Source organism: Coenobita brevimanus, chromosome 35, assembly GCF_032717465.1.
Source record: "Coenobita brevimanus isolate Jiangsu-jjx chromosome 35, ASM3271746v2, whole genome shotgun sequence".
Classification (NCBI taxonomy): domain Eukaryota; kingdom Metazoa; phylum Arthropoda; class Malacostraca; order Decapoda; family Coenobitidae; genus Coenobita; species Coenobita brevimanus.
In genome coordinates, this window is record NC_136988.1 from 10,797,561 (window position 1) to 10,869,649 (window position 72,089).

Consider the following 72,089-nt stretch of genomic DNA (forward strand, 5'->3'; position numbering starts at 1 on the left):
AAGAGCATGGCCGTCACTCTCCTCACTGACACAACATACAGAAACAAACTCAAGGGCAAAGAAACTACCAACCTCGCTCAGATTAGGAATACTAGCCAACAAAGGTACGTGAGAAATAAACGGAACGATGTTTTAAACTAACTTTTGCTCCTGACTGTGCATTGCCCGAAGGAGACCAAGCCTTAATGATGGATAGAAATTATTGGAGAATGTTTTGTGTCGTGGGAAGGAGCGGCTTTTGCTGAGTAGACACAGAGGATGCAGCGTTGGGTAACTGTGTGTGTGTGTGTGTGTGTGTGTGTGTGTGTGTGTGTGTGTGTGTGTGTGTGTGTGTGTGTGTGTGTGCTAAGACTTGATATCCCTTGCCCGTCCCCTGGGTCCAAACAGTTATCGTCCGTGCCACGAACCTTCACCTGTCACCACTTCGGCTCTATTGTCAACCGACCATATTGAATATATGCTGTCGGATTCATGGCTGATGTTATAGTGTTGCTTGGTTGTTTTTATGACATGTTGACAGATTTTATGGAAAGTCAGTAAGTGGGATTAAACTTGCTTCATTTCAGACAAAAGATCAGAGGTTGGATTCACAGGCAAATTTTAAAGCCGTTCCCTGTCATTACTGTGAACTGCTTTGGTTAGAAGAGAGGGCAGAATCTTTTAATGCTTCTTGGGTTCTTCCTGAAATATAAATCATAGATACAAGGAAAAAAATCATCACAAGATAATTAACAGCAACGACAAGCAAAGGAGAGTGCAGAATCTTCCCAGTCTCTTGTTCTTCTTAAAATAAAAAAAAAAAAAAAAAAAAAAATCTATGTGACAACGGAGAATCACCCGTATATGTGTCTAAGAATCCTGCAGTTGCCCTTTAACCATAACCGCTAAACTCCCTTTCCCTGCAGGTAACGGTGGTGGCTACAGCGGCGAGATCGACATACGACTAAGGACCAGAAATCCTAAGTCAGGCTACTCCACCGCCTGGCAGTGGTCTTAGGCACGTCTTGCGGCACGTTCTAATTCCCAGGATGCGACTGAAGGTTTTCTCAGCATGAAAATTACTGCCACCAGAAACATATGCACCCTTTATCACTTTAATATGACAAATTGCTTGTAAGGTGACTTAAAGCATCTGTTGAGAAAATTTAGCGTTAAAAAAGTTGTCATTGTAATAAAATCATAGAGTCAGAAGGGTAAGCGTCACTTATCATTTAATTTCACCTGGGAAAAACAAAAGCTGTTATTTGGCCACGTTTTGTTTGCTCTTGATTTTAATCCCTTTATTCTGGTGACGTCTTTGGTTACATTACTGCCTCTAAAAGACTTTTTTTTTTTCAGCATTGATTATTTGTACAGCTGGGGGTCATGAAAGGTATATATAATCTTATCAAATCGAAAAATTTATCATAAAACTGAGTATATGTGAAATACAAAACACGGTTCCAGAAAGAAGGAACTAAGTAATGAGTATGAGTCGGAGCCAACGACAGTTCGTTTCGTATGGCCTGACTGCAACAGGTAATAATCAGTCTGTGTTATTGTTTCTGTCCTTTTTAGCCCGGGACTGTATTTATAAAAGCAGAATAAAATCGTCTGACTTTGTAGTAGTACAAGAAAAGACTATCGTCATAGATCTGCGGCGAAACTACTGCTGGCAGTTTTTAAAAGTTTTTTTCTTTGAAACTCTGAATATGATATTGTTTTATTAAAGTGTCTCATTAGGGCCAAAATTGAAACTTTTAAATTATAATCAGTGATGCAAAAACAGAATGCCAATTCAACTCTAAATTTCAAGCTGGGCAACTTTGTATTCGGTAAGAAATCGTTAAACTTCTTTACAGCCGAAACTGAAAATCGCCTAATAGTCAGGTGAAGCGTCAGCTGACGTAATAGCTGTCGACGAACAACTGACATGTTTCTTCAACTCAAAATTTCAAGTTGAGAAACTGTGTATTTCAGGAGAAAATCGGTCAGAGCTCTCCAAGATCAAGTATTGGCACATTCCTTGGCGTATATATATATATCAAAATGATCGGATTTTGAATTTGGCTCTATATTGTATTTTGTTTTTCTCTTGGAGGGAAAGGTTACTGCGGGCTCATGGCCTTTGGTTCCTTCTTCCTCGCATAAAATATATATATATATATATATATATATATATATATATATATATATATATATATATATATATATATATACATATATATATATATATATACATATATATATATATATATATATATATATATATATATCTATATATATCATGAGCCGTTTGAGTATCCACTGCAGGACCGGCCTATCCCGACCGAAGTCGGGACGATACACCCAGTGTATCTCTACCAAGTGGCTTAGGCTGTCTGGTAGAGATTGTATGTAGGGTGAGAAGTGCTTGTAAGTGTAATTGTAGTGTTGGAGTGGCTTTGGATGTGTGTGTAGTCTGTGAACCAAGTGTAATCGGCCCGTGCAAGCCGACTGGGTGCAAGCATACTTTATAGTAAGCGACACTGGTTCAACCACAGCACCCCTTTTGTCTACCAATGCAGTACGTGGCCGGGTGAACACTACCAAAGTTTATTACCCTGGCGGGACGCGAACCCTGGCTCACCCGTGTATGAAACGCACACTCTACCACTGTAGCACAGAGACTCCACAGACACACACACACACACACACACACACACACACACACATATATATATATATATATATATATATATATATATATATATATATATATATATATCGGTATATATATCGGTATATATATTTTTGCTGAAGAACAATTTCACTACAGACTTTTAGCAGGTTCTGTAAACCTATTCTGCTTCCCACTTGTTTCTTGGGCAGTCTTATTCCCTCTGCTGTTCTATAGCAAAATAAAATATATTTTGAGAAGAAATTTGTTTCAAGATATACTTGTATTCGACTCAGTGATTTCAAATTTAAAACATTAAGTCCACCAAGTTTTCCCTGGTTAAAGAGCTTATCGTTAAATTTCGGATCTATACTCATTTTTTTTTTTTTTTTTTTTTAATGATTATTCTTATTATGGCGAAGAAGCACTTTCTTTTTTTATGTATCCGAGTCTGGTCATAGGCTTCACAGCCTGCTCCCAAGGCCCAGTAGTCCTCCTACATACCATAAACCTCTACATCCCACCACTTCGGCTAACACCCACCGTCCATTTTGAATACATGCTAGGGCTGTCACATACAGGGCTGGTGTATTGGTATTAGCAGGCGTATTTTTACGACACGTCGACGGGTCTTCTGGTAGATCAGTAAAGTCTGATTTACTGAAATTCAAATCCATAAACTGTTCCCTGCCCCAGCGGGGATTTGAATCTGGGTTCGAGCGGACTGCAGGCCACCTCTCTACCGATTGAGCCACCGCCTCCCCCATGTTGGTGATGATTGCCTGAATGCAACAAGTCCGAATAACATTTACTAACCCAAATTTCCACCTCAGATATTTGTTGTCAATTAATAATGCTAAAGAGTAAAGAGATTATGAAGTATTGTATTCAGCCAATCATCACCAGACGGTCAAGTGCATCTTCGCTCCGATTGAAAAAAAAAAAATAGTATAACTTGCCCCTGACGACCGACACATATGCGATGATGATTTTAACCCATGTGCTGGGTAACGTCCTTCTTAAATGTTTTCTTGCTGTTATGAAATTTATTAAACTCAGGAAACGTTTTGCACCGAAGTTTTTCAAGGTAACATTAAATTTATCAATTTCGAAATGTCTCAGACTCAATAACGAAGTTTGAAGGCAGCGAGAATGGACTGCAGACACCCCCAGCCTCAGTGTGCAGAGTAAGGCGAGTTTTGTTGCAGCAGTATCAAGAGTGATTCATAAAGCAAGTGTGTTCTGACCAGAAAACGATTCTTAACCTAATAATAGCTCAGATTAAAACCAAGTGCAATCAGACCGGAGGGTCAAATAATTATTAAGTAGTAGGCAAATAGACTCATTCCTAGCTCTCTGCTAATCCCATTCATGTTCGGGGAGAGATCCAGTAATGTTATGAAAAGTAAGACCAACTACAGAAATTCCCACCGTGCCGGCATCAACATTTGTATCTATTTATCGACTCACATACGCATTTTGCTGGTTTATATTTGGTACTTCCAAACAATTTTGGTCATTGCGGGAAGAACTTACAGTACTGAAGAGGTTAATGAAAACTGTACTTACTCCCATGAGTTTGAAAAGTCCATCCAAAGCTGAATAAAATAATGAGAAAATAGAAAAAAAAAATGAATACGACGTACACAAGCGGAAGTTATTAAAACATTATGCAATAACCTTAAAATGCTAATTACTGTCAACGATCTTTCCAGGCATTTAGGTCAAAAGCAACCAGAGACTGACGATATTTACTGGCCTCAGAATAACATTACCTCATTCTATACACATTTGCAGACGTACCGGAGACTCTAATTCATGATACTCTTTTTTTCCTAAAACCGACAGTGACTTCATAAAAATAAACAAGAGAATATTATTCATCATATGCAGAAGTAAATTGGTAAGGAATTGGTGTTACATCGCTTACAACACGGACGACAATACTATCCTGTGGCTGAGGCGCGTTCCTGTGGGCTGATCAAAGCGTCCGTGGGAAAATGGAATAACATATGAAGTTCATTGATTCGTCAAAACGTTGCCTGTGAAAGTTTTTGGGATCCATATCTTTGGTTTCGCATACCCCTGGTAAAATCATCTAACGTTCTGTAGTAGGAAAAACAAAGTAGGTAGTTTATAATCAAAAGTTAAGATCGGAGGAAAAGTGTGATCATATCTGCGGTTATTTACAGTCTCTGACGCATGTGATGAGGATAGGTAAAGAATGACCTTTCTGTTTTGTTCCAGACTTCACTCCGTTAGTCAAAGTGAAAGCTATTTATAGTTGTTGTCTGGAACGGGTGTTCCATAAATCACCTTTAAGCTTGTTTATACTTCCACGCACGCACTTTAAACAACTGCAGTCAGATTTTTACTACAGAATTATCTCCAATTATGCAAGGATATTCTCACGCCATTTACCATACTGAGAATTTCTCTTAGGCTTAATTTAATCGTGTTCTTACATCCATTTGAAATAAAAGGTATGTAATAGTGTAGAATTAATATATTTCCTGATTTCATCACTACAGTGACCTCCAGATCTTAGTGATATCGTCATGGGGTCAAAATGAAAAATATGTGCAGGGTGGATTCAAGTCAATATAGTCCTCTGGAGGTACCACAGATATATATATATATATATATATATATATATATATATATATATATATATATATATATATATATATATATATATATATATGGCACGGAAACAGATGAACTCTTCAGTATGATTACGCCTTTTTCAATTAATTCTTGCTTTTTCCAGACGATTTTACTCAAATCAGGAGAGAATAAATGATGCGGAAGGATTTGATAAAATAACCATTAAATCCATCGCCATTAAGGGCCTACCTAAGCTGAGTATAAGCAATTCAGTAAAAGAAAGGGGGGGAGGGGAATCATTGCAGTGATGGAGTTAAATGATGAGAAGTACATTAATCTTGCCTTGGATCCTCTGCATGTCGCAATAGGTAAGCCAGTATGGAACTGTCTCTTGTAATTAAAAACTTCCCACATTCTTGTGGGGAGATTTATAATTCTTGTCAACATTACTATTACTTTTACTTATTTTAAATTTTCGATATTCAAAGGCTAAATGACATAGGGCCTTCAAACCTGATGAACATACTCAGATAGCTGTCCTTTTCTTTGGGCCAAAAATGGTAGTAATCCGCCAACCAGATCTCCAGGTAATATCTGGAACACAGAAAAGTGAGACAGCCAGGCCGTCTCTAGAACCCCTTAGGCTAGTTGCCTAAAGTTTTACTACAGTACAATGTAGTGTTAAGGCAGACGCTGTGTTTAGTGTGGTGTGGTTTTAATTGGTTGATTATTCTCTGAGATCGCCTGGGGTAACATTTATAAATATATACATACATACATATATATCTCTATCTCTATCCATCTATCTATCTCTATCTATCTATCTATCCTATATCTATCTCTATCTCTATCTATCTATTTATCCTCTCTCTCTCTCTCTCTCTCTCTCTCTCTCTCTCTCTCTCTATATATATATATATATATATATATATATATATATATATATATATATATATATATATATATATATATATATATATATGGAACTTTTCCTGATATTCCAGATATCACCAAATTTTCCATGAATTTAAAGCTAGAGCCACCAAACTTGGTGGACATATATAGTGCGATGACCTAAAGTGACCTGCACAAGATCAGTGACCTTGACCTCAATGTCCCTTTATACACTAGCTCGGGTTCTTGTATGCAATAGCTCTGGGAAGTTCCTCACTATGAATATTGTTCCTGGATAATTTTATGTTCCGATTAAAACATCCCACATCCCTGTGCAAAGTTTTATGGTTTTTGTCTCTATAATAATAATAATAATTATTATTATTATTATTATTATTATTATTAATTATTATTATTATTACTACTGTACTTATTTTTATTATTACTTGTTTAAAAACTGCCCTTTTTCAATATGCCCAAGAACTTAGTTTAGTCAGAGAGCTTTTTTTTTTTCTCTCTCCTTTTTTGTCAATTATGATGGCAATCCATCAACTGGATCTGCAGATATTAACTGGCACACAGATATGTGAATCAGCCATGCTATTCAAAGAACTGCTTAAGCTTGGAAGCTGCAAATTTACAACAAGATAGCCATAACACGAACACAGTACGGAAAGGAGTATGGTTCAAATTGGTTGATTATTCTCTGAAATCGCCTGGGGTAAAAAATTGAGGGTCTTCTGGATATTCAAGATGTCATCTAATTTTCCATGAGGGATTAACACTTGAGACGCCAAACTTGGGCAGCTCATATAATGTGATGACCTAAGGTGAAATGCACAGAATCAGTGACCTTGACTTCTCTTGGGGTAAAAAATTGGGACTATTCTGGATATTCCAGATATTACCTTTTTTTCCATGAAGGATTAAAGCCAGAGCCACCAAACTTGTTGGGCTTATAGAATGTGATGGCTTAAGGTGACATGCTCATGGTCAGTGACCTTGACCTGAAGATCCCTTTGTTGCTTGGCTTGCTGTAGACAAGGGCTGTGGGATTTTTTTTTTTAAATCAATATTGTCCTTGGACAAATCTATATTGTTCTAGCCATTATTATTATCATTATTCTTACTCATTTTATTATTGCAATTTTTCAAAGGCTATTTAGGCTAGAGCCTTCAAACTAAGCCAGTTTAGCTGGACACCTGTCCACTTTTTTTTTTCTTTTTTTTTTTTTTTCAAATATGGAAGCAATCCGTCTACTGGATTCTTTAATACTGTCTAAGAACACAGAGATCTGAGTAAGCCATGCTGTCTCAAGAACAACTTAAGCCAGGAAACTGAAATTTCACTACAACAAAGCTTCAAGGCGGATGCAGAGTGGAAGGAGTATGGTTCTAATTGTCTGATTACTGTAATCTCTGAGATTACCTGAAGTAAAAAATTTGGCCTTTTCTGGAAATTCTGGATGCAACACAATTTTCCATGAAAGATTAACAGCAGAACCACCAAACTTGTTAAACTTATATACTGTGATGAACTAAGGTGATATGCTGACGATCAATGACTTTGACCTCACCTGGGGCCAAAAAATTGGGACTATTCTGGATATTATGGATGTCACCAAATTTTCCATGAAAGATTAAGGCCAGAGCCACCAAATATGGTGAACTTATAGACTGTGAAAGCTTAAAGTGACATGCACACGATCAGTGACCTTGAGCTTAACCCCTATGCACCAGGAAGTAGCATATACCACGACAAAATGGGTGGTCGGGGACCACAGGGTGATGGGAGGAGCCGATAATGTATTCCCGACATCATTTGAACTAGCCACCATTCGATCTTGTCACCAAAGAGTCGCAAGAAAGTCCTGCCAAAGCACAGGAGTGAGAGTCAGCCTGTCCCGCACCTTGGCCAGGAGTAGAACGATGAATTTCAGTTTCCTCCTCGTCTGATTTCATACCCGCCACCAGCGGCCCCTTGCATCATCCACCCTTCCCAAGCCTCTTTCCAGGGATACTGTGAAAGGGCTCAGTGATAGTGCAATAGGGCATGTCTTCGACACAACTGTCTAGTTCATCCAGTAGTGGAGGAGTTACCATGATGAGAGCAAAGCCAAATTTGGGGTCGTGCACACACACACAAATTCATCCTGCTTCAAGAGCTGACACTTACTCATGTTCACCTCATTTTACTCAACTGCAGACCTGGAGATGCTTTCATTTGCAAAAAGAAGAGTTGGTGAGTAATATGGCCTTTAATTTGTTTCTGTAACTACTATAGCTTTCCAGAAATAAAGGTCTGAAAATAGGCTATTTTGGGAAAAACACCCTTAGTGAAAGTGTGCTGGCTTCAAAATAATATTGGCAAATTAATAAAATAAAATAATACTTTAATGCTTGGTTTCTAGTAGGCATGGGCTGTGAGATTTTCATCTTTATTAACCCACCCCATCCCAACGTTTTCTGGGCAGTGGTACGCCCCAGCCCCTACATTTTTTGACCTTTTTTTTTAGGCTCAAACATTCGCTTTTGGTGAGAAACATCGAAAATTCATAGAGAAATCGCTCACCTGAGGTTTAAAATAGTCGATCCAGGTACGAGTACCTCCTTACCTGACTGGGTTTTCTAACAGGCTGGCACCAAAGAAAACGAGTTCTATGGGAGGGTAACCATTTTATCCACTCATAAACAGTTTTTATTTATTTACTTGGTACGAATTTAGATGTAGTGCAAGAGTATATTGGTTTTCAAACAGTAATATAGGCATTATAAGCATTGTTTCACTCACTAACTCATCACCATTCATGACCTTTTTTTCCCACATTACCTGATCATCATTTCTGACTGTTTCTTCCTCTAATGCTATGTAAACTTTGTCCTCCACATTGTTATCGATTGGGGAATCACTCTAGCCCTGAATGTCTTTATTGGCCAGGTCACTGGTAACAGGTGAATTGCCGAGACAATGGCGTGCAGGGGAGGGGGAGGTTATGCGGTGTAAGGCATTGTCCCTGCTTGGCATCTTGTAGAGGAATAGAGGAAGGTGTCCCGTGTATACATGCCAAAAATCACTCGCGAAATCACTCACAAAAATTGAAAATTGTGCAAATTAGGGACCTTGCAATGTTGCCGCATTAATTAACGTCTCTGGGATATGCGTGCACATCATGTGAGGACGTGAATTCACGTCTCCGGGATGAGGTGGGTTAAAATTGCCATTGAATAATTTTATGATAGTCCAGCCATTATAAAGATTATTGTTTATACTCATTTCAAAACGCAATATTTAAAAAGTCTGTTTGGCACTGAACCATCAAATTGGGCCAAGTTAGTTGGGTAGATGTCCGATTGTTTTGGTGAAATTTGGTGACAATCTGTCAACCAAATCTCCGGATATTATCTGGAACAGAGAAAAGTAAACTAGCCACATTATTTAAAGGACTAATTAAGATAGGGAACTTAAAGTTTCAACACTGTAGCCTTGAGACGGACACAGTGCAGAAAGGACTATGGTTCTAATTGTTTGATTGTTCTTTGAGACTGCTTGAGGTTAACCCCATCGTGCATGATAAGTTTCAGTAAGTATTCTGACTCATGATTTTATTCCATCCCCCTCTCTGCCAGCCCCCCCCCCCTCGTGCCTATGAAAACATGTATGCTCGCCTTATTTTCGCCACCCAAACATCAATATAGACATTGCCTTAAAACCTAGATCATCTTATTCGACGATGTTACTTCTAGCTGAGATGCAAAAAAAAATAAAAAAAAAGTACAAATAAAATAACATTAGGCCGGTGTGAATAAACATTCTAGAACGTCACTCTCACTCTTAACATATAGCTTGAATGTATTCCATCATACAAAAAATTGTTATTAGATGTTAGAAAGAGAATTTCACCAGCTTTCTAAAACAGTTTGCAGCTTTTTAAATCGATTTTTAGGTTTCGAGACAATAGCTAAAAACTAAAAGTCATTTCTTACAAGTAACTGATTTTTTGTTCAGGGAGCTCTAGCACCTAAGTTTTCTCATGAAGGTTATGTTTTTATTTCATAATCTTGTGTAGAATTTCATGGGCTTTCTCAGGGTATCCGTAGATTTTTTATGCATCTTATGTTTCCGAGTAAATCACAAAAAACTACTGGGTATTCATGCTCATGCTGCACTTTTGTCGTGCACGCACAGTAACCATTATATTCCCGCCTATGAAACAATGACTTTTTTTTATCAAAGATATTACATTGTCATATCATGTACATACATGGAATTTTATGCGCTTTATCATGGTTCTTTCAGGGAACTGATATGTGCAATACTTTTTGAGTAAATTGACGACAAAGGTAGAATACTCCTACTTTCCTGCAAGAGAGATAAGAACACTCTTCCCCTGCCTCACCCACACCTACATATTTTCACTTGCTAGGTTTATTTATTTATTTATTTTTTTATTCAAAGTATACATGATTATCATTTCTTTTTGATAGTGCTCTCAGAAACTCGACATGACCACTAGTCTTTTTGCTAGGTACTGATAATGAAGCTGAACTTTCTTCCATCTCATATGTGTATATGTAGAAAACAATATTTATTTGTGTAAAAAATATAGAAGTATAGAAATAGGTCAATATATAAATTAACAAAATACGGATAACTCACTTCCTCCAGAAATGCTGAGCTGCTGGCAGGACCATGAGGGATTTGAAGATAAGGTATTATGTGATGTGTGTGTGTGTGTGTGTGTGTGTGTTTACCTAATTGTATCTTTACAGTAATTAGTCAAGCTAGTACTGTCCTGTGTCTTAAACCATATTTATTGTACATATCCTTAAATTTATTAATTGTTTTGGCACACAGTATTTCATTGGAAGTCCATTCCACTGATCAGTTGCTGTATTTGGGAAACTAAATTTCCTTACGTCTTTATCGCCTCTCTTTTTATGCCGTTTTTTGCAGTGTCCTCTTGCTGATGCATCCCCATACATTATGTAATCATTTATGTCTATTTTCTCCTTCCCTGATATGCATTTATATAGCATAATCATGTCTCCTCTTTTCCTTCTCTCCTGTAGTGTTGGCAGATTCAGTTATTTCTAGTCTTTCTTCGTAGCTTAGATCCCTTAAGCCTGGTATCCATCTTGTAGCGGACCTTTGAACTCTTTCAATCTTATTTATTTGTTTTTTGAGATGAGGACTCCAGACTACTGATGCATACTCCAGGGTTGGTCTGATAAATGATGTTATTATCTTTCTTAGCATGTCTTCATTTATGTATGTGAATGCTATTCTCATATTTGCAAGCAGTGTATACATGTTCCGTACCTTCTCACTGATGTGGTCAGCCGGAGATAGTCTGTTATTAATAATCACACCTAGGTCCTTCTCACTTTCTAATGTGTGTAGGGCTTTATTTCCTAACTTATAATCCCAATCAGGTCTTTTCCACTTTTACCAAACTTGATTACATGACATTTGTCCGCACTGAATTCCATTTGCCCTGTATTGCTACGTTCATGAAGTTTATTTAATTCTTCTTCTAGCTCTTTACATGAGTCTACATCAGTAATTGTCCTTTGTATTTTTGCATCATCAGCAAACATACTTAGATAGCTTTCATTTCCAATGTTGCTGTCTATATCATTAATATACACTAAAAACATGATTGGTGCCAGCATTGAGCCCTGTGGAACTCCGCTAGTCACTTCCCTCCATGATGAGTAATTACCCCATAGTTCTGTTCTCAATTCTCTCTTCTTTTTTTTTTTTTTTTTTTTTTGAGAAAATCTTGCATCCAACAACACAGTTTGCCTCAGATTCCTCCTTGATAGTACAGTTTCCATAAAAGTTTTTGGTGCGGTACTGTGTCAAATGCTTTCTTGAAATATAAATAGATACTGTCCACCCATTCTTCTATTTTCTGTAATGTTTCTGTTACTCTGTCATAGTAGCTCAACAGATTAGTAACACAGGATTTTCCTTTTTCTGAAACCAAACTGTCTTTCTGTTATCATATTGTGTTCTTCTAGATGATTTACCCAAACTTTTCTTATCAGCTTTTCTAATACCTTGCTTATAACACCGGTTAGTGATACTGGTCGGTAGTTGAGTGGATTTTGTCTATTCCCTTTCTTGAATAAGGGAACAATTTTTGCTTGCTTCCAAATATCAGGTAGTTTACCTTGTCCCAAGGATTCCTTGAAAATTAACCCCTAATTCGCAGAGCTGTTTTTGCTTGACTTGCGTGTCTCGTGGGCATATTCGCGCTCCAACAGACCCTCTAAAAATATTTGCCAAAAATCAGTTATTAGTCCTAGAATATTAAAATTACATATGGTATGGCACATACCTTCAGCTTTCTCCTGGGATGTTTGTTGAGCCTTTGTTGAGTACCGTAGGACTTGTGGAGACCTCTGAAGATGGGTAACGAAGTCTCCACTTTACAATTCCCGACAACCCGTAATATGATTACCACAGCCTGATATTATCACTAGAAACACTATTCTATAATTCTTAAATAGTTTGGACTCTATACTCCAAAAAAAAAAACTGTGAAAACAATGAAAATTACGAGCGCATATGACCTTCCCACTTGTGATCATTCGCCGCTGGTGTTCTGTTATTTATTATTCATAAAAACACTCACACTTTATATTTCTGTTACTATATAACACTTATATATATCTACAGTCTTTATCCGTAAGTTTCCTTCAGTAATAGTAGTTTATTGTCACTGTAGGCATTCAATTTCTCTTTCAGTAAAATACGTAGCATTCACTTTCTCGTCCTGTATACTAGCGTTGAGAGTGAATCTGTCACTTTCACATCCACGTTCATAACTCATAGTATTCATACATGCTAGAATGAAACTTTCATTTTCATTACTCCTAGTATATATATTCGTATTCTTATATTTCTACTCATTTACATTTCTATTTACATTCTCTATTTTATTTACATTATTTACATTTCTATTTTATTTACACTGTTTTATGCACTGTCACTTCCAGTAACTTATAGAACTATTTTCCACTGTTCACTTATATTTACATTCACTGCTTTCACTTGCTGTTTACACATTATTTACACATTATTTACATTCCACTTGCACTGTTCTACTCACCAGAAAGATCGTAGTCATTGTTTATCATTTTCATTAACAAATTAGCCAGTTGACGTTCCACAGCAGTCACTTAGCCCTTTACCCCTTTCCACACGAGGTTTAGTAGGGGGTAGAGGTCACAGGGCCCTTTGCATGGCTCTAAAAAGCAGCGGAATTGGACATGCTTGAATCCGACGTGCTTTCACCTTGAAAGACGACAGTAAACTGAATACAGTGTGGTGGCCTGCCTAGGGGGAGTGCAATGCTGCCAATCTCAGTGTGGAGACAGATGCTAATATATACGCTATGAAATGATTGGCAGAAAATCTAGACGATACATAATAAATTAGGTAGTTCCAGATTAACGTAAATATCACTTAGCCTTCTCCCTTCCTTTCTTATATGTATTTTTATTATGAGTATAGATTATACGGCATATTTCAAGGGGAAATAAACAGCGAAAATTAGCGAACGAGTGCATGTGAGGTTTTGTCAGGTGATAATAAGCCAATTCCCGGTGTATGGCACTATCACTTACCTTATTTCTTTTTTCTATATATTACTTGCTATAAGAATAGGGCATAGGGCTTCTTTCAGTGGATGAAATCAGTGGAAAATTCCAGGGGAAAATTTACTAAGCGTAGCATGGCCGGGCAGGTGAGAGGAAAGGGTAAGGGAGGGGAGGTAGGGAGGGGAGTCAATAACGGGGAAAAATGGCTAAATTATCAACAATGGATGGGAGTACAGATGAGATTAGGAGTGCTGACTAGTGTTGGACATTGGCAGTACTGATAGATGATACAAGCCACCACTTGAAAGCCCGGGAAAATTCAAAATAACACAGAATCACAAAAGTGATGCCCTGCAGTATGATCCCTTGCTCCCAATCATCACGAAAGTGATGCCCCGCGTCAATGCTGAATATCCAAAATGTCTCAGTTTTTTACTCCAGTTGATCTAAGAGAATAATAATCAGCCAATTGGAACCATTTTCCTTTCCCCAGTGCATCAGACTTAAGGCTATACTGCATTAAAGTTTCAGCTTCGTAGCTTAAGTAGTTCTTGAGATAGACTAGCTGACTCACTTTTTTGTGTTTCAGATAATGTGCGGAGATCCGATTGACGGATTGCCAACATACTTGACCAAAAAAGCGGCCATCCACTAAGCTGACCAAGTTTGAAGGCTCAAGGCTCAAAGCTATATAGTCTTTGAAATAACGCAATTTAACATTAATAATAGTAAAAGGAGTAATGATAATAATAATCATTGTCATCGTTGTCATCATCACCATCATCATCATCATCCAGACCTCCTTTTCCTCCCCAGGGCAGGATGAGGAGTAGCAACGTCCAGACGGCCCATGAGTGCCTAGTCCAGTGGACCACGCTACCATTCACTCATCATTCAAGCCCCCGGAATCCTGGCTCCATCTGATATGCTAAAAAACTTTCACCACATTCTGTAGTATCACATAATCGTATCCGATAGTCAATCCGAACGCTGTCAAGTTAAAGTGGGGTGCCAAATCCCTGATCATGCACTTTTTCTCACAACATTCATCCAGCCAGCACGATCTCTTGTCAATCCCCTAGCCTCACCGACTTCCAAACCTCTCTTTATCACATACTCATCTATCATATCCCTTCACCTTCTCCTTTGCCTACCTTGCCTCCTCTCTCCTTCATTTTTGCTCAGATATACCAATCTCACCTCTATTTTATTCATTCTCTCCACATGAGCATACCATCTAAGTACACTCTCTTTGATTCTGGTGTTCACAGAGCTCACTGCGCATCCTCCACGAGTCACATTATTTCGTATCCTATCCACTCTTTGTACCACATTCACTATAATGATAATAATAATAATAATAATCTATCTATATACCTAGGCTGCTTCCCCCAGGGAAAGGGAGGTAGCCGAGACAGGACGACACACTCCCATTTTACTCATCCACTCAAACACATTCATTGGCATCTTAACCCCAAAGGGGAGAAGGGACAGATCCTCACCGCACCACACCACACGTGGGTCAACTGCGCAGTGCAATCAGTGACATCAGCAGCAGGGCCCTACAGCAGAGCTGGTTTATCCCTGCCACTTCATAATAGACCCATCCCCTTACCCTCACCTGACCTGATTAGCTGCTCAGACAAAATACGGGAGAATATCCCCTCAGGGCTGCGTCATCATTTATTCATTCACAATTTCTCTCCATTTATTTGTCACTCTCAGCCACTCTTCCTTGCTCGTAAGACATCCCTCTCGCATCCAACGCTCTTTTCACGCTCTCCATCCATCCTATTCGTGGTCTCCTTCTCAGCCTTACATCTCTCACATCAGATCTAGTTATCTTTTCACCAATCGCTCATTATCCATTCTCTCCATATGCCCAAACCATCGCTACATCCTCTGCTCAACTCGATCAGCCATCTCCCGAACAACTCCAATTCTACTTCGCACTTCATCATTTCTCACTCGATCCATATGCATCACTCCACACATACTCCTCAGACACCTCATCTCCATTACATTCAAACTTTTCCTCTCTACTATGCCCGGTAATAACAATAATAATAATAATCCATCCATCCATCCATCCATTGCCAGACGCCATGTATCCCAAACGGGGTGGTCAAGGGCTCAGAGTTAATTGTTTTACAGGGAGGGGCACTACAACAATAATAATAATAATAATAATAATAATAATAATGAATAATAATATTAATAATTATATAAAACTAATAATAATAATGATGATACTACTACTACTACTACTACTACTGCTATTACTACTACTACTACTACTACTGCTATTACTACTACTACTACTACTACTACTAATCATCATCATCATCATCATCATAGTAATATATCGTAATATTTTAAAAAACAAGAAAGCTTCCCAATGGGATGTGGGAAGATTTAATAATAGTAATACTGACAAAAACAAGAGCGCTTCCAACAAGGATGTGAAAAATTTTAAAAACATTGACAAAAAAATTCCCACCGGGATACTTGAGGATTTAATTAAACGGTAACTGTAAATGCAATTAGTACGTAATTAACAAATATTAGTTAAGAATCCTCAGTCACATTTTTTTTTCGTCTGCTTCGATTATCTACTCATACATAACGTCTGATTCCTGTATATCTGCATTTATTTGCCATATTAAGGAATTTTCTTGGTACAAATAATAATTCATAATGACAGACCGAAACAGATATTATATTTCATTTACCTTTACACACACACACACATACACACACACACACACAAACACACACACACAAGCACGTTTATTAGTATTTAATTAGGTTATGATGATAATGTTATACCGACTTACTGCAAGTAGATACAATGGCTGGGAGGGAAGTACCTGCGTGCTGAAAGGTACGCCTCTTCATTTGCCTAAATTATCGAGTTACACAGAGCTCACATTCAGGAAGACTGTACAGAATATAAGGTATCATGTGTTAAGGGAAATCTAGTTACTTACTTCCTAGATCTGGAAGTTGTGAAAGAAAGGGAATGTATGGGGGAAATGATAGTTATATAATAATGAACGTAGTTAAGAAATGAATAGTATTGGTGGGACAGTGCTGAAAGCTTAGCTCTGATACACATACTGAGGCGCGACCACCAGGCATTGGGGGATACGGGTCAATGCATGGGGGAAGGGAGACACTACGACGGCCCTTCTAAGGAATTAAATTAATGATGATTATCATTATCCACAGACACTATTTTGTTCATGAAATTTGATCATCCAGGAAAGGGCGCGCATGTGTGTGTGTGTGTGTGTGTGTATGTGTGTGTGTGTGTTTTGTATTCGACAGTTAGCACAGGTTAGCATCCCATTCCCTGAGGCCCGGCAGTCCTCATATATGCCATACAGCATCACAGGCCACCACTTTGACGCTAATACCCATTATATTCAATCAGATCTTTGGATTTTGCTTTAAATGAACAACAAGGTCTGGTGGTGGCCAGAATGGGATAACAAGTTACATACGGATCTGAATGGGCTACAAATGACATTGTTATTTCTCTTCATCATTTCCAATCAATCTCATCACCTACTGGAAACACCTTTCACTACTTTCCTACAGACAATTTTAGTCTTGTATACATGCTTACTTGTTTCTTGTACAGTCAAATACTAATGATCGTTCTCCTCGGCTGTCACTCTCTCATCACTCAATGTATAAATACCTGAGCTGAACTTAGTGAACAGAGATTCATTTTAGCGTCAACAGATGGCGTGCTGATATGTTTCGTTTCGTGCATAAAGACTCCAACATACTTGCATGCGTTGGCCTTGGTCGTCTAACCCCTACACCGCCGGCTTGTTTACCAATGACTTGCGTGTGCCGCGGGGTTATTCGGGCTCCGACAGACTCTCAAAAAATATTTGCCAAAAATAAGTTATTAGTCCTAGAATAATAAAATTAAATATGCTTATGGCACATACCTTCAGCTTTCTCCTGGAATGATTGTTGAGCCTTCGTCGGTTACCGTAGGACTTGTGGAGACCTCTGAAGTAGGGTAACGAAGTCTCCACTTTACACTTCCCGACAACCCGTAATATGATTACCACAGCCAGATACAAACACTATAAACACTATTCTACAATTTTCAAGTAGTTTGGGATCCATACTCAAAAAAAAAAACACTGTGAAAGAAATGGAAATTACGAGCGCGTCTGATCGTCGCACTGGCACTAGTTCGCTTTTGTTACTCTGTCATTTATTATTCATAAAACCCCTCACACTTTATATTTCTATTACTATATAACACTTATATATATCTACAGTCTTTATCCATAAGTTTCCTTCAGTAGTATTAGTTTATTGTCACTGTAGGGATTCAATTTCTTTCAGTAAAATACGTAGCATTCACTTTCTCGTCCTGTATACTGGCATTGAGAGTGAATGTCACTTTCATCTTCACTCTCATAACTCATAGCATTCAGACATGCTAGAGCGAAACTTTCACTTTCATTACTCCTAGGGTATATACTCGTATTCTTATAATACTACTCATTTACATTTCTATTTACGTTCTCTATTTTACTTACGTTATTTACATTTCTATTTTATTTACACTGTGTTGTGCACTGTCACTTGAAGTAACTTATAAAACTATTTTCCATTGTTCACGTATATTTACATTCATTAATTTCACTTGCTGTTTACACATTATTTACACATTATTTACAATTCCACTTGCACTGTTTTACTCAACAGAAAGGTCGTAGTCACTCTTTTATCAATTGTCAGCCCTTTACCTCTTTCCACACAAGGTTTAGTAGGGGGTAAAGGTCACAGGGCCATTTGCATGGGGGTGAAAAAAGGCCTTGAAGTCAGCAAGAAGAAACATACGTACTCTCGCTTCGGAAGATGAGAGTAAACTGATAACGGAGGGCCAGCGTGGAGGCCTGCTTTAGGGGTTATTCTGAGTTACCAATATTGGTTCTTGAAACAGGTAAGTCTAGCACTGATATGATTGGCAGGAAATCTAGACAATACATTATAAATTTGGTAGTTCCAGGTGAATGTAAATATCACTTAGGCTTCTCCCTTCCCTCCTTACATGTATATTTATTACGAAAATAGATTAGAGGCCTACTTAGGAGATATATATTCAGAGCTACCAATGTTATATCTTGAAACAGCTTTGTCTAGCACTGATATGATTGGCAGGAAAGCTAGACAATACATTATAAATTAGGTAGTTCCAGGTGAATGTAAATATCACTTAGGCTTCTCCCTTCCCTCCTTACATGTATATATATTACGAAAATAGATTATACGGCATATTTCAAGGGGGAAAAAACAGCGAAAATTAGCGAACGAGTGCACGTGAGGTGTTGTCAGGTGATGATTAGCCAATTCCAGGTGTATGGCACTCTCACTTACCTTATTTCTTTCTTGTATATATTTCTTTCTTGTATATATTGCCCCCCTGTGGCGGGGGGGACACAACCTGGCCGCACTATGGGGTGGTACTACTACTCTGCGGCCAGGTTGTTAGGAAGAATACTGCCACCGTATTCCCTGCGTGTCGTAAAAGGCGACTAAAAGGGGCGGGGTGAGGGGACTAGGGACCCCCTCCTCTGTTTTGTAGTTCCTAAAAAGAGACAGGCCAGAGAAAGGGATGGGGGATGGAGTTATCCCCGTACCCTGAAGATTGGGTCTATGAATGTGCGTGGATGTAGTACGATTGAGGCTAAAAGGGAGGAGATTGGGAGAATGTTTGTGAGAAGAAAGTTGGATGTGTTAGCTTTGAGTGAAACGAAGATGAAAGGGAAGGGGGAATCTATGTTTGGAAGTGTGAATGGAAGATTGTCAGGTGTTGATAGAGGAAGGGCAAGAGAAGGTGTGGCCTTGTTAGTGAGTCCGGAAGTTCAGCAATGTGTGATTGAATGGAAGGAGGTGTCATCGAGACTGATGTGGGTGAAAGCGAAATTTGAACGTGAGTTGTGGGTGTTTGTGAGTGCATATGGGCCTGGTAGTGAAAGGGATGAACAAGAGAGGGAGTCTTTCTGGAATGATGTTGATGAGTGTCTGCAGAGTTTTGAAGCGAATGTGAATGTGGTAATGATGGGAGATCTGAATGCTAGAGTGGGAAATGTAGCAGTTGAAGGTGTAGTTGGTATGCATGGTGTGCCTGGAAGAAATGAAAATGGGGAACGAATGATAGCGATGTGTGTTGAGTGAGAGATGGTGATTGGGAATACGCTGTTTGAGAAGAAAGATATTTATAAGTATACATGGGTGAGACAGGAGGGTGGAAGGGTTGTTGATAGAGCCTTGATGGACTATGTGGTTGTGTCTAGGAATGTAATAGGAAGATTGTTGGATGTGAGAGTTCTGAGAGGGGAGGGTGGAGGTATGTCTGACCACTACCTGGTGGAGGGAAAGTTAAGAGTAGGAAAGAGATGGATGAGAGCTAGGAGGGTTAGGTGTGGCAGGGAGGTTTTGAAAGTGAGTGAGTTGGATAAAAGAGAGAAAAAGATAGAGTATCAGGAGAAATTGAAAGATGAGTGGAACGCAGTGAAAGATCGGGAAAATGGCAGCGTGGAGGAGGAATGGCAGTTGTTTAAGAGTGCTGTGGTGGGGCATGCAGAAGAGGTGTGTGGTGTGAGACGTGTGGGTGGTGGTGTAAGAAAAGGAAGTGAATGGTGGTGCGAGGAAGTAAGTATGGCTGTGGCAGAGAAGAGACGTGCATATGAAGTGTGGCTGCAGAGGAAGGATGAGATGTCATATGAAAGGTATAAGGAGAAGAGGAATAGAGCGAGAAGGGCTGTGCGTGATGCTAAAGTGGCAGCAGATGAGAGGTGGGGTAGGCGGCTGACAGAGAATTTTCAGCAGAATAAGAAAATGTTTTGGAAGGAGGTGAAAAGGGTGCGAAAGGGAGAGTCTGGGAAGGAAGAACGAGTAAAAGCAGAGGATGGAAGGATGTTAATTGAGATGGATGCAGTAAGGAAGAGATGGGCAGAGTATTTTGAAAGATTGTTAAATGTAGAGGAGGAAAGGGTGGCTGAGATTGTGGCGGATGGAAGGGTGCAAGGAATAAATGTGTTGGGAGAGTTGAATGATTCTTTGATCACGAAGGAAGAAGTGGAGAAGGCAGTAAAGGAGATGAAAACAGGGAAAGCTGCAGGTATGGATGGGTGTGCTGTGGAATGCCTGAAGGGTGGTGGAGTGACTATTGTTGACTGGTTAGTAAGATTGTTGAATGTGTGCTTTGAGAAAGGTATGGTGCCAATTGACTGGGCAAGTGCTTGTGTGGTCCCGTTGTATAAAGGCAAGGGTGATAAGTATGAATGTACTAGCTTTAGGGGTATAAGTCTGTTGAGTGTTGTAGGTAAGGTGTATGGTAGAGTGTTAATTATTAGAGTTAGAGAGGGTACAGAGGGAGTGATTAGTGATGAGCAGTGTGGCTTTAGGAGAGGGAGGGGATGCGTTGATCAGGTGTTTGCTGTGAGACAAGTGTGTGAAAAGTATTTAGCGAAAGGCAAGGATGTGTTTTGGGCATTTATGGATTTAGAGAAAGCGTATGATAGAATTGATAGGGAGGCTTTGTGGACTGTTTTAAGATTGTATGGACTTGATGGTAGGTTACTAAAAGGGGTGAAAAGTTTTTATGTAAATAGTAGAGCGTGTGTAAGAGTGGGAAATGCTGTGAGTGATTGGTTTCCCGTGAGAGTGGGGCTGCGACAGGGATGTGTGATGTCGCCTTGGTTGTTTAATATTTACATGGATGGTGTTGTAAGGGAGGTGAATGCAAGAGTTTTAGGTGGTCTGAGTCTGGTAAATGTTGATGGAGGAGAGTGGAATCTGAAGCAGCTGCTGTTTGCAGATGATACTGCACTGGTGACTGATTCAGAGGAGAGATTGAGACAGTTGGTAGAGGAGTTTGGAAGGGTGTGTGAAAGGAGGAAATTGAAAGTAAATGAGAATAAGAGTAAAGTGATGAAGTGTACGAGGTTGATAGATGGTAGGGGGATGAATATAGTTTTGAATGGTGAGTTGCTTGAGGAGGTAGATTGTTTTAAATATCTAGGGTCACATGTTGCTGTGGATGGAAGAATAGATGCAGAAGTGAAGTTTAGAATAAATGAAGTAGGAAAGGTGCTGGGAGGAATGAAAAAAGTGTTTAAATGTCGTTCGCTTAGAATGGATGTAAAGAGAAGGCTGTATGAGGGTGTTGTGGTACCGACTGCATTATATGGGGCTGAAACATGGAATATGGGTGTAGCAGAGAGGAAAAGTTTGAATGTAATGGAGATGAGATGTCTGAGGTGTATGTGTGGAGTGACGCATATGGATCGGGTGCGAAATGATGAAGTGCGAAGGAGAACTGGAGTTGTTCGGGAGATGGCTGGTAGAGTTGAGCAGAGGGTGTTGCAATGGTTTGGACATATGGAGAGAATGGATAATGAGCGATTGGTGAAAAAGATAACTAGATCTGATGTGAGAGGTGTAAGGCTGAGAGGAAGACCACGAATAGGATGGATGGACAGTGTGAAGAGAGCGCTGGATGCGAGAGGGATGTCTGTTGAGCAAGGAAGAGTGGCTGTGCGTGACAGAAATAAATGGAGAGAAATTGTGAATGAATAAGTGATGACGCAGCCCTGAGGGGATATTCTCCCGCATTTGGTCTGATCAGCTAGTCAGGTCAGGTGCGGGTAAGGGGATGGGTCTGTTATGATGTGGCAGGGGTAAACCAGTTCTGCTGTCGGGCCCTGCTGCGGATGTCACTGATTGCATTGCCCAGTTGACCCTTGTGCGGTGTGGTGCGGTGAGGATCTGTCCGTTCTCCCCTTTGGGGCTAAGATGCAAATGAATGTGTTTGAATGGATGAGTAAATGGAGAGTGAGTCGTCCTGTCTCGGCTACCTCCCTTTCCTTGGGGGAAGCAGCCTAGGTATATAGATAGATAGATAGATATATTATTTGGTATAAGAATAGGACATAGGGCTTATTTCAATGGATGAAATCAGTGAAAAATTCCAGGGAAGATTTACTTAGCGTAGCACGGCCGGGCAGGCGAGAGGATAGGGCAATGAAGGGGGGGTAGGGAGGGGAGTCAAGAACGGGGAGAAATGGCTAAATTGTCAACAATGGATGGGAGTACAGATGAGATTAGGAGTGCTGACTAGTGTTGGACATTGGCAGTACTGATAGATGATACAAGCCCCCGCTTGGAAGCCCGGGTGAATTCAAAATAACACAGAATCACAAAAGCGACGCCCCGCGGTATGATCCCTTGCTCCCAAGCGTCACAAAAGTGACGCCCCGCGGTTAAGGGGCTAATGGCGGCTTTCCATGCTTGCTCGATCTCTGGCATCCTCTCTCTCTCCAGTCCCTTAGCCCTGATATTACACATTATGACCTCGTCCCGTGTCTTTTTCGGCCTGCCTCTCGCAACCTTACCCTTATCGTTAATGCTTCTCATTTTTTGCACCCAATTGTCGTCCCTCATCCTCTCCACATACCCAAATCGTCTCAATCTACCTCACATCACAACACCAATACACTCCAGTCCCAACTTTCCCCTTAACTTTTCCATAGTAAATCTAGCTCCCTCAGGCCTTACATTCAAGGATGCACTGCACATTCACCTAATCATTGTCATTTCTGTAAGTTTGAGCCTATGAATACCCCCTCCCTTTACTGCCCAGGTCTTACTGCCATACAGCTTTACAATCCTAACACGTGCCAGATACAAAGATCCCTTAGCACGGAGGAAGAGCCCTCTCAATATTAGGAGAAGCAACATCTCGCTGAACTTCTTCCAATCACTCCTCACTCTAGCCACAGATCTAGCCCCAGTCCCACCTCCAGCACATAACATGTCTCACAAGTAACAAAACTCTTCCACACACTCGAGAAACTCACCAGCAAGATCAATCGTTTCACGCCTGAGAACCTCCACATGCTGTCCTCGACACACAGCACACCTCAGTCTACCTCTAATAGCACTACACCTTTTATGCACCCTCTTATCACAAACACTGCACAAGATGGAATTACTTCCCAGGCCCTTGTGGCAAACCGTACATGGCCACTCTCCCTCTTCTTTGGCAGAACCACTCCAACCCTAGATACCGTCACCTTTGCTTTATCTGTATTTACTCTCAAGCCCTTGTGTCCCATACGATCACTCCATTTCCTAAATCTTTCCCTCACCTCCCTTTCAACTTCTGCAACCAACACCAAATCATCGGTATACAACACGTTTCACGGGAGTCTATTTCTGAAGTCATGTGAGAGAGTTTCAAGCACCATGATAGACACGGGCACAAGACTGACCGCTGATGCACACCAGCATTCACGGAAATCATATCACTCAAATCTCCATTCACTTTCACCTGGGTGCGAACACCCAAATACATAGCCATAACCACTCTAACCAGCCACTGTTTTTTTTTTTTTTTTTTTTTTTTTTTTTGTGTTCGACTCTGGGCATAGGCTTCACAGCCTGCTATCAAGGCCCAGCAGTCCCCCTACATACCATACACCTCTACATGTCGAGCTTACTCATTGCCCACTTTACCACCTCCGTAGGGCCTCTTTTTTTCTTTTTTTTTTATGTTATGCAAGGAAGAAGGAACCAAAGGCCAGGAGCCCGCAAACTGTTCCTTCCAAGAAAAAAAATACAAAAGAGAGCCAAATTCAAGATCCGTTCATTTAGAGATGCCTGAACACTCTGTCAAAGGCCTTCTCCTAATCAGCAAAAACAAAGTACAGATCCCTTTTCTTTCCTATATATTTTTCCTTAAGCTGTCGAAACAATGGGTATGGCATCAGTGCTACCTTTGCCTGACATAGACCCAAACTGAATCTCGTCAATAAGCACTCTTTCTCTGATCATACCATCAAGAACTCTCTCCATTACTTTCATTATTTGGCCAAAAACTTTTTGCCTCTATAAATTCCTCTTTCCAGGTCATCTCCCTTCCCTTTTTACACATTTACAATCACACTCGTCAGCCAATCATCTAGGACAACACACTCATATATAATCGTATTTATCAAATCAGTAACTAACCCCACTCCTATATTTCCTGAGGCCTTAAACATTTCATCAGTCAACCAAGACACACCTGCTGCATTCCTAACCTGCATCCTGTCTATTGCCTTGCTCATAACTGCAGCATGAATCAAAGGCCAATGGTCAAGCACTGGATCTGCTGACTCCAGACCTTCCGTTTACCAGTTAAACTTCTCATTCAGCAACAGGTTATAATGATCTTTCCATGCGTTTTTAATATCGTCACTGTTCACCACAACATTTCCTTCATCATTCTTCACACACTACTCACCTATGGTATCCCCGGTTACCCTCTTCATCTGATTGGCCACCTTAAATATCATATTTTTCCTTTCAATACAGTTTAGGTTATCCAGTAAGGGTGTCGAGATTCAGATTTTGCCTGTATACCTCTTTTCTAGCCCTATGCTTGGCAGTCAAGTATTTCCCTTTGTTACTACCCCTTTTCAATTCCCTGAAAAGCCTTCTTTCCTCCTAAACTGTATCATCTACACCCTCATTCCACCAGCATGTTACTTTATGTCTTGGGAGTGGGGGGGGAGGGGAGCTCCTTGTCCACCTGCTCACTGAATTAATACCTCAATGAAGTAATGATGTGGGTTTTGAAATGTTGGGTGGTGGAGAGGGTAAAATCAGACGGAGGTAGAGTAGAAAGACAGAGATGGATTAACATGTAAATGCTGAAATACGGGGAAAACCTTTCTAAAAATGAATGACCCAGATATATACTGTAGATTAACACATATTACCTAATGAGGGATTATGCTGCATATTGTCCAGATAATCAGAGTGATAGTATGATGCGGGATACTGACATAATGAACCCTATAGCGAGCCTCAGTTCGAAAACAGACGGGGCGTCGAGAAGCCATTTTCTCTTCCTTTCTTCCTTCATTCTTTCTTTCCTTCCTTTCTTCCATTCTTTTCTCTTCCTTGATTTCCCTTCCACCAGTCTTTTCAGTCGGACATTGCATTCGACATTTTCTTTCATCTTCTTTCTTTTAGTCTGCTTTCCTTTCCCCTCTTCATCCCTTATCATCATCATCAGCAGCAGCATTTTGAGCTTTTTTTTTCCACTGAACGATGGAGTGATGTATGATCTAGAGGGTAGAAAAGGTGATAGAAGTGTGAAGGGGATGTACAGATAAATGGCCCACACTGTCATTAACTCACCATTAAACTTCCCAGATTCCTGACTCCAGCTTATAGACATAACCATCCACGCATCGTCTATATTCTCTCCTACCTACTGTAATTCTCCTCCCACCCTTCTTTTGATATTCTTCCTTGCATCTCTTTCAATTTTCATCACTGAGTTTCCCTCCCTCCTCTCCTGTGATGCTTTTACATACTTTGTCTCATATCAGTCCTACAATCTATCCTTCATGCTCTACAAATTTTCTCAGTTCTTCAATCTAATATATTCCTTTCTTACTCCCGTTTCTACTCCTACAGTCATCACTCTCAGCTTCTCTTCCAAAATCTCTTATAGCTTCCTTCTTCCCTTCCTGCTATGTCCTTTACCATATCCTTTCAAATCTTACCAAGTTTATTATCTTTTCCCCCTTTCTTCCTTGTGTCTGTTCTTATTCACCCCCATTCTTATGATTTTACTTCATAATCCTGTTCTAACCTTATCGCCATCATGCCAGTCAGTTCCCCCATATTATCTAATACCATGTTTCTGTAGTCTTTTTGTATATAATTTCATACCCCATATCCCTGTCCATTCCACGGCCACCACCTTCCCTTAGCTTTACCTCTTGCACCTGTCCATCCCACTCGGTTTTCCCCTCCTCTCATTACCGTCAGAACTTTTTTCTTCACTTTTCCTCCTCTTTTGCCCTTCATTTTCCTTCCATCTCCTCGCTTCTCTTTCTCCATTTTTCTTTCTCTTCCCTCGCCATTTCCTTCTTCTTCTTAATGTCCTTTTCCTTCCTGTAATTTATTTATTTTTCTTTCCTTTTTCCTTATCGTCTTTATATCTCCTTTTCCTACCTCATAGCCTCTCCCTCTATCATTCTGCCTCTCCCTCTGCCTCCTGTTCTCTCTCTCTCTCTCTCTCTCTCTCTCTCTCCTTCCTCCGACATCATTACCTCCCTTCTATCATCTCTCTTTTTCTCAGTCCCTCTCTTCTTCCTTTCCATTATCTCCCTTTGCTCTATCCTCCTTTTTTAGTCTCCTCCATTCTCTTCATATTCCTTGGTGCTTTCCTCCCTTCGTTCCCCTCCGCCTCCCTCCCTCCCTTACTTTATCTACTTCGGAATCATCCACTTCTCCTCCACTGCCCCTCATAATCCCTCACCGCAGCTCAGATTTCCCTTGTAAGTAGGCGTCATTAGTATTAATTAACATATAATTAAGGGGAAGGATCCATTATGATGGGGCAGGGGTAAACCAGCTCTGCTGTCTGGCCCTGCTGCGGATGTCGCTGACTGCACTGCGCAGTTGACAATCGTGCGGTGTGGTGCGGTAGGATATGAACCCTTCTTTCTTTGGGGCTATGGTACGAATAAATGTGCGTGTGTGGATGAGCAAAATGCGAGTGTGTCGTCCTGTTTCGGCTACCTCCCATTTTGGGAGGAAGCAACCTAGGTGTGTAGATAGACAGATTTTCCAAACAATTATAATCATTTCACACAGACTTTGGAACTAACTTTATCCTTACATGAACAGAATCGTCCGTGAGCTAGTAGATTTGCATAGCACCTTAGGATTTGCAGATGACTATCGAGAAGTACTACACCTATATGATGTAATGATACCTACTGGAGTGAAAGAGTATGACTGGGAGGGGGCACTTGTTAATTTTGTATTTGATAATGCAGACATTAACATTCACACATTAACCTGACATGGAATATGGCATGCTATGGGTGGCACTGCTGGCATCATCCCTGGAAAAGACTGCTGAACTGTAGCTCCCACGTTCAACCACAGTACGGTCAGCTGCTACTGCTGGTCGATATTTTAAGATACCACTCCAGAAATGCAGCGGACCAGCAGTTCCAGGTCTCAAACATGTACTCCTTGGCCCTCTGGAACCACCAAACCTCAACCCGGCAAGTCTGAAGTTAACAACAGTGCTGGACAGTATGTGGCTAGCCAGCTATTTTGTATTCGATTCTAAACAGTGCCCATCGCGGTGGGGGTTCAATCAGACAGTAGTTAGACAGGGAGAGTTTGATATAAGCAGAACTGGATTTCCCCATTCCTGAACCATAATTCCAATCAACCACACACTATTTACTCGGCTCTCACATACGCACAAAAACTAACTGAAAAATGTACGTTGGGTGTGTCTTCAGTAACATGTGATTAGCCTTTCTGCAGTAAAGCTGTTGTATTGTCAAATCTTCTTCAGACTTCACCAAACTCATTGTAAGAATAGTCGGATTCCATCCTATTATTTCTTACATGGGAGCAGTGCTGGTTGATTGCTTCACAACAGACAATATCTACATGCAGTAAGCAAGACACTTTGTTTATAATATACACAGCATCCAGCAGGCAATGCATCCACACACCTGACAACACATACTGATGACACATGCTATCACCGGATGTGACAAAGTCTGCATTATATGGCACTGGCAAAAAGAAGGTCATGACAGTCTTAAAAGACAAGGATTGGAGGACGTTGGATGTGTTAAAGAAGAGCGATGCCAGCCATGAAGAAGTAGCTAGAGTGGGGGAAATATTCTTACTGATATTGTATAATGAAAGTCCGACATGTATAACATTTGATAAGCTGAGATTTGTGCAGTACATGCAGAGGATGAGCAAGGCATCCAACAGTTTCCAACTTCAGAGCCTACCACTCACATCCTCAGCTGCAAAGCACCACTCATATCGAGCCTACTTCGCAGTTCAGGAGTGGTTGGACGATGTTGAGGATCTAAATCCTACTGACTGGGGATGGGAGCTTCCATGTGGAATGCTCAGTCCCATATTTGACTAACAGACCAGTAGCAACACAGCAAGTTCTTCTTACTGTGTCATGTGGGTGTAAACAAATGTATGGCAGGAGATGCAAATGTCAGAAAGGAGGACTCTACTGTACACCTATGTGTTCCTCTAGTATTAGCCAATCTTGTGCTAATTCATGCCCACCTGATGGAGAAGATACTGAGTCCTCATGCTATTATTGTGACCATAACTAGTTATGATACTAATAATTTTTTTTATTTAGAAGTAGTACAGTAAGTGCTGCTGGCAAAAGTTAGTACTGGTTGTTGACTTTAAAAGTGTTGAATTTACCATTTTGTTTAAAATAGTACCTTACCTTCACCATATCTAGAACATACGTCATTATATCATTGAAGTAATGGTAAAAATGGTTTTGTTATACCTAAAAAAAATTTTAAAAAAGGTATTACATGACCAACTGTGGCTTCTGGTTCCAAAGCTATATAAAAGTCCAATCCCGTTAGTGGCCATCTTGATTTTTCATTCCACACGACTAGCTCATGTGGAACGCTTAGAATGTTTGTGGAGTTCGAGTTAGCATGCTTCCAAGTAGCTTTCCTGAAAAAAAAAAAAAAAAAAAAAAGCTTTCTTGAATTTTTTCCCAAGTTCTCATCGAATCTGAGCTACTCCTGGCCTATGATGATTTAACCCGTCACGTCCCGAGGTTTTCCGCACCTCTGACATCCCCCAGTCCCGAGGTATTTTCGATTTTTTTTTTTTTGGCTAAAACCTTCGCTTTTGGTGAGAAACATCGAAAATTCATAGAGAAATCGCTCACCTGAGGTTTAAAGTGCCCAATCCAGGTAGGAGTTCCTCCTTACCTGAGTGGGTTTTCTAACATGCTGGCACCAAAGAAAACGAGTTCTATGGGAGGGTAACTATTTTATCCACTCATAAACGGTATTTATGTATTTACTTGGTACGAATGTATATGTAGTATGACAGTATATTGGTTTTCAAGCAGTAATAAAGGCATTATAAGCATTGTTTCACTCACTAACTAATCACCATACCTGACCTATTTTTGCCACACTACCTGATCATTATTTCTGGCTGTTTCTTCTTCTAATGCTATGTAAACATTGTCCTCCACATTGTCATCGATTGGGGAATCAATCTGGCCCTGATTAACTTTACTAGCCAGGTCACTGGTAACAGGTCCTTTGCCAAGACAATGGCATGAGGGGGGGAGGGGGGAGGTTATGCAGTGTAAGGCATTGTCCCTGCTTGGTATCTTGTACAGGAATAGAGGAAGGTGTCCCGTGTATACATACGAAAAATCACGTGCGAAAATTGAAAATTGTGCAAATTAGGTACTTTGCAATTGCACGACGTACTGGTACGTCGCCAGGACTGGCAAATGCAAATCGTGGTGACGTACCCATACGTCGTCGGGACGGGGCGGGTTAACCCACTCCACACTTCCACATGTCTCGCATCTTGACGTCTGTTCCTATCCCTCGCTTCATCATGGGGTCTTTCACCTCCATCCATATCAGTATGATCATGTATATTGTCAGTGACTGCCTCATTCATCTCCATGTCATCATTCTGTCGCCTGCCATGTTGGAAACGATCAAGTGCCGCTTCTTGTGGTCTGCGATTCCCTGACACATTCAGACAGAGAGGACGCAGCCTACAACATGTACAGTTGCGGACATATCAAACAGAAACACCCATCAGCCAGCGTGGTGGTGTGATGCTCTCGGCATTTGGTAACACTGTTAGGTATGGAACTTCACCAGATTTTGTTCAGTCGCTAGGACGAATCGAACGTAGTGATCACTGCCGCTGTGCACAGTTATTGGTGGTATATAAAAGATGTCCTGCCTAACAATATACTGAAAATAAAATCGTTTTGTGAATATGGAAATAAAATTATTTCATACCATATATATTCCTATTATATTCAAATGAAATACACAGGTTTCGTAAGTGTGACTTCCGACAAACATCATGACTCATACAGCATTTACCGACGGCCAGCATATAAGCCATTATGACATTATCTGCATTCCCGCACCTATCATAATAATCACAAAATTACCGTGACCCACCTCCCCCATAACCGTGAACCTAAACCTGGTAAACCTCTTTAATCGACGCAATTGCATAAGAGGTGGCGATACAAGAGGAGGCAGTGTGGGACGCCTGGAAGAGAGGAGGGAGGTGGGTGAGGCAGGAGCAATAGTGGTCTGGCTAGTGGGAGGGGGGGGGGGCCTCTATAGGAGACAAGTGATGGGATATGGGAGGGTGGACTGTGACAGGAAGCTTGGATGGGATGGATAAATGATGCGCTGGTGACATGGTGCTAATTCAGCTGTAGTTTTACGTTGATTACTGTATGGAATTTGAGTCAGGCCTTTATAAGTTATGCATACTTTGGCACTTTATGCAGTGTACGCCATGTTTTGTTATATCGTCTACAGGATGACCTACTCCCCACGGGGTGGCACATGACTCAAACCGTGTATTATTATTATATGGTGACGACTATGTCATCACATTGTGATACAAATAACATTCCTAGATTGTTTGATCTCACACCTGTTGTCATGGCGACTGGGAGCTATTCTTGTTACGTTTACGTAGGAGCATCGTTGATGACGACTGTCATATCGATAGCAGAGGAGGGGGAGGAAGGAATTTTCTCTTGCCTCAATAAATAATAGTTAACCGTAGTGATTGTGCCTGTGGTTCTCGTTAATATATGTATAACACCGATGTAAACGATAAGGTGATTTACCGGGGGGGGGGGGAGAATGGACTGTGTCCCAGAACATAGGCTGCGAATCTGCGGTGGGCTCATAGGTGGGTAGAGAGATGCCTTATCAGTTTTATATCAGTTATGAACTTTATCTCGGATTACTCACAACCTCAGTATCGAGTTCACTGTCCGGCCCTCCCTCAACCCGACAACTACATGCACTCATGCATGCATAATGACTGGGAGGGGGAATGGCCGTAATGACTGCTACACTATGAACAGCCGGCCACATGTTTATACATCAACGACAGTCGTTCACCACCTGCCTTGTTTAATGGATTGAAATATACACCGTTATTCAGCCGGGGCAACAGCTTCATGTTCAGACACTACTGAGATGTTTGGCTCAGTATTTGCTCTCCGTGAACAGGGCAGAGAGAGAGAGAGAGAGAGAGAGAGAGAGATGTATCTCTCTGTCTGTCTGTCTCTCTCTCTCTATATATATACATATATACAGTATATAGATAAATAGATAGATAGATATAGTCATCATCCAATCCTATGTTGCCCCATTAGGAGCGTAGAAGCCCGGGGCTAGGCAAGTTGGTCCTAACATTTAAGATGAAAGTGACCAGCCTCACTCATCCCCGAGTGGGATTACGCGTACCAATAAACCTCACTCGCTCGATGTAGTGTTGCTTTCGGGTGTCTGCCCTTTCCTCTCCTCCATCCTTCTTTCCTTCCATCCTCTTCTGTCTTTCTTTGCTTAACTCTTTCCTCTTCCTTCTACCTGTGGGTGACTACACTAAGTGAAAGTCCAAATGGTTTCCTGTGCACCAGGAAACCATTTACTACTCTGGGTGGTAACCATATAACCAAATTTTGGCGCCTGGTGGTTTAGTGGGTAAATACGGAGCTCCAATCGGATTGAGCCGGTGAAGGTTTATATATATATATATATATATATATATATATATATATATATATATATATATATATTTATATATATATATAATGTGTGTGTGTGTGTGTGTGTGTGTGTGTGTGTGTGTGTGTGTGTGTGTGTGTGTGAGTGTTTTGGTATGTATTTTTATAGGGGTTGGCAGTGCTACACAAGTCAGAAATTTATGGGGAACGCATGCCTACGGTTGCCCTTGTGTGCTGCTGCATGCATGTTGCAGTGCCTCGGTTTCCATAAACATTACGTATTTTATTTCCGTTATTGGATTAATTGCACTGAAATCTTTTTCAGGTTCCGCGTGATGCCCGTCAGTAGCCTATACACCCTTCACCTGAGACCGTCTGACGTGGACGCCTATACAGCTGTCTTGGCTCCAGGGCCGTTGTTAGGGGTGGACTTTCGGGGCTTTAACCCTGAATCTTTTTTATGTAGCCCAGAAAGTGTGTGTGTGTGTGTGTGTGTGTGTGTGTGTGTGTGTGTGTGTGTGTGTGTGTGTGTGTGTGTGTGTGTGCGTGTTGATCAGGAAATAAAATTGTATAAAAATTAAGCTATACTCTATTTAATTCCATCCATAATTACCGTAATGTCTGTACGATTTTATACGACACCGGACACTTGTTAGCCTGCTACCTCCAGTACTGTACACACCAATACACATCCAAAGAAATGTTTAAAAATCAGATTGATTAAACAAAATGCAGTACTGTATTTCAGACTGGTTTCTTCGTTCAACTGCTCTCAGATGGCAGGAAATACTGTCAGTGATAGTCTGAATAAAAAAAAAAAAAATCTGGGGGAGCATATCCCCAGGCCCACCTAGAACTCGTGCCTTCGTCGCTTGTGATTCTACAGAACTCTGAGCTAAGCCTCCCTGAATGTCTAGCAACGGCCCTGCTTGACTCCAGTCCTCGTATATATGCTTATCCTGAACATTCATACAGTGTGAACACTACTTGGTTATTTAGTTTAACAAATCACTGCAGACAAATTGTGCTTGTGTTTAATACACGCCATTTCTGTAACTAATTGCATTGTTGATGTAATATACACGTGCTCAGACCGGAAAACTGCAGACATTACAACCTTGTTCCACCATTATTGGCTCCAGGATTTGTGATGGAATGCTTGGGTAATACAACAGTTGCTCAGTATGAACCTAAATTTTAGTAATAACCACTGACAATGTGTAAAATCAACAGCCAAACAAGGCATACGGAAAACGGTAACATAAACCTGTGTTAAGTATATCCACCTTTACATCGGGGCCATACTGATATAAATGAAACTCACAGAGACCATCATTACTCTCAGACTGTCCATATTTATTGGTGATAAAGGAAAGACTACATATGCCTATCTCTACTCTGTTTACGATATCATTCGTCATCCATGATGATACTACGTAAATCCCTGCCCACTCTAGCGGACAGTGACTGGCGGTCGCAAGGGAGAGGTCTGTATCAATTTGTGGCAAGTTTGACAGGCAAACCAGCAGGCAGTCCATGCCCATTGTTGAGGGAAATAATTAACCAGACACTGCCCCCCCCCTTTTTTTTTTTTTCTTTTTTAGTCCAGCAATTATTGTTCAATACAATGCTATTTTTCGCGCACAAACTGTGTTGTCCATTCTCATACCGCACTCAGGCGCTGTTATTACCTACTCGCCGGCCACCTACTCCTCACAGTTTGGACAACATCGCAGTCGTGCCTGACAGACTCTGTCAGGTGTGGACACAGTCCTCCGGTCACTGCCAGTTAGTGTGAATGGGAATTTAGGCTACAGGAATAATTTCCAATCACTATAAAAAAAACAGCTGCATCTGACAAACTGTCAAGACGTGTCATACATTTGCACATTAACAAATAGTCACCGTACTCATAATACAGGGTACTAAGCCACCCAATGGAAAGTGTCGTGAAATGTTGCAGTACACGACAGTCAATTACAACACGTGGCAACGTCAATATAACGTTTCATGGTCTGACTGAAAAATGCCATATTCTCCATAAAACAATGAGGTGGCCTAGTCATCACCTTGTAAATTATCCATCCAATTGTAGCTCCTGTCGTCTACCGAAGTCCATGCCCCCTGCTTCATCACTACCGAAGTCCATGCCCCCTGCTTCATCACTACCGAAGTCCATGCCCCCTGCTTCATCACTCCTCTCCTCTAGCTCTCATTTCGACCACTAATGTCCCCTTCCTCATGATCCTCCCTCCTCCTGTCTCCCAGGTCCTCCCCCCACACCCTGCCGCCTTTTGTGGACCTAGTGCATCCTCCTGTATGTAGTGAAATTACTTTGATATCAGACGTCTACCATTACCAATGTCATGTTCCCGGTTGTAAGGATGGGCGTCATGATGATTTTCTGTTCATTGACAGTTGTGGGGACCCTGACAACTACCGGTATGACTTATATAAGGAACTGTTAACTGTTGCATGGTTCATGACTCGAAACTAAACTAATCATGAAATCCATGTCATTCCTGATACCTGCCATTATGTAGAGGGTGCATTGTGTGAAAATTAAAAAAAAAATTACCATAATAATGACACGCTATTATCCGCATATATTCTGGCGGAACACTGCATACATATTCTACTGCCACCAATAACTGCACACAGCGGGAGTGATCACCACGTTCTATTCGTCCTAGCAGCTGAACGAAACCTGGTGAAGTTCCATACCTAACAATGTTACCAGATGCCGAGAGCATCACACCACCTCAGCGGATGGGGTGTTTCTGTTTGATATGTCCGCAACTGTACATGACGACCTGTTTGCTGCACTTCAGCACCTGATACACTTATGGTGCCTACTGGAGCACTGATAGCAATGCTGTAATGATCATAACGCCTGGCGTTAGCTGATAAAAAGGAAGAGGAATAATGTGCCCATAAAAAGACAAAGTATGCTGGTACAAAATAAGTCTACAGCTGGGCGCACTGGATTTTTGACTGAGTGTCGTGCTGAAGACTCCATAACGCCTTTCCTCAGCGATTTGTTTTGTACAATTGGCCTGAATAATATCTAATATCTTATTGATGCAAACAAACTCATTGTTCATGTATCATAAATAACACAGAAGAGAATGTTTAGGTGTAATATGCAATGCAAATGGTTTAGGATGATTTACAGTACCAAGCTACCCCCAGTGCCAATAGTTATATCGGCCGAAGCACGGCGGAGTTTGGCATGTCTGTATGAATGATATACTGAGGCTGAGATTATCGAACATACAATCAACTCTCCCCGATAACTCGTAGTTTGTTTCTCCGGGACAACAATAGAGGTGGGAAGTTCCTGAGATTCATTCATAATTGTCTTCCCTGGAAAAACAGAACACAGAGAAAGCTAATTTCCATCTCATAACCGTGATTGTTGTTGCGGAAAAGACAAAAAACACGAGAAGAATCTACAGTCCTATTGTCCTTCCTGCATGTCAAAATATGAGTTACAATAGACAACAAATGGTAAGTTTGTTGGCGAATTTGGTACCTGGCTGTTAGGTGGCGTTAGTCAACAGTCCCCTTGCAGCATTTCTGTGTTAACCCCTTCAATCCGGTGATGTACGTTTTAGTTAAGCCTTGCATTCCCCATGCGAATGTATTTAGCTTATGGGAGACTTCGAACTGGAGACGTTATATATTGTTTTTTATTAAATATAAAGCAATACGATTACGTAACAATATATAACATGAAAATTTCATGTCTCCAATGCTACTATAGTTAAATGAAAATAGCCTGCAGGTACTGTTTTTAAAATGAAAATACGCCATCATAATGGAGGTGTAGCTAATGGTACCTTCCAAAATTACACAGTGCTATTATGAAGTGACTTGGAATTTCGCTTGATTGGTTTAGAATCCCAGGAGTGTAAATGAATTGTGCTTGATTAGTTTGAAATCCCAGCAATGTAAATGAATTAGTAACCGGAACTGTACTCTCAATTAAAAAAGTATTTTCAGGTGGGTGGTCGACTGTTTCACAATAAGCATTATGCTGTCCATGTTATTTCCCCAAATCAGATACTTCTGAATGGATAGTGAATAAAGTTCCTTCTTTATCGTGTACTCGTAAAACAAGCAGGTCTACTTATTCATGAGAAGTTGTTTTGGATTATTTTCAAACGCTTCGTACATTGTTTCAGATTGTAAAGGTAGACAGTCCAGATACATTCTTGATGAACTGCGCATATATATATAATTGTAGATTGCTCCCCTTTTGACACGCACCTGTAGGTAACGGATCGAGGCTGTAGCCTGTTCTCGTTTGTTTTGGATGGTCTCTATAACCTCTGACTTACTGAAGTAGTTTATTGCTGTTATGGTACACACACATTCTCATTGATACTAAAAATGCACTCTTCGTCAATATATATATATATATATATATATATATATATATATATATATATATATATATATATATATATATATATATATATATATATATATATATATATATATATATAAAGCCATTCTTCAAAAAAAAAAAAAAAAAAGAGAGAAAAAATATAATGTATGCAAGAAAAATCGCGAGGGAAAAGGTGGTAGAAAGCCTCCGCAGCCAACGGGAATACAACCCTCGACCTGCTGGTGTGGGTAAGGGAGAGGAAGTTGTGCTCCACGAAACTGGTAATCAAGCATAAAATCAATGGACATAAGCAACAAACATTGTAAAGCAGGAAAGAGGTGGCGGGCTGTAGAAGACTATGTAAGGAAGGCATTCTTAGTGCTGACTGAACTGTCTATGGAACACAGATTTCGCTGTTGGCAAGGCTGGTGCATTACTCGTACAAACATGTATTTTGACCTTACCCCAAGAATGCTTATAACTCCGACCCTCGCATTATCAGATTACTTGGGCAAATGCCACATGTTTCGTGCACAATAACGTTGTGTTACATGTTTGAATTGGCTAGATTGTCTCTCTGTTAATATCATAACTTCAAAGCCCACTGAGTGGAACTGCTTCAAATCAGGCAAGAATACTGAAGCAATCTGAAGAAAAGATGCAAAATTTGGGGTGACAAAAGTCAAAGATCAAACACAAGGTCAGGTAAAAATTAAAGTTTTTAGTTGGAGCTGCTACAGATTTAAGACAGTGATCGAGGAATATTTGGGGCATAAAGATTCAACGATCAAGATCAAATCACAAGGTCGAATGTTCGGCCGTTTGATCGATTATTTCAGTATCAGATATGGAACGATTAGGGGGAGGGTGTTGCAGTCTTCATGCTTCTCATGCTTAGGGCGCAAAAATGTTTAGTGTACATGAACACATTAGTACTGATACACATCACATGAATAAATAATGTGAATGTGAGTAATAACTTTAGAAGCCCAGTGTCGGAATCACTGGAACCAAACAGGCTATTCAGAAATCTGTGTAGAAGCTTCATAACTGTTAAAAAAGAGAGAACTGCCGGTATATGAAAATCAATCATGAGCAGTGAACGATAAATTACTATAATAAAAGAATGTACTTTGATAAAAGCACTTACTTTGTATAAGAAAAATGACTGTGATGAAAGAAAATACTTTGAAGAGACATAATAGTTAATGAGAGAACCGACATTGATGAGACAAATTTATTTCTTGAGAGAACTTACTTATGTGAGAGAATTTACTCTGATTAGTGTACAACCCATCCCTCAATTCACCATCCACCGTCATGAATGGACTTGCCCCACCCGTTGTACTCTGGGTGGTCAACTGTCAAAGGTAACTGATAGCAAACCCTTCTCTGTATCATCCTACTTTCTCTATACTAATTTCAAAGGCAAAGTAGGCTGTTGCGTATATGTACGCAACAACTTACCTTGCTCTCGTGCTTCTGAACTTGAGTCTTCTGAATTCTCTGCTTTCAAGCTTTGGCTTTGCTGTCATTCTCTAGCTAAATATATCTGTGCTGTTTACTTATCCACTAATTCCACTGACATTGAAAATTCTCTAACTATCTGACTTCAACGATGGAACACAGCCTATCCATTTCTCCTTTCTCTGAAGTCTCCATTCTAGGAGATTTCAATGTTCACCACCACCTTTGGCTCTCCTCTCCTTTCACTGATCCACCTTGTGAACAAGTCTACATGTTTTCTATCAATAATGGCCAAATTATAGTCGAATTAGATTATATTTTATGATGCCACATCTTACCTCCTGTGGCGGAGGGAACACAATCTGGCCGCACTATGGGGTGGTACTACTACTCTGCGGCCAGGTTGTGTTAGGAAGAATACTGCCACTGTATTGACTGCGTGTCGTAAAAATCGACTAAAAGGGGCCGAGCGAGGGAACTAGAGACCTCCTCCTCTGTTTTTTAGTTCCTGAAAAGAGACAGGCCAGAGAAAGGGATGGGGGATTGAGTTATCCCCGTACCCTGAAGATTGGGTCTATAAATGTGCGTGGATGTAGTACGATTCAGGCTAAAAGGGAGGAGATTGGGAGAATGTTTGTGAGAAGAAAGTTGGATGTGTTAGCTTTGAGTGAAACGAAGATGAAAGGGATGGGTGAGTCTATGTTTGATAATGTGAATGCAAGATTGTCAGGTGTTGATAGAGGAACGGCAAGAGAAGGTGTGGCCTTGTTAGTGAGTCCGGAAGTACAGCAATGCATGATTGAATGGAAGGAGGTGTCATCGAGACTGATGTGGGTGAAAGCGAAATCTGAACGTGAGTTGTGGGTGTTTGTGAGTGCATATGGGCCTGGTAGTGAAAGGGATGAAGAAGAGAGGGAGTCTTTCTAGAATGATGTTGATGAGTGTCTGCAGAGTTTTGGAGCGAATGTGAATGTGGTAATGATGGGAGATCTGAATGCTAGAGTGGGAAATGTAGCAGTTGAAGGTGTAGTTGGTATGCATGGTGTGCCTGGAAGAAATGATAATGGGGAACGAATGAAAGGGATGTGTGTTGAGTGAGAGATGGTGATTGGAAATACGCTGTTCGAGAAAAGAGATATTTATAAGTTTACATGGGTGAGACAGGAGGGTGGAATGGTTGTTGATAAAGCATTGATGGACTATGTGGTTGTGTCTAGGATTGTAATAGGAAGATTGTTGGATGTGAGAGTTCTGAGAGGGGAGGGTGAGGGTATGTCTGACCACTACCTGGTGGAGGGAAAGTTAAGAGTAGGTAAGAGATGGGTGAGAGCTAGGAGGGTTAGGTGTGGTAGGGAGGTTTTGAAAGTGCGTGAGTTGGATAAACGAGAGAAAATGATAGAGTATCAGGAGATATTGAAAGATGAGTGGAACGAAGTTAAAGATCGAGAAAATGACAGTGTGGAGGAGGAATGGCAGTTGTTTAAGAGTGCTGTGGTGGGGCATGCAGAAGAGGTGTGTGGTGTGAAACGTGTGAGAGGTGGTGTAAGAAAAGGAAGTGAATGGTGGCGCGAGAAAGTAAGTATGGCTGTGGCTGAGAAGACACGAGCATATGAAGTGTGGCTTCAGAGGAAGGATGAAGTGACATATGAGAGGTATAAGGAAAAGAGGAATAGGGCAAGAAGGGCTGTGCGTGACGCTAAAGTGGCAGCAGATGAGAAGTGGGGTAGGCGGCTGACAGAGAATTTTCAACAGAATAAGAAAATGTTCTGGAAGGAGGTTAAAAGGGTGCAAAAGGGAGAGTCTGGGAAGGAAGAGCAAGTAAAAGCAGAGGATGGAAGGATGTTAATAGAGATGGATGCAGTAAGGAAAAGATGGGCAGAGTATTTTGGAAGACTGTTAACCCGTCACGTCCCGAGGTTTTCCGCACCTCCGACATCCCCCAGTCCCGAGGTATTTTCGATTTTTTTTTTTTTTGGCTAAAACCTTCGCTTGTGGTGAGAAATATCGAAAATTCATAGAGAAATCGCTCACCTGAGGTTTAAAATACCCAATCCAGGTAGGAGTTCCTCCTTACCTGACTGGGTTTTCTAACATGCTGGCACCAAAGAAAACGAGTTCTATGGGAGGGTAACTATTTTATCCACTCATACATGGTATTTATTTATTTACTTGGTACGAATGTATATGTAGTATGAGAGTATATTGGTTTTCAAGCAGTAATAAAGGCATTATAAGCATTGTTTCACTCACTAACTAATCACCATACCTGACATTTTTTTGCCACATTACCTGATCATTATTTCTGGCTGTTTCTTCTTCTAATGCTATGTAAACATTGTCCTCCACATTGTCATCGATTGGGGAATCACTCTGGCCCTGAATATCTTTACTAGCCAGGTCACTGGTAACAGGTGAATTGCCGAGACAATGGCATAAGGGGGGGGAGTGGGGAGGTTATGCGATGTAAGGCATTGTCCCTGCTTGGCATCTTGTAGAGGAATAGAGGAAGGTGTCCAGTGTATACATACGAAAAATCACGCGTGAAAATTGTGCAAATTAGGGACCTTGCAATTGCACGACGTACCGGTACGTCGCCGGGACTGGCAAATGCAAATCGTTGCAACGTACCCATACGTCGACGGGACGGGGCGGATTAAATGTAGAGGAGGTGGCAGAGATTGTGGCGGATGGAAGGGTGCAAGGAATAAATGTGTTGGGAGAGTTGAATGATTCTTTGATCACGAAGGAGGAAGTGGAGAAGGCAGTAAAGGAGATGAAAACAGGGAAAGCTGCAGGTATGGATGGGTGTGCTGTGGAATGCCTGAAGGGTGGTGGAGTGACTATTGTTGACTGGTTAGTAAGATTGTTGAATGTGTGCTTTGTGAAAGGTATGGTGCAAATTAACTGGGCAAGTGCTTTTGTAGTCCCGTTGTATAAAGGCAAGGGTGATAAGTATGAATGTACTAGCTTTACGGGTATAAGTCTGTTGAGTGTTGTAGGTAAGGTGTATGGTAGAGTGTTAATTATGGCAGTTAGAGAGGGTACAGAGGGAGTGATTGGTGATGAGCAGTTTGGCTTTAGGAGAGGGAGAGGATGTGTGGATCAGGTGTTCACTGTGAGACAAGTGTGTGAAAGGTATTTAGCTAAAGGCAAGGATGTGTTTTGGGCATTTATGGATTTAGAGAAAGCGTATGATAGAATTGATAGAGAGGCTTTGTGGACTATTTTAAGATTGTTTGGACTTGATGGTAGGTTACTAAAAGGGGTGAAAAGTTTTTATGCAAATAGTACAGTGTGTGTAAGAGTGGGAAATGCTGTGAGTGATTGGTTTCCCATGAGAGTGGGGCTGCAACAGGGATGTGTGATGTCGCCTTGGTTGTTTAATATTTATATGGATGGTGTTGTAAGGGAGGTGAATGCAAGAGTTTTAGGTAGAGATCTGAGTATGGTGAATGTTGATGGTGGAGAGTGGAATCTGAAGCAGCTGCTGTTTGCAGATGATACTGCACTGGTGGCTGATTCAGAGGAAAGATTGAGACAGTTGGCAGAGGAGTTTGGAAGGGTGTGTGAAAGGAGGAAACTGAAAGTAAATGAGAATAAGAGTAAAGTGGTGAAGTGTACAAGGTTGGTAGATGGTAGGGGGATGAATATAGTTTTGAATGGTGAGTTGCTTGAGGAGGTAGAGTGTTTTAAATATTTAGGGTCACATGTTGCTGTGGATGGAAGAATAGATGCAGAAGTGAAGTTTAGAATGAATGAAGTAGGTAAAGTGCTGGGAGGAATGAAAAAAGTGTTTAGATGTCGTTTGCTTAGAATAGATGTAAAGAGAAGGCTGTATGAGGGTGTTGTGGTACCGACTGCATTATATTGGGCTGAAACATGGTATATGGGTGTAGCAGAGAGGAAAAGTTTGAATGTAATGGAGATGAGGTGTATGAGGAGTATGTGTAGAGTGACTCGTATGGATCAAGTGCGAAATGATGATGTGCGAAGGAGAACTGGAATTGTTCGGGTGATGGCTGGTAGAGTTGAGCTGAGGGTGTTCCGATGGTTTGGGCATATGGAGAGAATGGGTAATGAGCGATTGGTGAAAAAGATAACTAGATCTGATGTGAGAGGTGTAAGAATGAGAGGGAGATCATGAATAGGATGGATGGACAGTGTGAAGAGAGCGCTGGATGCGAGAAGGATGTCTGTTGAACAAGGAAGAGTGGCTGTGCATGAAAGGAATAAGTGGAGAGAAATTGTGAATGAATAAATGATGACGCAGCCCTAAGGGGATATTCTCCCGCATTTGGTCTGATTAGCTAGTCGGGTCAGGTGCGGGTTAGGGGATGGGTCTATTATGAAGTGGGAGGGGTAAACCAGCTCTGCTGTGGATGTCACTGATTGCACTGCGCAGTTGACTCTTGGGTGGTGTAGTGCAGTTAGGTTCTGTCCCTTCTCTCCTTTGGGGCTAAGATGCAAATGAATGTGTTTGAATGGATGAGTAAATGGGGAGTGTGTCGTCCTGTCTCGGCTACTTCCATTTTCTTGGGGGAAGCAGCCTAGGTATATAGATAGACAGATAGACATCTTACCCAAAGTTCGAGCCTAATAAGCAGAATTATTGTTGTTGTAAAAACTTTTTCTGTTATTTGAAAAAAGTGTTTACTTTAGGCCTATTTCATTGGAGGCTATATTCTAGTAATACCCATATTTTTTTTTTCTTTTTGCAGGAATTTGCCTTTTGAGTTATTATTAACCACGTATTTACTAAGACTGAAATGAAATTGTCAACGCCAGTGAGGAAATGCAGGAGCAAAACCAAGATCTGGCTTCTTGGCCAACCAAGTGAAAGACTACTTCGAAGTATGCTACCTTCTTGTGGAGAAGTGTTTGCGGGACTTTCTACTCGATGCGAACAGAGACATGAACACTGAGGGATTTAGCACATCCTGTCTGAGGAAATAGGGGGACTCTGGAAGAGAGCTCTCATTCCTGCATCTGGGCCATGGAATTGTATCCCCAAAATCGTGTCTCTATAACGGATGGAGAAAGTTCGAGAGGAGCAAGAGCCGGGATACAGAAAGAGAGGAGAAAAAGAGGAAGACCTTCCAAGAACAGATGAAAGATCTCTTGGGCACTGCACACACGAATGCCTTCGACCTCATAAAAAATCGTGAGGATAAGGAGTTTCTTGTGGCTCAGAGGGAGAAAGGGAGGTGAGGCTGTAAGTTGGGTACTGATGTCAAACTCCACCAGAAAGTACGAAGACAGAAAGAGAGACAACAGATTGAACAGGAGAGGAGAGAGCATAAGGAATGTCATCAATCAGTAAGGGAGGAAATAGTGGGGCTGGAGGAAAGCCGAACTAGTGAGGAAGACAAAACAGGTGACGGTTATACAGATATAGCAGGCCCTTCCTTTTCGGCTGCAGCTCCTCCTCTGAAACGCCAACAAGCACGAAAAACAGTTGTCACTTGTCAAGTTGCTGATGCTTTAGATCAGACCAAAACTTCAGACTTTGCTGCAGTCCATCTGATTTCTGTGACTATTTCTGCCTGTGAATAATATCCAGCAATGTATTTTATCAACAAGCAAAGTATATGCCAAGACTGAATCAAGAGTCGGAGGGAATCTGCAGAATCATTCCACCCAACTATGCCACTTATAGCACACAGGGATGGAAAAGTAATTCCCGATGTAACAGGAGCAAATGTCACTGAGTGCCTTCCAGTTCTCGTCTCAGGTGATGGAGTTTCAAAGCTTTTGAATGTACCCAGTTTGGAGTCAGGGACAGGAAAGGCCATGGCCAATGTCATCACTGAAATCTTGAACGACTGCAGTATATCTGAACATGTGGTAGGCATGGCATTCGAGATCACTGCCAGCAATACCAGACAGTGGGAATAACGTGCACCGTTATTCATCAACAGTTGCACAAGGATCTCCACTGGGCTTGTTGACATCACATTTTTGAGACCCTTGTTCAAAAGGCCCTCACTATTTGTCTTGGACCATCCTCTGGTCCCGATATTCACATATTCGAACAGTTCAAAGCCTAGTGGAATGCTACTGACCCCACATGCTTTCAGACCTTCAACGACAACGAGGAAATACTGGTGATTGATAGTGAGCAATGTGATGAGCTTATAGCATTTTGTATGAAACAGTTGTAAGAAAGCCAACCTCGAGATGATTATCAAGAACTGCTAGAGCTGTCCATTGCAATCTTGGATTGTGTACCACCCCATGAAACACGGTTTCAGTGCCTTGGTGCTCGCCACCATGCCAGATGAATGGCTAAAGTAACATCTTTTCCATCATCAGACGAGCATCACACTGCAGCATGGCTGAGGATTGAAGTGGTTTGCTGTGTTCATCATGAAGCAATACCTGAAATCATGGTTCATAGTAACAAAAGCAGTTGTAGCTCCAATAAACAATCTAAGGCTTCTCCAGGAGTTGTCACTTTATCCTGAGAAGGGCATCTCACAAGTCTGCATGAAAGCATTTGGTCATCACTTGTGGTATTTGTCAGAGCAATTAGTTGGATTAGTCTTTTTTTGATCCAGCTGTTGACCCTAAAGAGAAGCCAAAAATGGTGATGTCTCTTAACGAAGAAGGAAGCAACTCTCAACTAAAGTCAACAACAGTTGAACCTGAGGCGACTGCACTGAATCAGAAAACACGTTCAAGTTTTGTGACCAGTAACACAAAGATCATTATAGTGCTTGGCCTTCCTCATTCATTCCTCGAATTCGATCTGTCCACATGGGAAGGTCGTGAGGATTACATGAAAGCTGAGTGCATCATCCAGGGGCTACAGGTAGCATATGACATTGCTGAGAGAGGGGTAGCACTGATTCAAGAGTTTGATCCAGTGTTAGTCAAGAACAAAGATCAACAGCAGCTTCTTCTCCAGGTTGTTGAGCAGCACAGCAATTGTATCCAGATCCAAAGAAGGCTACAGCTGGCCATAAAACTAGGCAACAATGAGTGGGAGTTCGGTTCCCATGATACCGCCCCAAGTGAGGGGCTAATACTCTGCTAAGAGGAGGACCTAGGTAACCCAATGTCATATTAACATTATGCCATAAGAGTATAACTTTGAACATGATGTAGCACCAGTTAAAATGATCTAATATGAATAAAGATTTGCAAACACCATTTTAATCAATAGGAACGTAGTCCCGCAGCAGCTGAAGCAAATTATTCAAGTTGAAAATTAAGAACCACCCTAACCCTACCCTTATCTCTGACCGCCTTGGAGGGAAATCGAACATATTTAACTTCTTCATAATAATTAATCCTTCTGCTTATGCTGTAAATCTTTCCTCTCTGTCAGGCTCCTCCAATCACAACCTTATCACTTTAACTTGTCCTATTTCTCCAGCACAGCCTGTGGACCCTCCAAAGAAACATCGGTTAGTGGCACTTTGGAGCAGCTGATTGAGAGACTTTCAGACAGTACTTCTTTTATTTTCCCTGGAACGATTATTGCTTCCGTGGCCGACAGCCATCTGAATGTGCCATGTGCATTACGGAGGTTATTCTTTTGGGCATGGAAGCATACATTTCTTTCTCATAATCTTGTCTACTGTAAAAAAAAAACTTGGTTTAATCACTCTTGTTTTAATTCTATCCAAAACATGGAGAAGGCGTACAAAAGGTACTGAAGCCAACCCGTCCCTGAATCTCATCTTTTTTATGTTTCTGCCCGGAATAGTGCTAAGTCTGTTTTTCGCTCTGCTAAAAATAATTTCATCCAGACTAAATTCTCTGAACTCTCCAGATCTAATTCTTCCCGCTCCAACTGACACATTGGAAAAACCATTCTAACAACTTTACCTCATCATGCTTCCATCCTCTTTTCCACTCTGATGGCTCTGTAACTATTTCTTCTATTGATAAATCAGAAATCTTTGCTCAGACTTCCTCCTCCAATTCCGCCTTAGACGATTCCAGTGCTGTCCCTCCATATCTTCCCCCTTTTACTCTCTCGTGGCTGACATTACAATTTCCTCAGTTGATGTAATTTCTGCCACGACTGGCCTCGATACTAACAAGGCATATGGACCCAATGGGATCACTCCTGTTGTCCTCAAGAACTGTGCTTCTGTGCTTACACCCTGCCTAGGTAAACTCTTCCGTCTTTGTCTATCAACTCGCACCTTTCCTTCTTGCTGGAAGTTTGCTCTCATTCAGCCTGTCCCCCAAACGGGTGACCATTTCCATCCCTCTAACAATGGCCCAATTGCTTTAACTTGCTGTATTTCAAAAGTTTTCGGGTCTATTCCACAGATGATTTTCTCACCTACCTTTGAGGCTCATGATCATCCTCCTTTCGGGACTTTGCCCTTCATCTCTAGCTTCCTTTCTGGTAGTTCTCTGGCTGCTCTTGTAGATGGCTGTCACGAATTCGTGTGAGTGTATTTATAAATTCGTGACATTGTACTTCAGTGTGAAAATCACGAATTCTAGTGGAATTCCCACTGCGCAGCACTCAGTTCAACCATCCTTGTATTCACTTTGATTGGGATGATTTTCAGCACATCTCACTGTTTCACAAGTGACCATTCTTACCCACAACATTAGTGCTTTCACTGAGTGATTTATTGTGAGCCTATATTGCTCACTTTCTTTCCGTTGACCGCTGAAGTTCGAACACGGCCATCTCTCGCCCCCTTTCATAGTTTGAAGTTAGTCAGCTTTGAGTCGCTGCGAGGGTAGGACCGTTTGTGCCCAGCATAAGGCAGCACCGCCATTGTACAGCGAGTTTCTGAATTTCCACCTAGATGGTGAATTGGCCAAGCGGGCTTAGCAAATTGCAGCGTTTGATGTTCAGGACAGGCGCCCGATCTTTTCATTCAGCTCCCCTCCACTGACCAGTGTTTCTGTTCATTTTTCTAGGCTTAAGTGTGTTTAGCTTTTGAATGAGTGAGTGAGTGTATTCTCCCTATTTTGAATTTATTTTTGAGATTCATATAATGTAAATTTATTTCATTGTAACAATAAATTTTCAGTTCTTTTCTTTGAGCTTAATGTAATTAGAATCGTGTTTTATTTCTCCACATTAAGCTTATTTTAGTTGCCGCTCCTAATTTCCACAAACTCTTCACATTATCCATAACTGGTACTTAGGCCAGTTCTTTTGTATCAGACTTAAATCCGTTGTGCCAGCCAGAAGTTATGCACCGGCAAGAATCTGTTTATTATTATTAGCATTAGTTATTGACTGTCAAGGGTGGAGTCACTTTCTCGAGAGTCTAATAGTATTACAAACAACACTCGTGAGTAATTAGTCTCTGCTGTATACTGTTGAGAAAGTTTATAAATTCTCATCTTTAGAGAATCGGCGAAATAAGCCGACATAAAGTAAACTTACTGCTTGATTTTCACAAGTCAATTCCTTGTCTTTATTTTCAAGTTATATTTAGCATTATTTATTCATAATTTCACATCCCTCCATGACATCTGGCTTCCTCATTTCAGGATATTAACTCCTAGCTCTAAAGTTATTAACGAGATAATACTCACTCACTCACACCTAAGTATTTATCATTAAAGTCTATGGGCACTATCTTCCTGGTGGTTATTGATTCATTTCTATTAATTTTACATAATAGTTTTCACAGTCAGTTTCATTTTTTTTTTTTCTTTACCAGTTTAACTAGATAAAACTAGTCACCACCAACCTGTGCCTATATTCTTTACTTTGATTATTGGCATTTTTCTGCAAAATAGCAGTCAGTACTCAGTCTTTAGCCCACTCAGCCTTACTTGAGTTAGCATCATGACTACTAATATATATATACAGGAAGCCAAGGATATGGGACTTAGCGACCCCGAACAAATCAAGGACTACGTCCTCTCTCGGTTTAGTTAAGAGCAGCAACGTGAGAATGATGCTCGTGAAGAGCGTAGAATTCAACGTGAATACGAGTGAGAACAACACGAACATGAGCGAGAACACCGCAAGGAGCACGAGAGAGAACGTGAACACGAGCAAAAACAACGTGAATACAAGCGAGAACAAAGTGAATATGAGCGAGAACAATCAGAGAAAGAATGAGAATATGAACGTGCCGAGTGCGAGGCATGTGAGACACATGAACTTGAGATGCTGAAGTTCAGGCAAAACTCCTTGGCTTCAGACACGTCTGGTGCAGCTAACCCAAGCTCCACGAGTGCTCTCCCTACACATGTTCTGGCGACCCCAGATTTTCAAAAATCCAAATCTCCCCAGTGGGGTAAAGGTCATTGTAAAAAGCAGTAGGTGGAGACTGGTGACTGTCCGTACGACAGTTACAGAGTTTTAGTTATAATTAGTCTCCATCTATTATATTGGTGGAGACTCTAGTTATTGCAGGTATTACTCTTATTCCGGCCTCAGAGTCTCGATATGATCCCAGGAGAACCAGAGGCTGTGGGAGGAATCTAAAGGGCCCAGGTTACTTGTCCTGGCATGGACCAATGCTGACAGGAAAAAATCTAAATCCTTTTTGTGCAGTGGCAGATAGAGTCATATCGGTAATGTGAGTGAACAAGAAAAGATGGTCATGTCTACTGGAGATTTTAATTCAACCTGAGCAAGTAATGTGACAGTGAAACTTGGTGGATCGAATTCTAACAGTTTATTTTGTTATAGTTTTAAAAATCTTAGTCTCCCCAATGGGGTCAAGGTCATTGTATGAAACAATAGTGGAGATTAGTGACTCTCCACAGGACAGTGACAGAGTTCTATTTAGTCTCTACCTCTTACGTTGGTAGGGACTATTGTGTTCACTGGTATTATTAGCCTCCACCTACTATATTGATGGAGATTATTGTTTTCGCTGGTGATATTAGTCTCCACCTGCTATGCAGAGTCACGCAACGATTCCAGAAGAACCGGAGACTGCACAAAGAAACTAAAGAGAACAGGTTGTGTGTTCTGGCATGGGTCATTGCTAATAGAAAAATTCCAAATATCCCCAATGAGGTCAAGGTCATTGTAAGAAACAGTAGCAGACACATAAGTTCTTCGATACCTTTGGCAGATCCCTTCTTGATGTTACAAAAGAAGCTATCTTAGGGTCTTCAGATCTTGTGTATACAACACATACCTTACCACACAGCAAAGCCTCCTCATTGTGGCAACACAATAAAAACTTGTAACTAATTATCATTATTCCGGCCACAGAGTTTCCCGATGATTCCAGGAGAACCGGAAATGTGAAAGGAACCTGAAGGACCAAGGATATGTGTCCTGGCATGGACCATGGTTGATAGAAAAAACAATCCAAATCTCCCCAGTGTGGTCAAGGACACTAAAATACAGTAAGCTGAGACTAGCCACTGTCTGTAAGACAGTTACAGACTTCTAGTTATTACTCTTATTCTCACCTTAGAGTCTCACAATGATTGAAGAAGAACCGGAGACTGCACAAGGAATCTGAAGGGCCCAGGTAATGTGTCCTGGCATGGGCCATTCCTGATAGGAAAAAAAATCCAACTGGGGTCAAAGTCACTGTAAGAAACAGTAGCAGACACAAGCTTTTTTCGACCCCTTTGTCTCCAATGTCGATGTTACACAAGGTTACCTTAGGGTCTCCAGATCTTGTCTATATTACACATACCTTGCCATGAGACCGGGCTAATGTATGGCCCGGCCTTCACTACAGGTGAAGGATATCTTATAACGAACGAACGAACATGGCAAAGTTTCCTTATTGAGGCTACACAAGAATATGTAACTGATTGCCATTATTCCGGTCTTAGAGTCTCGTGACGATTCCAGGAGAACCGGAGACTATGCAAGGAATCTGAAGGGCCTAGGTTATGTGTCCTGGCATGGACCATTGCTGAGAAAAATAAAAAATCCACATCTCTTGAATGTGGTCAAGGTCACTAAGAAATAGTGAGTGGCCACTGGTGACTGTCCTTAGGACAGTTACAGTTTATTATTATTATTATTATTATTATTATTATTATTATTTATTTTATTATTATTATTATTATTATTATTATTATTATTATTATTATTATCATCATTATTATTATTATTACTATTATTATTATTATTATTATTATTATTATTATTATTATTATTATCATTATCATCATCATGATCATCATCACCATCATCATCATCATGATCATCATCACTAGTGTCATTGTTGTTATATGTGAGTGATGGTTGGTACAGTGATGAAATCTAAATCCGTAAAAGTGGTAATTACCTCTTCCCTCATGTAATTAATCAAGTCCAACAAATTAACTTATTAGCATATGCAATTACGGAGGGAGTGGGCTATGTGTTGCTATTTATATTACAGTTTGTTTACTTTATTAAATTGAGTACTGACGCATTTGTGACTCACTTCCAGCTGAATGAAACCGTCTGGTGTTGGATAGAATATAATACTATAGTTATTCCTGTCATGTAAGTTACTGGTGACACCCGTGACACTCTGGGAAGTGTCACTGGTGTCTCAGTCGATAATAATCTAGATATTGGTAATTGAATACTAGAGCTAAACGAACCAAGAGAGGGATAGAGGTAAGAATATCAGTGCTCTCTGCCTCCTGTTAATCAATCACCGATGGATAAAATCGTCTTGCATAAACCAGAATAAAATATCAGAGTCGGCGGGACCTTTAGATGATTTATCAGGTTCTACTAATAATTCCAAAATGATAACTGAACCTAATCAGCAAGAATCAAACCGGATCAAAATCTGCCATTAATACAGTACTTCGAAATTATAGACATGCAAAGTATGTGAACATATGGTGAGATATTGTAAACTCATACAAATTAAGTACGAGTAAGTATAAGTTTTGGTTCTAAAATTCGTAAACCTTGAAGTTCGAAGACAGATAGAACATGTGATATTGCTAAACTTATCAGCCTCAAAAAAATGGATCAGAACCTCGCTTACACACACACACACATCTATCTATCTATCTATCTATCTATCTATCTATCTATCTATCTATCTATCTATATATATATATATATATATATATATATATATATCTATATATATATATATATATATATATATATATTGCCAGACGCCTCAATCCCGTTTGGGGTGGCCACAAACAAATCGCCTCCAAGTCGCCCTGTCCCCCGCCATTTCACTGCCCTGCTCCCAACTCACACCCCCCTCTCTCATATACCTCTCCACCCCATCCCTCCATCTCATCCTCGGTCTCCCCATCTCTCTTCCCCCCCTCCACGTCACTCACATTCACTCTCCTCGTCACTCTTTCACCCTCCATCCTCTTCACATGGCCAAACCACCTCAGTGTATTCCTCCTAACGCTTCCTATCACATCCACATCCACACCACAACGCTCCTTTATATCCTCATTTGTCAGCCTGTCTCTCCATGTGACTCCACGGGCTCCTCTTTAATAACTCATTTCCACTGCTCTCACTCTTGACCTGTGTCCTTCCAGCAACGTCCAAGCTTCACTTCCATACGTTGGAGTTGGTATCACAATAGTGTCATATAGTAACTTTTTCACTTCCATGCTCACTTCCCTGCATCTTATCACTGCTTTCAAGGAACCAGCAACTTTTCTTCCCTGCTGTACCCTTTCAAGCACTTCACCCTCCAAACCTCCATCCTTAATCATCACACTACCCAAGTACTTAAACTTACTCACATTTTCCAATTCCTCACCATCCAACTTCGCTGTACATTCACTGACTTCACCTCTTTCAAAGATCATCACTTTACTCTTCCCTACATTCACCTTTAGATTCCGTTTCTTACACACTCTCCCAAACTCATCCACCAAGTCTTGCAGCTCTCCTTCGTCTTCACTCAACAACACAGTATCATCTGCAAACAACAGTACAGGGAGTTTCCAAACACTACCCTCTCTCACCAGGGCCACTCCAACATCCACTACCCTACCTTGTACCTCTTTTATTACTCCTTCCATGTACAGATTGAACAACCTTGGAGACATGACACATCCCTGTTTCAACCCAACATTCAAAGAGAAAAATTCACTTAGTTCACCATCCACATGCACTGCAGCCTTAGCACCATCATACATACTGTTCACAGCATTCAACAACTTCCCATATACTCACTATATTCTTAATACTTTCCACAATCCTTGTCTATCCACCCTGTCATATGCTTTCTCCAAATCCATGAAAGCCGCATACAACTTCTCTCCCTTCTCTAGAAACTTTTCCACTAAAGATCTAAGAATGAATATCTGATCTACACAACTTCTTCCCATCCTAAAGCCTTCCTGTTCTTCTCCACCTAATTCCTCTGTTCTTTCTCTAACTCTGTCAATATGTATCCTACCATACACTTTCCCTATTATACTAAGAAGACAAATGCCCCTATGATTACCACACTTTTTTTTTCCCCTTTCCTTTGTACAGGGGAATAATTATACCTGACTTAAAATCCCCCGGGACTCTTCCTTCCTCCCAGGCCAATCTGCACATCTTCCACATCCATTCTATTGCTATCTCTCCCACATGCTTCAGCATTTCACCACACATTCCATCAATTCCGGGGGCTTTCACCAATTTAACTTTTTTCGTTGCTTCCACAACTTCTATCCTACTGATTTCTTCCTGTCTTCTCACCTCCCTTTTTCTTCCAGTTATTCCCCAGTCACTTATACTTGCATTCCTTCCATCTTTTATGTTCAACAATTCCTTAAAGTGTTCTCTCCATCTGCTCACTTTTTCTCCCTTCTCCACTAGTAATCACCATTTTTATCTTTCACTCACCTGCAAACTTCACTTGCACCCTGTCTTACTCTTTTCACCTCTCCAGAACATTTTCTTAGAGTCCCTCCACTTTACACTCGAGTTCCTTCCAAATTCCTCATCCACTCTCTTCTTACTCTCTCTTACTAATCTTTTCACCCCTCTCTTTCTTTCAACATATAACTCTCTCTTCCGCCTCTCAACTTCTTCCACGCCCCTATTTCTCATCTATTCATTGGATGCTTTCCTCTTTTGTGCCACAGCCTGTCTCACCTCTTCATTCCACCACGCTGTTCCTTGCACCCCCCTCCGTCTTCTCTTCCTTGCACACACCACATCACTTACTGCACATATTTCTTCTGTGAATATCCTGCACACACCTTCCACATCCCCCATCTGCTCCAATTCATATTTGCCCTATCGTTCCTCCACTTCTCTCTTATACTCCGATTTTTTCTCATCCTCTTGTAACCTTTCCACTCTCCTTACAAGTAATCCTTCTTCCCGTCCTTCCCTTCTTTTATTTCTCCATCTTATTTGATCTTGATTCTGGCCACCACCAAGTAGTGGTCAGAAAGTCCACTCCCCCAACCTTTAAAAGCTCTTGCATCCATTACACATTTTCGCATCCTTTCATCCACACACATATAATCAATCATTGCCTTCCTCTCATTCAGTTCAACACCCACCCTTCTCATCACTCCCCATGTATACCTGTGGATCATTTTGTGCCTGAAGAGGGTATTGGCTATCATCAACCCCCTCCCAGCACAAATGTCCACTAACGCACTGCCATTCTCATCTATCTCAGCAGGCACAACCCACTCACCAACTATTCCATCCACCTTCACATTCCCTTCTTTACCATTCATATCACCAATCAAAAACACTCTCTCATTCCTTCCAAAGTTTTCCATGCACACTTCCACATTTGTCCAGAACTCTTCTCTCACTCTGTTTGCACGATCTTGCGTTGGCGCATACACACACACAATCATCCACATTTGTAATCCAACTTTCAATCTTACCCACACAGTCCTTGACCCAGCTGATCCATACTTTCTTATGCTCTTCTTCCATCTTTTACTCACAACTCTACATACTCCTTCTTTTGCCCTCTCAGTCTCACCTACTCCTGCACATATACCCCATCCATACTCCCATTTTCTCACAGTCTCACCTCTCCATTTAGTTTCAATTATTCCGCATACATCAACTTTAGCACCCTCAAGCACCTGGACAATCTCTCTCTCTTTCACCTTATCATTCGCTCCCCTTTCATTCCATGCTCCGATTACCATGTCCTTTGTCCGGTCCTTGGTCGTCATCTTTTGGTCAGTCCTTGTTCGAGGCTTATTGTTTGTCTTTTTAGTTGTTTTCCGGGATTAATGTTATTATTATTATTATTATTATTATTTATAATTAACTATTATAGTTATTATTATTACAGAAGTAATTAGGATAATATTGGTACAGTCCGATTTCTTCAGTACGGTAATATTTTTTGCTTTAATAAAGTTGCTCCTTTAGCATACGAATGTCACTTGGATTCAATTCTTGCCAATGCCAAACGATTATATTAAGCTTAGGACAGAGCTTTTGAACTGGAATGGTCAGCTTTAACCTCCGTTAACACTTTCCCACTGTATCTGATCCCTAAGATTAATAATGTGCCCTTGCAAAACTAAAATTAAAGTACAACATATGTCACCGTACTGACGGAGTTATTCCCTCCCGGTCGCAGCTGCAGCCATTAATAACAGGTTATTCTTTGTTATTTCCCTCTCTCTCTCTCTCTCTCTCTCTCTCTCTCTCTCTCTCTCTCTCTCTCTCTCTCTCTCTCTCCTGGTCACTGAAAGTGGGAGGATTACCTCGAGTGTATGAGTAAAAGCTGATGAACGATGGTTGGTTGGTGAGCGATGGAGTGTGAAAGTGTCAAAGATTTAGAAGAGTGTATTGCTGGAAATTAAGGAAGCTTAGAAGCAGGAAGTGTAAATGGTTGGAAGGTGGTGCAATGTTATTGCTGGGAAAGTAATAGTGAGTGAATGGTTAAAAGGTGATTGACAACGAATGGATGGAAGTTAAATGGTTGAAAACTGAAGAAGGTAGATGTTTGTAAGGCAGTAGATAGAGGATGACTGGAAGGCAAAAGAGTGGAAGAGTGGAAGATGTGCAAAATGAAGGGTTGGAGGGTGTAATAACCACACTACTATACCCTAGACTCGTGGATAATAACAGGACCTGCCAGTTGGACTTGTTTCTATATTTGTCAAACCTGCAACAACAGAGAAAGACTACATCAGTACAACCTACTGTTTAACTTAGATTATAAACATAATATCTTTATTATTATAAGGACACTGGTTAATCATATATCCATCATAATCACTGGTATATATACATACATTCATACATATGCATACAACACGAGCATCAATCCGTAAACAATTAGTGTTACCACATACGTGATGGGGCAACTTACATGGTTAGGGTCCATGGCGTCACGGTGCACAGTATGTGGCTGCTGGTGTTACTGTTATCCACAGTAATGGCACACTCCTACCCACACCAGCTCGCAGGATGTAGCCTATGTGTTCACCCTCCAGACTCTGTCCCTAGACTGACTACTCCCCCTACACTTTCTATGTTGTTAGCAACTCCTCATCATGTGAGATTACAAATACATTGAGAGTCTGGCCCCTTATCTCGCATCTAATAACTCCTCACATTATTGTTCACCATCACCTCTGTGCCTGTATACCTTAATCAGTAATAAACTTAATGATCTATGCAAAGCATCTTAATCCACGTAAATAATTTTTCTTAAGGCATGCATAACTCTCACTACCTATCGCAAAAGCATGCGACGACAACACCCCCTCCATTGAGCAGCTGCACTCAAATAAATGTAGGCTTTGGTGACATTGGCCAGCACCCGTTGGGTGATGTCACTACTGACCATCTCCCGTTGGGACAACGCCATATTAATGACCATCGCCTGTTGGGGTTATGTCACACAATCGGTCATTGTCTGTTGGGGTGACTCTGCACTATTGACCATTGCCCTCTGGGGCAACGTCGTACTATTATCAATGGCCATCGCTTGTTGGGGCAATGTCACACTATCAGCCATTTTCTATTGGGTGCCGTCACACTATTGGCTATTGTCTGTCGGGGTGATGCCACACTACTGGCCATCGCCTGTTGGGGCAACATTACATTTTCACCCATCGCCAGTTGGGCAACGCCACATAGTTGGCCATTGCCTGTTTGGGCAATGCCACCTTGTAGGCTATTGCCTTCTGGAGCAATGCCATCTGTTGGGATAATGCCACATCTAATGTGCCTTCCAAAAATCACAGCTTGGCCGCTGGCTGCAGTATCACATTCTTGGCCGTCCTAACCATGGCTTGCCTAACCAGCCCATATCTCCCTGTCCTCACCCCCAGGACCCTCCCCAAACACCACTGATTTCGTGGGTGATTCTCCTCTGCAACAATAACCAAATCATTCAGCTGAAAGTTACAGTGGACTCGAAGAGCCCTTTGGCAGCACAGGAGCTGTAGAAGGTACTCCCTAACCCACGTATACCAGAATCTATTTGCCAGGAATTGGACATGCACCCATCAAGCCCAATCAACTCAATGAGTGTAGTACCCCCCAGCGGTAGAATACACTCCGAGCCCAATCTTAGCAGGTCAGCTGGCATGAGGGCCTGCAGTTCGCCAGACCTATCAGGCACTGGTGTAATGGGTCTTTCATTCAAAATAGCCTCCACTTCACAGAATAATGTTTGCAGGTGTTGGTTGTGTTCAACTTGGGTGCTAATGACAATACATAGGACCTCCCTGACCATACTGATCTTGCACTCCAATGTGCCCCCCACATGTGAGGCTGCCAGCAAATTGAATACCCACTCACTGCCCTCCCTTTGCAGTGTAGCTCTGATCCGAGCATCTTTTTCCCAGCTTCTAGCAGCAGCCTTTAGCTCCTTGTCAGCCTTAACCATTTTGGTACCATTGTGAGTGGGGTTGCTAAGACTGCCCTCTACAGGTAACGAATCTAGTTACTACATTTAAGAAGCCCTCCGAATCCATAAAGGCTAGGACCTCCAAGTGAATAGCTCTAGTTGCCAGGCAGGTGAAGATGCGTCCCTAAAGTTTCACCTGCCTTCCACCTAGCTTCACCAGGAATGGGCTGAAACAGTTTGTCCTGGTGGACATAAATGAAGCCTTCCCAGCTAGTGTCCTATCTAATGGCAAGTCAGCCATACGTTGGGAAGTAGCTGACCAATTGTTTCTCCGATATGTGATGCAGCAGTGAATGATTCTGTCCAGCAGCCGTCTGCAGTAATAAATCCAGTACCACTGTCTCAGGCATGCCACTGTGCACTCACGGCCAGAGTGCCCGGCCCGACCTTCATACATTTCTTTAACAATGATGGTGGTGACGGTGATCACGCGGCAAGAGGGCTGGTTCAATCTGGTCTCTGCTATATGGTGTACCCTTCAGCCAGCAGCCTGTTCTAAGCAAACCGGTTTTTTCCAGGAATGGCTCGAATCTGTACAATCTGCTGTTGATGGTGAGTGACCCATGCAATAGGGCTGTAACTTCTGCTACATATGACTCTCTCTGGACAGCACAGAAGATTGCCTCTTTGGGAAGTCATATTTCCCGTACATTTAATCTCTCCTATCCTCCTAGCCACTTAGCAACCAGCAGGCAGATCATCTGAGCCAAGCCACTCATTACCAGAACGAATAACGAGCCCACAGCTTGGAGAGGGTCTCTGTGTTCCTTTCTCTGCCCACAGAGAGGGGCTCCAAGCCAGGGTCTTCCTTTATCTCCAATTCCTCATCCCGTTGTACTGAAAGTTTGCCTTTCCTAGGCCGCTGGTGTTCATCAGCAAGTTGAAACTCAGGACCATGGATCTACCTAGATCAGCTCGTTAACTCAGTTGCATGCAGGACTCTGGTAGCATCACCTGCTGGGTTCAGAGCTGTACTGACATGTCTCCAGTGCTCGACACTAGACAGGTTTTGAATGACAGGAATCCAGTTTGCTACAAAGGTGTGGAAGCATCTACTCTCATTTGCTATGTATTGCACTCCAAGAATACTATCCGTCCAGAAGAAAGATTCGTTGATGTTAGTGGTGAGCTAATTATGGATCATTGTGTCAGCCTTCACAGCTACTACAGCTGTGCAAAGCTCCAACCGAGGAATAGGCTGTTATTAAGTCGGGCCAGCTTCGCCTTCCTAACACAAACAAACACGTCACTTTGTCTGTGGCATCAGCTCTCCTCAAGTAAGACACTGAACCATGTGCTGTCCATGAGACATCACAAAAGTTGTGGAGTTGTATGGAAGTGGCCTCTTGATCCGTATGACCAAAACAGCAGTGTGCCTGGAATCTTTCCAGATGTCTTAGCTCCTGCAGCCAGGACATCCAGACTGGACGATAGTGAGGTAGCAGCATTTCATCCCAGCCTGCTCCATGCTGGCACTCGTCTTGGAATATTGCCTTTACCCTGATGATGAATGGAGCAACTAGGCCTAGGAGGTTATATACTGAGCTGACAAGACTCAAAAGTCCTCTCGTATTCATAGGCCATAATGGCACCTGCACCTTAACTGCCAAATTTTCTGTCTCTACGTTCCAAATCACACCCAGGGCACATTCCAGTAGCAGTTTGTCAGTGTGAAGGTGGAGTGTCATCAGGCAATTGTGTCTCTCAGTGTGTGTGTGTGTATATATATATATATATATATATATATATATATATATATATATATATATATACACACACACACACGAGGTGCCACCCAAAAGTTCCAGTAATTTGAATATTGTACGAAAATAAGTTATCTTACTTCCTAGTTCTCACTGTCGCCTTGGATGTAGTCCCCTTGGGTATGTTTTCAGTGGTCCCAACGCTTTTTCGATGAGTCCATGCATCCCTGGAAGGCATCAGGCATGATGGTCTTGAGCACCTTCTGCAGTTCTGTCTGGATCTCCTCAATGGGAGCCCCGACGAACTGAAAAAAGATGCCACCTTTCGCCAGATAACTTAATGTAAAGTGCAAAATCGGAGTCAACTTGAATTATTCTCTGTTATAACATCTTTTGTGTTACTTTTCTGAAAGTAGGATATTTATTGATTTATCTATATATAATACTTGAGAAAAATGGCTTCTTTATCAAAATATAATATAAAAGGAAGGTTGCGTCCATCTCAGTTTAGGGACAGCCTACATGTGAATATTATGTTGCCTGAGTATTGATCACTTCAATGTTTTTAAGTGGTGAATGTACATTTGTAAGGAAAAATGGTAAATGGGTATAACGAAATTGGATCTTACATAGCAAATGAAGGAAATATGGTACCTAAACAAGCGAAGATTGTATGAACTCACTTAGCTCATGTAGAGGCGCTTTCTCATGGGTTGCATGGCGTAGTTTGTGTGCCTGCCACCAGGGGTCCAGAGCAGCGCTGATGATGTGTATACACCACACCTGACGCTCACGCCTTTTGAAATCAGCCAATAAATCCAGAAAATATAATGCCGTGGTTGACTGCGCAGCTAAAATATATGTGGAAAAATAGACTGTAGCAGAACTAAGACGTTTTCTCAAAGCAAGAGGAATACTATGCCATTAAAAATTCGGGTCGCTGATCTTGGCCATGTAAGATTTCGGCCGTACAGTTCTTACTGTTATTAAGTGCATAATTGATAGAATCATGTCTGGATTCACCAAATGAAAGATAACGATCTTTGGAAACTGTATGATAAATTTTTCCAACAACTGAGATTCATAACACTTGATAAAAATGTGCTGAATGCAAAAACACACAATAGGCTTAACGGCTTTTAGTAAACACTATGGAGAACGAGTAAATCTCACTTACAGCATCAGTAAGATATCTAAGATGAAAATAATACTGGTATAATGCTTTATGCCTGAGTAATAATCCTGACAGGAATTTTTTTAAACGAAGGTACACCAACTCTGAGCAGGTAGTGATCCCACGCTCCGGCAAACACTAGCAACATTCAGGAGTTTATGGAGGCTCTAATTGAGTCAAATTGACGCCATTTCAGTCGTAATTTCAGCTAGGAAAACAGGAAAAAGCCACAGGGGACAAGGTCAGGCAAACAGGGTGGGTGGGGAATGACTACCGTGTTAGTGGAAGCCTGGAACTGATGGACAATAATTGATGTGTAGGCAGGTGTTGTCATGATGCAGGACCCAGTCCTTGTTCCTCCACTGTTCTGGATGTTTGTGGAGAATGTTCAGTCTCAGATGCTGCAAAGCTTCACAGTAAAATTTTCCGCTGACAAACTGATTGGTGGGATGAATTCCTTTTGAACAATACCTTGGACATTAAAGAAAATGATCAACATCGCCTTGACAGTGCTGCGCCATTGGTCTGCCATTGCAAAACTGCCAAAACGCCTACACACCACGTTACAATAGTAAGTGTAGCTCAACAACACATCTGCTCATAGACACAGCCGGGGACATAATGATACACAAGGGATGATGATGACTCCTCCTAGCAGCAAAAGCCAAAACTGTAAACGGTTGGCTCCCTGTGTTTATATATATATATATATATATATATATATATATATATATATATATAGCAAATTTTAGCCAACTCTGACAATAGTTTTCACATACATGCTTCTCCATTTTTTTTATTTTTCCAACTTTTGCATTGAAGTCCCCCATGAGTTTAGTATAAATGGTCATTTCTTTTTCCATAATCTGGGAGATATTGTCATAGAATGTTTCTATTTCTTCATCTGAGCTTTAAGAAGTCAGTGCATATACTTGTATGACTTTCAAGGTGTATTATTTGCACAGTCTAATTACAGTCCATGCTGTTCTGTCATACTCTGCTGAATTTGACAATGTTGTCTCCATGATTTCTTCTAATTAGAAATTCTACACCAATAACTGTTTCATTTTGCCTTCCTCTGTAGTAAAAGAGATTATTGCTGTCTTCGAACTAAATAACTTTTTCACATCTGTGGATCTCACTCACACCTACAGTATCCTAGCTAATGTTTTTCATTTCAGCCATTGAGCTATCAAGTTTGTAGTCTTCAGTGAGGCATCTTATATTGATGTATGTGTGAGTGTGTGTATATATATATATATATATATATATATATATATATATATATATATACTCGACCCTGCATTTCCCGGACAAAAAGGGGGGGGGGAGAAGACCAGTCTGGGAACCCCCAAAGTCCGGGAATCGCAAAAGTCCGGCCCCATACACCATTCCCCGGACTTTTACCATACTTCGTCTGATATTCTAGAGCATTCTGGAATGTAGGCTCCCTATACCAACATAGCTAACATACACAGTACATAAAATAATAATAATAACACAATGACAATAATAATAACTGACACAATACCAGTATTTTGCTAGCTAGAACTCTAAGAATGGTTGGTTAGTTGTTGCTGAGAATGTGGAGGATATAACAGAAGATCAGAGAGCTGAGTAAAAAGAGAAAAATAAACAAGGAATGGAACACCACAAGGTAAGCCAACCACTCAATCAACTGACTGAGATACAAGCATGCATTCAACGAATGTGATCTTGATCTAGGACCCAATCGGCAATCTTAACTGGAAAATATTTTATTCTTTATCACCATATACTGTAGGTTTGCACACCTAATTATCTGAAATCCAAACATTTGTGATAATTTAATTATTAATAGAAAATCAGGACTCAGAGCTAAAATTTCTTAAAGTTAGCAAAGTGTTTTGCTTCTAGCCCAACAATTCGCCTTCATGGACTTTTGCATCAATATCGATTTACAATGCAGATACATTATTTGTGCTCAAAATATTTATGCAAAATAGAGGTCTATCAAGGCATGCTGACGATCTGAAGGGGAAATATCTGCCAAAATAGATGCATTTTAGCCCTGAAACCTTATTTTTTAAATTAAATATTAAGTACATTTTTTCTAGTGGATTTCAGATAATCAGGTATGTAGGAGCCTTTGTGGGAAAAAAAAAATATATATATATTTTCCAGTGAAAAGTGCCGATTCGGTATTTAGTCACACTGAGTCAGGTGAGCTAAGTAGGAAAGATACCACTGACTTTGTCAGTAAGAAAATATTTTGTATTTAGAGTTTTATTGTGTTCAAGCCATGCTTAAATTTTGCTGTGTTATGCAATAAATTATTTATAGTGGCATTTCAGAAAGGTAAGAGGCAAATGAGATATTGCTACAGAGAAAGAATCGTATGTTTTGGCAACAGTATTTCCTTTAAACACGTCTGATTAACCCCTGGTGTCTGGCATTTACTTCCGCCGACCTTTCTCCTAATTGGGCATTTAAGAGAAAATTATCTTTTTTAAAATCTTAGTATCTCACCTAATTCGTAACCAAATTTTAAAAAACTAAATGTCATATTACTCATCAATCATTCGACTTCAGACTGATATTCCCAGATTGTCCGTGTAGTGTGCGTAGTCAGAGAGAGAGAGAGAGAGAGAGAGAGAGTGTGGGGAACTGGGGCTACTTTTGGTGTTTTTATGCCTGTGCCCGCATGCGTGGCTGAGGTGCGGTGGCACAAATAAGGCTTATACTAGCCCTCCACAAGAATAAAGCTTCCAGAAGACAGCAGTCAACCACAAACACCATTTCTGTGTACGTTTTTCAGAAGTGTGGTGTGAGTGTGGTTACTATAGCAACAACCTTGAGGCAGGCTGACTCGGCTCACCATCAACTCACCACCGTGCCATCATACCTCCACCAGTGACACCCCCCCCCTCCACACACACACGGAGATGTATGTTTGGCTTGCATTAGAGCTCGATTCTAGCACCCCTGTGCTACTAGAAGTCTGCTTATTACTACAACTACTTCTTCTACTACTACTACTACGAAATTATCACCTCCATCCATTTGGGAATTATATTGTGAAGCTCAAAACCAACCTTCCTAATACAGTTAACCATTTGGAGTTGTAATGTGAAGGTTAATACTAAGGCTCATATTACAATCCATTGGCCCCAAGCACGCCAATGGCTGTGGTTACCAACCATGTACTATTACTATTATTGCTTTATTTTATGTTTACTGATATTTCAGTGTAAATAAAGACGTTAACCTATTCAAGTCACTGATCTAAGTGACTCTCGACCACAGTAGCTTCGTAATCCATACCCGCCAGAGAGACAGGCCTGAGGGCTGATGATCTTGCGCCCCTGAGACATAGGAGTGCAGACCTCACGAGGGAGAATGGCAGTCGACATCTCATCCACGCCATAACACAACTCTGTGGTTGACGTTTCTTCTCAGAAAGAACCTCTGCCAGTCTCGAGTAGAATCTCACAGCCTCTGGACCCATCCCACCTGATCTTGTGAACACAAGGGGCGTGAATCGACCGTGGTCCACATGTTGGATCCTTTCTTGATAGTTTCTGTTTTTTCTTGTTCATTCCCTTTGTGTGCTGCTGCAAGAGACAGTTCACAACGACATGCTGCCATGGGATCAAATATCCTGATGTTGAAGAACTCCCTCTGCCTACGTGTCCAGAAACTTCGAGCACTGACATCCACTCTTGCATCATTTGATGTGTTTGCTGTTCAATGAGTGAATCGCTCGCCATCTAGGGGTAGCAGAGCTGTGACATCACGGCATATTTCCCGCAGCATTTTGGCAATGAGGTCGTGTACTTCATCATGTCAGATGCAAACAAAGCCTCCCTTCTTGCAAACCACTGCATGGTTTGCATCAAAGGCAGTGCCACAGGCACAGTGTTTAGGGAGTTTCTCTATTGGCCACCCATATCTCAAGGTTATGGCATCAATAAATTCTTGTCAATTGAAGTGGAAGCCTTTTGCCTTGAGAGGCAGGGTAGTCAGCCAGTTCGATGCCCCAACCTCCTGTGTAATTTCAACTCTTCTGCACTGGTCTGATGTTAGATGTTCTGTTATGTGTTGCAGCTGGTCCGTTTGTCATGCCTCTGGCTCCTTGCTTATCTGTGTCTTTATGTGTTTCTGCCTTTGGTGGTCGATTTCATTTGTCTCAACCTTGGTGCAAATCTTCTGTGACAAGGATTCGGTGAGCCTGAGTGAATTTCTGTGTTATTGTTTGCCACGGCTGCTGGATTTATAATGTCCAGGCCTCCCATCCTGGGTGGTAGTGCTAGAGGGTCCCTCTCTTCTGGTGTGGGGATGTAGCCTTTCGCTAGAGATGGGAGGAATGAATCCCTGATAGTATCCTCCAGTGGTTGTAGCAGCTTCTCGATGTCTGGTATGGTCCTCACCACAATGGTCCACTTGTAATTTACTATCTATCTGTCTATCTATTGCCAGACGCCTCAATCCCGTTTGGGGTGGCCACAAACAAATCGCCTCCAAGTCGCCCTGTCCCCCGCTATTTCACTCCCCTGCTCCCAACTCACACCCCCCTCTCTCATATACCTCTCCACCCCATCTCTCCATCTCATCCTCGGCCTACCCCTCCCTCTTTCCCCCTCCACCTCACTCACATACACTCTCTTCGTCAGTCTTTCACCCTCCATCCTCTCCACATGGCCAAACCACCTCAGTGTGTTCCTCATAACGCTTCCTATCACAGCCACATCAACACCAAAACGCTCCTTTATATCCTCATTCGTCAGCCTGTCTCTCCATGTGACTCCACAGGCTCCTCTTAAATAACTCATTTCCACGGCTCTCACTCTTGACTTGTGTCCTTCCAACAACGTCCAAGCTTCACTTCTGTACGTTAGAGTTGGTATCACAATACTGTCATGTAGTAACTTTTTCACTTCCATGCTCACTTCCCTGTTTCTTATCACTGCTTTCAAAGAACCAGCAACCTTTCTTCCCTGCTGTACCCTTTCAAGCACTTCACCCTCCAAACCTCCATCCTTACTCATCACACTACCCAAGTACTTAAATGTACTCACATTATCCAATTCCTCACCATCCAACCTCGCTGTACATTCACTGACTTCACCTCTCTCAAAGACCATCACTTTACTCTTCCCTACATTCACCTTTAGATTCCGTTTCTTACACACTCTCTCAGACTCATCCACCAAGCCTTGCAGCTCCCCTTCGTCTTCATTCAACAACACAGTATCATCTGCAAACAACAGTACAGGGAGTTTCCAAACACTATCCTCTCTCACCAGGGCCACTCCAACATCCACTACCCTACCTTGTACCTCTTTTATTACCCCATCCATGTACAGATTGAACAACCATGGAGACATGACACATCCCTGTTTCAACCCAACTTTAAAAGAGAAAAATTCACTTAGTTCACCATCCACACGCACTGCAGCCTTCGCACCATCGTACATACTCTTCACAGCATTCAACAACTTCCCATCTACCCCATATATTCTTAACACTTTCCACAATCCTAGTCTATCCACCCTGTCATATGCTTTCTCCAAATCCATGAAAGCCGCATACAACTTCTTTCCCTTCTCTAGAAACTTTTCCACTAAAGATCTGAGAATGAATATCTGATCTACACAACCTCTTCCCTTCCTAAAGCCTCCCTGTTCTTCTCCAACTAATTTCTCTATTCTTTCTCTAACTCTGTCAATAAGTATCCTACCATACACTTTTCCTATTATACTAAGAAGACAAATGCCCCTATGATTACCACACACTTCTTTTTCCCCTTTTCCTTTGTACAAGAGAATAATTATACCTGACTTCCAATCCTCCGGGACTCTACCTTCCTCCCAGGCCAATCTGCACATTTTCCACATCCATTCTACTACTATCTCTCCCCCATGCTTCAGCATTTCACCACACACTCCATCAATTCCTGGGGCTTTCCCTGATTTAACTTTCTTCATTGCTTCCACAACTTCTATCCTACTGATTTCTTCCTGTCTTCTCACCTCCCTCCTTCTCCCAGCCATTCCCCAGCCACTTATACTCGCATTACTTCCATCCTCCACGTTCAACAATTCCTTAAAGTGTTCTCTCCATCTGCTCACTTTTTCTCCCTTCTCCACTAGTAATCTACCATTTTTATCTTTCACTCCCCTACTAACTTCACTTCCACCCTGTCTTACTCTTTTCACCTCTTTCCAGATCATTTTCTTACAGTCCCTCCACTTTACACTCAAATTCCTTCCAAATTCCTCATCCACTCTCTTCTTACTCTCTCTTACTAATCTTTTCACCTCTCTCTTTCTTTCTACATATACCTCTCTCTTCCGCCTCTCAACTTCTTCCACGCCCCTATTTCTCATCCATTCATTGTATGCTTTCTTCTTTTGTGCCACAGCCCGTTTCACCTCTTCAGTCCACCACGCTGTTCCTTGCACCCCCCTCCGTCTTCTCCTCCTTCCACACACCACATCACATGCTGCACATATTTCTTCTGTAAATATTCTACACACACCTTCCACGTCCCCCATCTGCTCCAATTCATATTTGCCCAATCGTTCCTCCACTTCTCTCTTATACTCTGCCTTTTTCTCATCCTCTTGTAACCTTTCCACTCTCCTTGCAACTGCTCCTTCCTCTCGTCTTTCCCTTCTTCTATTCCTCCATCTTACTTGAACTTTAATTCTGGCCACCACCAAGTAGTGGTCAGAAAGTCCACTCCCCCAACCTCTATAAACTCTTGCATCCAATATACATCTTCGCATCCTTTCATCCACTCACACATAATCATTCATTGCCTTCCTTTCACTCAGTTCACCACCCACCCTTCTCATCACTCGCCATGTATACCTGTGGATCATTTTATGCCTGACGAGGGTACTGGTTATCACCAACCCCCTCCCAGCAAAAATGTCCACTAACGCACTCCCATTCTCATCTACCTCAGCAGGCACACCCCACTCACCAACTATTCCATCCACCTTCACATTCCCAACTTTACCATTCATATCACCAATCAAAAACACTCTCTCATTCCTTCCAAACTTTTCCATGCACACTTCCACATTTGTCCAGAACTCTTCTCTCACTCTTCTAGCACAATCTTGTGTTGGCGCATACACACACACAATCGCCCACATTTGTATTCCAACTTTCAACTTTACCCACACAATCCTTGACCCAACTGATCCATACTGTCTTATGCTCCTCTTCCATCTTTTACTCACAACTATGCATACTCCTTCCTTTGCCCTCTCATTCTCACCTACTCCTGCACATATACTCCATCCATACTCCCATTCTCTCACACTTTCTCCTCTCCATTTTGTTTCAGTTATTCCACATACATCCACTTTCGCATCCTCAAGCACCTGGACAATCTCTCTCTCTTTCACCTCATCATTCGCTCCTCTTACATTCCATGTACTTGTAATTTACACCATAGGAAAATGCACTGTATGCTGCATGGGGTTCTATTTTTGTGTGGCTGGATAATACATGAATTTCTTCTACCCATGTCTTTACCTTATCATTCACATATTGGCCTTTGAATTCCTTGGTTCCAGTCACATCACCTAGATGCCTCTGACCTTCCTTAGTCAATATCACGTTTGTGCCTCTAAAGGTCTTCTGTGCATTTTGATAGTAAGCTGTTTTCACGATCAAGATGGACTTACTTGCATTAGGGCAGTAACCTATTTCAGGGCTATGAGATGTTACAAGGTCCCACCATTTCCGCACATCCTCCACCATGTCAGCACCAGTGAGATAATCTGCATAGGCTACCTGTTTTACATTTGTGGCCTTGTATTTGATCTGTTGTTGCAGCACTGTCATAGCCAGGGCATACATAGCCATGGCATTGAGGTCCCCCAGGTAGTTCCTTCTGTGAATTGGATTACACCGACATCGTCAGTAGCTGTCTTACTCACAATATATAGGTATGCTGGTTCTTTGTAGGTTGCTGGTTCTTTGTAGGTGTTTTCCACATATTGGGCAAATGCTGGGCATTTAACCTTGATGTTGTGCAGCATTGCCTCCCGGTTGATGGAATTAAATGCATTTGAGGCATCAACTAATAATACTGCCTGACACTCCTCTTCCTCATATTTTCCTCATGGAGCAAATTGCTGCCTCACCTCCTGCCTGCTGGCCTGCACACACTTGAAGGTTGCCAACTGCCTGCTTCACATTATCTTTCACGACATCCATGATGCATTTTCCTATAATCCATCTTAAGACTTCACCCATCCCGATGGGCCTGCATCCAGAATTTTTATCCAAGGGGGATTAGTTTGCAAGCCGTCAGTGCTTCCATGTTATTGCACTGGCCTGAAGCCAGCTTCCTCGCCAGTGAGGCAATGGTGTTACAGAGATCTGTTGCTGCCTCCCCAAAGTTGATGTTACTGAGGATTACTCAACCAGATATTGAATCCTGGCCTGACGGTCCTGCCCCTCCCTGTGTGTGCATTGCCTTCCGCCACACCATATCTCCAGTTATCCTGTCATATAGTTCTCGTCAGGCTTTGACTGGGCACTTGCTTGTCATACAGTCAGCTGTTTTTCTGTTAGGTGTTGCACTGTTTCCTCTGTCAGGTCAAGTACTCCGTTTGGCGATTCAACTGACAGGGATCTTGTTGCCATCGAGACCTTTTCCTGTTTCATCTTGCTGCCAAAAATCCTTGCCATATCGTTGGTGTTGTGGTTTCTTCTGCCTCGGTTGTTTATTCTCATCTGCAAGGCCCTTGCTTCCTCAAGTAGGTTGTCGATTTCACCTCTTTTCCATGTTTCAACCAACTTTAGGATGGCCTTAATATTTTCTGCAATGCTAGCTCTTGGGCAGATCTTGTTGAGGAAGAGATGTGGTATCAGGGCAAGGACCCTAAGAGAGAAAGAGGCAGTGGGTGAGTTATTAATATGGAATGGAATGGAATATGAAGTTTAGGCCAAAGGCCAAGCACTTGGACCTGATAGGTCATTCAACGCTTTGATGAGTGAGATGTGTTATGATTGGCTATTAGGTGAGTGATTTTCTTGATCATGTCAGTTGTAGCATTGCATTTGGGAGGTTCGAGAAGGTTACTTGATGACCGTCCACTATTTCACTATACATGGTGTTCACCAAGGTTACTGCATTTTCTCTGGATTTGCCCATCCAGTATGTGGGAGGACCTTCTTCCATAGACCTGTGAGGGTGTTCTGCTTCCTCATTGTTTTTGTCACTACCGTTATGGGGACGTAATACCTGGATGATTCCCTTTTTCATGCACTCCTCTATGATGGTCTTCATCCTGAGTTTCATTTTTTTCATAAACTTCCTGATGTTTCTTACCCACAGCTTCACTACTATCCACCTCCCCATGGTGATTTAACCCACCCAGCACTTCTATATCTCTCGTATCTTGGCGTCCATCCCTAACCCTCGCTTCACCACTTGGTCTTTCACCTCCACGCATGTCCGTGTGATCGTGTATATTGTCAGTGACCGACTCATTAATTTCCACGTCACCAATCTGTCGCCTGCCATATTGGAAGTGGTCTAGTGCTGCTTCTGGTAGGCTGTGATTCCCTAACATGTTCATACAGAAAGGTCCCAGCCTACAGTATGTACACAGTGACTTGTTTGTTGTACATAAGCACCTGATACACTTATGTTGCCTACTGTAGCACTGACGACAATACTGTGGCATGGCTATGGTATTAATAAAGTTTTTATACTGTGGTATAGTAATAATAATTATGGCTACTTTTTGTAGTGCTTTTAAATGAAAATTAAATATAATGTTACTAGAACTACTGTTTTATTATATGATTCTTAAATTTAGATTTGTTATAAATGGAAAAATATGCTTGTTTTACTTCTATTTTTGCAAATAATATGATGAAGTTATGAAGCAGTTTGCTCGTTTCTCTCTAGTTTTGCATATCAGTTAATAATAAAAAAGAATCGAGTGAACTGATACTGTTATGTATTTAAAGTTTAAAATGAAGTAAAACAACGCTTCTTTGTTTAAGAGTTAATTACAGCAGGTGGCCAATGGGTGTGGTGCAATACTGTGGAGCTTTGTTTGGTGGAAGTGGGTCTTCAGGCGTTACCGTTAGGAATGACAGTGGTGTGTGGCATAGTGGCAGTGTGTGTGTGTGTGTGTGTGTGTGTGTTGTTTAGTGATATTGGGTCTTCAAACGTTATGGTATAGGGGTGAGAGTGGTGTGGTGTGTGGTGTTGGGACAGTGTGAGTGTGTTGGTGTTGTGACAGGTGATGTGTGATGTATGGTTGTGGTGCGTTGCGGAGGTAAGGTAGAGGCACCTTGGTTTAGTAAGAAACATTGGCATTAACAAGGTTTGTTTAGTACTGGTTTTAACCAGCCCTGTTTCGACCAATTTTCCACCACTGACCCACCCTAATCCCGACCAAATGTGAAAAGTTTTTGTGGCTCAAACCTCCTCTTTTGGTGAGAAAGATCGAAAATTCATACAGAATTCGCTCACCCGAAGTTTAAAATACTGAATACAGGTAGCAGTACCCCTTACCTTACTGTGTTTTCTATCAGGCTGGTTCCAAAAAAAACGAGTTCTGTGGAAGGGTAACTATTCCACATCACTCATAAATGGTATTTATTTATTTATTTGGTACAAATTTATATGTGGCATGAGAGTATATTGGTTTTCACATAGTAATATAGGCAATATAAGCATTGTTTCACTCACCAAAGACATCAACATACCTGACCTTTTTTGACGACATTACCTGATCATCATTTCTGACCGTTTCTTCCTCTGATGCTACGTAAACTTTGTCCTCCACATTTCATCGATTGGGGAATCACTCTGGCCTTGAATTTCATACAGTGGCACGACATGTCTTTACTGGCCAGGTCACTGGTAACAGGTGAGTTGCCGAGACAATGGCGTGTGGGGGGGGAGGTCATTTGGGGGTAAGGCATTGACCCTGCATGGCATCTTGTAGAGGAAGGTGTCCCGTGTATACGTACCAAAAATCATGTGCAAAATATGAGAATTGTGCAATTTAGGGACCTTGCAATTGCTGCGCATTGATATACATCAATGGAAGTCACAGTGACAAAATGTGTGGACGTATATATATGTCAATGGGAGTCGGCGGGTTAACTACAAGATTGTGATAGAGAATTTTGAGAGGATTGTGTAAGTAGTTCTAGTTTGTAACTATGGAGTTTACATTGCCCTATTATATTGAAATTTTATTAAAATTACCCTTATTACTTGTATATAATAATAATAGTGTATTTAAAAATTGGGTACTATCATTAGATTTGTTATTTAATTGAAGTTATATTTATTAAGTATATTTATTAAAATTAAGTTTCTAATTATTACTGTGCTATTTATTACTATATTATTGATATATCTACTGTGATTGGCTATATATGTATGATGAGACTTTGTACAATATGTTTTGTAAAAATTTAACCCTAGATATGTAATGTGGGGTCTCAGAAACCCCAGTCCCCGAAATTTAATTTTTAAAAATATGAGCATAAGGTCTACAGATCTGTCCGTCTCATTACCTTCCCGCCCAGTGATGCTCTTCATGGGGATGATGAGGTCATAGCTGTACCTGGCTCTGATTTGGCTCTATAGAGCCATTGGGGTATGGTAGACCCCAGATTACCTATAATGTAACCTCAGTTGAGCCCTCTTGTGATTTTTTTTACTTCAATTTGCTGTCTTTCTCCTTTTGTATACAGAAGGTCCGAACATCGGTCTACTGCAGGCCACCCAAGGAATCATGATATTACTTTTCAATTTTGCAAGATTTAATTTTAAAATTTGTATACCTAAAATTTAATCATTTTTGTATAAACTTTATAAAAATATATATTTTTTCAATTAAACTTTATTTTTTCAGGCCCTATTTAAAGATAAGGGATTGAATTATTTGTGTATTGAAGCATTTTGAAATATCTCAAACGGAAGTTTTTTTTTTTTTCCCGTGGGGTCCTGTTCTGGTGTCAACATCTTTTTCCATATGAAGTTGTAGTATCACACATTTTACATAATAATTTTTAAAGCTGTTCAGTCATAATTAACAGTGTGTAATGAAGTGTGAATGATGAACAACCAAATATCATTTCGCTGTTAGCTGTGGTATAGGAAGAAGGTGGATGGCAGACCACAAGGGCCACCCTGTTTCAATTATAAAAAGAAGG